A 72,089-nucleotide genomic window follows, 5' to 3' on the forward strand; every position below is an offset into this window, starting at 1 on the left:
CCAAATTGTGAGTCGAGCACCCGAACTATCGAGCAAATGCTACTAGTTTTGTTTCGGCCGACAGTCTCACCCTTCTAGCACCCGAATCTCTAAAAGTTGAATTTTTAACTGTGTCTACTCGGGCACCTAAACCTCTGGCTAGGCACCCGAACCTCGCAGGTTAAAATATTTTTTACCAAATTTTTAAATGGGCTAAAATGGGTTAATATTCTTAAAGATCTTTTAAACAAATTTAATTATGCCCATTCCTATATATACCCATTCATTTGTCAAAATTAGTAAGGATTAGCAAATTTGATTAGGAAAAAGTTCTCTCAACATCAAAAATTCTTTATTAGCCAAATAATACTTCCACTCACATACTCCCCATTCTTGATTTCTCCAAGCATTGTGAGTATTTTACAAGGCTATTGTGCTTAATCTCTCTAGTTAGAACTCTCATTTGCATTATTGTTTGATTGATTTTATTTGAGAGTTTAGCATTAAAGTTCTGCCACCGATTTCATTTAATAAATCTAGTGTGGAAAAACTTTGAGGGTTGTAGTTCTTGCATTGTTGTTGCAAGATACCTAAACCTAGATTTTGTGTGCAAAAATCCTTTTCAAAAAGCTAGTACTTCAAACAACTCCATTATGCCTTGAATATTAATATATTATTGAGTTTGTTTGGTTGAACTTGCTTAGCATATTTTGAAACCCTGATCTAACTTTGTGTTATTCACATAGTGTGTTTCAAATATTGCTTGAATATACACTCTAGATCTTAAATGAAAATCTATACGTGATGAAGTGTTTAGCACACATTATAACACTGAGCATATTTACATATCATTTGTGCTTGCATTATTGATTGAGTTATATTGGTGCACACATCTGCTTGTTTAGAAGCGAATTTTCAAGTACACATTGTATACACATTGGTTGTATTCCAGGCACGGTCCTGAAGAAGGAGACTAACCTTGTGGAATAGTCTCGGATTGACTTAGACCCGGTTAGGAAAGTTAGGTACGCCATCCTGTTAAGGTGTGTTGGTTGAGATTAGCCTTTTGAATTGACCTGATTGTATTAGGTGCTGCTCCACCCGTTTAAGTTAGCATTATAGTAGTAATCCTTGTGTTCGTGCGGTCAAGGCGGGGACATAGGCATAGTTGGCCGAACCCCGATAATATATCATCCATGTTCTTTACATTTCTGCTATTTACCTTTACTGCACGTGTATGTTTATCTATTGATTGCGTAGACTGACCCTAAGTTGTATTGCACTATTGATAAAACCAGTTAACTTAGGCGATAAATTTTAAATACCCAATTCAGCCCCCCCTCTTTGAGGTTGCACCAACTCTATCAGTATTCTTGCAAAAATCATTTGAAAGCTAAACCCTAGGTTCCCCTACATTTTTATTAAAAAATATTTTCAGAAAAATATTTATTGGGGTTAAATCTTTGAAGTATTCATCATATACATCTTATTCAAAGATTGCAAAAAATATTTTGAGAAAGATATACATACTCCATTGAGCTTTATTTCATATCATTTGAGAGTACATATAGTGTTTTAAATTATACATCTCTGCTTATTTGAGAAGCACTTTATTTGTACGAAAATTTTATACTTGTAACCAGTTTGGCTCCACCCGGTAAGTGAGCTAGGGAGACTCTGCCCTGTAAGGAGAAACAGTTTGACTCCGCTTGGTTAAGTGAGTTAGGGAGACTCCGCCCAGTAAGGAGAACCGGTTAAGCTCCACCTGGTAAGTGAGTTAGGGAGACTCCACCCTATAAGGAGTATTGTAAACAACATCGCTCTGTTCGGTTAAGTGAGTAAGGTAGTGGAATTCTCAAGCGGGTTTACTTAAGGTGGGGACGTAGGTAGGATTGGCCGAGCCTTGATAAAAATATTGTGTCTGGTTTCTCTTCCCTACTCTATTTAATTTCTACACATGTATGTTTGATTATTTATTGTATTGATTGTTTTACAAACATGCCCTAAATGCTTGTGGGATTTGAGATTTTATAGAAAGACCTAACTTGTGTTATACTGACTGCGGTTTAAAATTGAACACTCTTAACATAGGAAGATTTTTTAAATATCCAATTCACATTCCCCACCCCCCCACCCCCCCCAAACTTGGGAATACACCATTCCTGTCATTTATAAAAATAATATAAATTAAAAACTTAATTAATAATACTCATTTTAATCTTTAAATATTATAAAAATAAGATTAAAATAATAAAATTACAAATAATACACATTGAAAAATTTCTATAATAAAAATAATTTTTATTATAATTACTTTACTAAGTTGTTCTACTTTCAAATTTTACTTTTTAAATTTAACTTTACAATAAAAATTTTATTGGACATAATAATTGAAAAATAGTGAAAGTATTTTGTAATTGGCTTTATTATTATTTTTTGAAATTTATGTATATTTTTATTTTAATTTAGATTTAAATTCATATGATCATTTAATTTTGATTTTAATTTTTAAAAGTGTATAAAATGAATAATTTAATCCAAAAAAAAACTATTTTTGGACATTAAAATTGTTGGCAACAATTTGCCAAAACAATTAAAAGCCATAAAATCTAGTTTTCAATTTTTTGGCAAACTAAATATCGGCAATAGAAACAGAAAACTAATAACATTTGTAAAAGTATTTTTATAATCTGTTTTTTCACTGTGGAGAAACATAAATAGAAAAAAGAAACATGATACCAAACAGGTCCTTAACTTTTACCATGTAGTGTATTAGGTATTCTTAGGGGGGGGAAAAAATACACACACACGCGCACACACGTACATATGGATCGATTTAGTGCTTTTAAGTAAGAGACACAACACAAGAATGCAAACTATGGGTTCGCTAAGGGAATGTCCTATATTACTAATTGTATGTGATTGAAAGAAATATTTGATTTAGCTTAGGTACATTAGTTTGTAAAGAAATTGGATAAATTTTAATGAAATAGGTTCTTCTACATTTGGTTTAATTTGGATTGTCTTAATATACTATTTAGTGTAAGTCGGGTATAGTTGAAATCTTACCTTTAGGTGTTCTAATTCAATTTAACTGGAAGGAATTAAGAAGGAGCTCAATTATGACACTAATGGAGAGTAATGCCTTTAAACCCATTATCAAATTAGACTAAACCACCAAAAGATCATACAAAGGAGAAGTGAGTTTGGTGCCGCATCGGGAGGTCCGAAGAGTGGCTCATTGATGGCTGGAGTTCTCACGATAATTCAAATAAAAAAATGTATTTGAAAACAAAAGGAGACATTAAATGCATAAGATGCATAAGAAACGATAAGTTAAAATAAAGAGAAATAATTATAGATTAGGCACTTGTTTGTATATTAGAAGAAAAACAATAAAGGTATGTAGTCATGCTGAATCCAAAGATTTGTATTGTTATATATATATATATATCTTATGTTTGTAGTCATACATGGCTAGATCATAGTTTTTACTTGTTTGTACATTAAATATTAAACTATTCTTAAAAGATTAAACAATAAATTTTCAAAATTCAAATTTTAGCCTATATTTTGTCTTCATAAAATTTGTAATTTCATAAATGTTCCAACAACCAAAACTGAATGCCACCCTTCTTAAATCTATCCCTTAATCGTACGACTCCCCAACTACTCACCCACCCCTTAAGTCCACAAGTTAATCATCCATCAAAAGTTTAATGCCCCGCACCCATCAAACCCAACAAATTAACTCACATACCTTTCATCTTCACTAAGTGTTAATATAAATCTTGCCCACACAAATTTCCCATCCAAATAGATGAAATTAAAAGTTTACAGCCAAAAATTGACCGCGTTAACAAGATCGACCATGACCTCGACCACCTACTAAGAATAAAGAAGAAGAGGCTTGGAAAATTCAAAGTGTAATTTAGGAGATTATTCCGATGCCTAAGTTAGGGAATATGGAAGGATTGAATAATTACAATAGTAAAATAATAAGTAAGATAAGGTGTCTTACTTCTTTTCGGAGTGCCCCTTTATAGTCGTGTGAAACATGTCTCTATTGAATTCGATATTTATTGGTCAATTATTTTGATAGTGAGGGGGGTTATATTTTGATTTAAGGATATTTATTGGAAAGTAATTGTGGTGCATTGATTTATACCTCTTATTAGTGTACCTTATTAATCTTAATATTATTATTTTATGCTATATCAGTAAATTTATGTTTAGGCTTGTTGTTGTTGCAAAGCATATGCTGACTATTAGTATTAATCTTTTGGTTTTGTTATTTTCTTCACTTTCTCCATCTTTTCTTTGTGTTTTGAATAAATTAACCTTCTAGAAATTTTAGGTTAGTGTTTAGTTAGGCTCATTTGTAATTGTTCTACTTACAGCTTATAGAAAAATGTCGCATTGACCCAAATATTGCTTTTGCTTTTTACGACTGGGTTGAAGGCTGATATAGTTGCAATTATTACTTTCTTTTATTGAAGGATCTTATTGTTAGCTTCTTCTTCTTCTTTTTTTGTTTTTTTGTTTTTTTTTTTTTTTTGTTTTAACTACAGGAGGGCAGTATCTCCAATTATTTATTGATATACCCTTACTTTTGATAGAGGAATACCGAGATTACATGACTAGTATTGAGAGATTACAGATAGAAAAAACATTAAAGGTCTCCTAAAAACAACACCAACAATCAAATAAAACAGGACGACAAATCTAAACAAAATTAAATAAGAAACAAATCTAAACAGACCTAGAAAAAATAAAAATAATAAAATAAACTAAAATCTAAACCAACCAAACAAAATTTGAGAGGATGAACTAATGACGAAGGGAAGTGAGACCCAACATATCCATCAAAAGGATACCTTTCAGAGAACGTGGTAAAAGATGTTGTTTTTCGTAGATGATATTGTTTTCCATTTCTCATTCTCTAGTAAGAAAATCAACCGCACTATTGTCTTCCCTATATTGATGGATCACCATAAAGTTCACTGCTTCTAGCTCCACCATAAGGTCCTCTCAAAAATCCCAAAGATACTATAAGGTACATCTACCTTTCCGAAACCAATCAACAACAATTCTCGAATCACTTTCAATAATCACATTAAAATAATGAAGTAGTTTGCATAAATGAATTCCTTCCAAGATTGCTTTTAATTCCGCACTATTGTTCGTATCATTGCCAAAATAGCTTGAAAAAATCGCTTTCACCGTGCCATGGCAGTCCCGAATGATTCCTCTACATTTTGAAGTACCCAGATTACCCCTACAACTCCTATCACAATTAAGTTTTATCCATCCTACTAGGGGTTTAACCAACGAGATAATTTTTCCAAGCCTAGCACAAACTCATTGATGCTGAATTTGAAACTCTTTCAAAATTGTAATGTCTAATATCTTCAATTTTCTAAAAGAATTAGAGCTCTCAGCTAAAGAACTAACCCAGTATCGAATACTTCTCCATGTCTGATCCGTACTTTGGTAAACTCCTTCCATTCTCGCTTTACATCTTCAATTCCAAAGGCACCACGTAATTAAACATGGAATTAAATCGATTAAAATACCTTTAATAGATGATTTTCGAGCATCGTGGAACTAGTTTGAAATTCTATTTTTCCAGGGACGGAACCATTGGAGAGGAATCCCCAACACCACACTAGCCCGATGCCAAACCTTTAAAGCCAATTCTCCTAAAGAAAGAATGTGATCAGTGTTTTCCTAATTCTCTGCATGCAACAATCACAAGTCGAAGCCATCGATATTCCTTTTACCTAAATTCTATCATCTACTGCCAAACATCTAATCCAAACTTTCCATAAACACATTGAGATTCTTCTAGGCAATAGAGAATGCCAAAACTACTCATTCCACTCAAAATTATCACTTTTGCTTCTCACTGCCTCCTATGCTGTTTTTGTTAACTTGACGTTTGATTTTTTTTTGGGCTGAAACTTGTAGTGTTGTTGAAGTATTGTCTTTATCTCTTCTATGTAGTTTATGTTGTGTTTAGGATATTGTTTGGTTTATAAAAAAAAAAAAAAAAAAGCAAAAAAAGGTCTATTTATTTTTTTCAGATGTGAATTATAATGACATTGTAGACACCTAATTATGTTCGAATTGAAATGAATTGAAGCATAGGAGAGGGTAATTGATCAAACAAGGTTATTTAAGCTTAAGTCATTTTCCTTTTGCCCTAGGGCATATTGTGTGTAATTCAAATTTGGTGGCCTAATTTCACTTTTTGAGATTTAATTGTCCTTAATTGAGTTAATAAAGAAGTTATCCTAAATTGGGATAAGTTTGTTTCCTTGGATGAGTTAACACAAGTTTCCAAATACCTTTATAGGATAAGGAAGGAGTTTCTTTGTTTCTAAGAAAACATTTTTGGGGATGGGAAGCTAGGCAAACTCTCTTATTTTTCTATAAGGAGACCATAACCCTTAGGAAAAAAAGTGGCACACGTTCAAAGAAGATGGCACACACATTAAGCCACAAGAAAGGAAGTCTACACACACAGTGAGCCACTAAACAGAGAGTCTACACACACACATACGTTGAGCCACAAGAAGAGAGGCTCAATCTGTTGGAGAGTAGTGTATTTCATTCACAATAGGATGCATGCACCAAGATTCAAGGGAAGATGAATGCACCTTAGGATGATCATAGCGCATCGAAAGGGTTTTTCTTGAATCTTCTAGATATTATTTGGTTTTCTTGAATCTTTTTTCATTTTAAAAAGTCAAACAAGTTATGAATCTAAGCTTGATGTTCACGATGTGCTTGTGAGTATTCTAGCATGTTAATTCCTCCTTGATCATGCTAAAAGTATGATTTTTTTATTTATAGATAATGAGTGTTTGGTTGAATGTGTAACATATTAATCTTCATTGTTTGGTCTTATTGACTTCCCCTTTCCATAGTATTGTTGAAGATTCAAGTTAAAGAGACATAGAAAGGGAGAGGAGGGAGAAAGACCCTAGGGAGGATGGGACAAAGGTTTTCCTGCTGTTGGACAACAACGCATTGTTAACCATGTGGCTACCCATCTTCTTTAGCAAGTATGCTATCATCCATGGTGGTTGGGTCCTACAATGGTAGATGGGCGGTAGGGAAGAGGAGAAGTAGGGGAAGAAGAAGCCTTTGACGCTGACTTTGGCAACGACGGATGGCCGCCATGCGGTGGCATTAGGCAGTGGTCGAACTAAGTACAACTGCATGACTATGACGCTAGGGTGAAAACCCTAGTTGTATTTTAGACGATGATCAATAGTGCTCATGTTCATTCTTATGTGTGTGTGGTTAATGAACCGATCGATTGATTCACATGGACTGGTCAACTAGTCCCTCCTTTTCTTAATTTTATTTATTTAATTATTTTAAAAAACTATTTTAATGTTAACAAATGCTTTCCCATTGTCAAAAATTCTAAAAAAAAAAAAAGGAAAAAAAGAAAAATAGGCGCATGCTAGAAAAATTTTTTTATTTATTTTTAGGAGTAATTTCTTGATTTATTTTATTTATTTATCATTTATTCTATATTTTCTTTAACTTAAGCCTCTTTAATTAAAAAAAATGGTATTTGGATGTTTTTAGTAGGTTAAGTTGTCGTAGATTGTTCAAAGTGGTCCCTTTTAGGGTTTAGGATTTATCTTAGGTTTCTTTTCCCTTTTTAATAGATTATCTATTGCATTTTATTGAATTTTCTTCCAATGTTAGTCCTTATAAATTGTTACAAATAAAAAAAAATTGCAGAAATTTTCTATAAGACACTAAAAAAATATGTGATCACTTTGTAGTGAGGTTTTGGACTTTCATGATGTTTTGGACCTTACTTGTTTTTTAAATTAAGTCCAAAAGTGAAAATACAAAAAAGAAAAAAAGAAAAAAAGATGAGGGTTTAAAGATGATTTGTTCTTGTTGTTTATTAAACTCTACTTATGAGTATGAGATTTTAAAATTGAGCTTAATTTCATTTAACTTGCATGAAAAAACACTCCAATTTGGTTTGATTAGAGGATTGCATGTTTATCCGAATTGTTCGATATAGTTTCAATAACATATGTGCATGTGATATAATTGGGTCTTTTGTGTGAATATTTGAATTCTTGTCAGAGTTGGAAATGACATGAAACGAGTGAAAATTGAACACTTTAACTAAAAAAATTGATGATAGACATACTATAGGGGGATGCAATAACACTCATTGATTTTTTTGAGGTAAAGGAAGTCTTACATTTTAAATTGAAATATTGTGTGAATGTAAGGTGCAACAATATTAAATGAAAAGGTAATGCTAATAAAAATGAAGGGCAGTGAATATGAATTGGTGATTATGCATAGTTTAGCAGGTACTGTTTGTAGAATGAATGTACTCTAGAATTTGGACTTTGCTATGTAGACCTTCGACTATCGATTGCTTGGACTCTAGGGGTAGCTAGTCGACCATTTCTTAATTTATTATTTTGAATTTGTCATTCATATCAAGGCATTTCAAGATTCACCCTAGTATATGCGAGCCTTTGAAATGTGTTGATAGACGTGATCATGATTTTCATGTTTGAAAATGCTTCATTTGTCTTGTAGAAGGCTTAAGAGGTATGTTTTAATGTAGACTTTGACTTCTGTTTTTTTTTTTTTTTAAGAGATGATTACCATATTAAGGTGTAGAATAACAAGATGCACTAGTTTTTCTTACTCTTTTGGACATGTTGATTACATTTGCATAGTTCAATTTGACCATGAATGCCCATGGATTGCTAATGAAAAACGACTATCAAAATATGGAACTAGCAATTCAATAATCGCATTGCTTTGTTAACTAGACACAATCATTACATTATGTGTACCTATTCATCCAAATTTGTAGGACATGGTTGGGTTTGCCTACTTAGGACAAGACAATTTGTACTTAGAATATTGGTTCGCAAAGGAAGAAAATAATTTCCCCTACAAATGATACCCTATGATTAAGTCAAAATGCATATTTCTTTGGTGGGGCTGATACTATTGTCAAATATTTTTTTTGAAAGTCATTATGGGAAGTTATGTGGGCTTCATCTCATCCCATTGTTCTTTCTATTATCTCGCGTTGGATGATTGCCAAGTGAATATCTAGACAACGAGCAGCAAGCGTACGAAGGTATGAAGAACTCTGTTAAACATATTAGGAGGTTCATAGTGCTCTCAGAGACATTGATGAAACAAAAGTTTTGTCAGACATAATCGAAGATATCCAGAATGCTCATGTTCAACATTTCCGCATCCTATTTCCAAAAAATATTATAGAACTCATAAACTTTGAAACTTAAAAAGTGCACTGGATGTCTTTGACCATGATGTACTTGCGTAAAAAGGACAAGTAACAGAAAATGCAAATGCTCTACACTAATGGTTGCACTTGAATACATAAAAGGTGAAAAGAAACAATAGTCCCAAAAAGCATACAATAATTTGAATAACATACTACATGCATTTCTTCTTCCTCTTTTTCATTTTTTTTTTTCGGCGCCATTAATTTATTTCAAAAGCATGTTCTCGCATGCATGTTAGCCTAACAAAGGGTTCGTACCCTAAAACGCTCAAAGCCGTAGAGACTCCATGATGATTCATATATTTCAAATCCTAATCCACACAACTCCGTAAACATGCAACAAGAAATGCCACATTACTTCCCGTAGAAAACAATACATACATGGAAAAGAGTTCTTTACAACTACATAGGCCCTAAGATCGCACATATATAGAACATTGAATTTCTTGCGCTAGGCTTTCCCAGTCAATAAACACTTTCAATCATTTTAAAAAGTTTCAGATACCCTCTATAGATTCGTAAGCTTCCGCAAATACATAATATAATTGAGGCAGCAATGACATTGACTACTGAATAAGAGTATGAAGACGGGAGTTGCATTTGTCTGAAGGAATGGAAAAGGGTGAAAATAAAATAAAAATTATAGGCAATACAATAATTTACAGAAAAGTTACTCAGGCAGAATTTCGCCGTTTGAGATGTTCTAAGATTTGGAATAAAAATTGTCATGGTAAATTTATGAACAATCATTTTTTGCCTATTCCATATCACAGATAATTTTTTGCATGAAGATTTTTACTGTGTAATGACGACATATTTTGTTTCAAAAGCTATTATACATCCATATTATGATCATTCCGTTCCTAACTTATTCCATTCTATGAACTGAAGATATCCTTGAATGTGCTAAATTACTAATAAGTTTCAAAGGAAAATATTATTCAACTGTCATCATAATCAGTTGAATTGTACAAGCTGTCAACAGCAATAACGTTCAGTCTCTATTGTCCAGCCATGAACCAGACAGGGTTCATGTTTTCCACTTTGAGAAAGACTGGTTTTTTTGGCAGCTACCCACCCAACAGGATTTCCTGAACTTTGAATTCTTAAAATTAGAGTGAACGCACTAAAACACTGCGAAGTCGCATAAGCTTAACCCAAAGTCAATATCCAACTCTTACCCAATCTTTTGGCCAAAGCTGCAGCAATTGTTGAAAAAAATATCCAAAATCATACAAAGAAATTTCAGAAATATGAACAAAAGTAAAGCTTCTTAATCTGTATGTATAGATCACTATATGATGTAGAAAATTTTATCAAGTTATTTTATACATGTTTTGAGAGTCAATATTGTTCTCAATATAGAAGAAGTAAGAAGCTAACCTTGAATGTAAGAACTTACAGTGTCGGAGACTTTCAGTTTCTTTGGTTAAATCTCTCTCTCCCTACTCCATAAAAGGAAGCAGTGACCTCAGCTGGAGTATGCAAACAATTATTTACATCAGGATCCCCATTTCACATGCAAAAAATAGCATTTCAGATGGGCAGCAATGGAACTTCTAAACTTCAGCATGCAGGAGAATTCTCTAGGCTAAATTTTGAGATCAATATTGTCCAGCCAAGAAACTAGCTGTTGAGTTGAAGGTCTTACTTTAGGACTTTCACTTAAGCAAAGGCATGCAATTTCAAGAACCCGTAACATCTCTTTATCATGCTGCTTATCATAAATGAAAGGATCAAACACCTCACTTTCCCTGTTCTCCTTCTTCATTTGAATCACCCAAGAGATCAAATCCCTGGATCCTTTAGGCTTGCATATATCCACAGGCCTCTTCCCAGTAAGAAGCTCCAAAAGAACAACTCCAAAGCTGTACACATCCCCCTTGTAAGTAGCAACAGGGGTTTGGCCATACTCAGGTGGAATGTAGCCTAAAGTCCCAACAAGATCAGTAGTCACATGGGTGTCATAGGGGAGTATGAGCCTTGCAAGACCAAAATCAGCTACATGTGCTTCAAAATTCTGGTCTAAAAGGATGTTACTTGACTTAATATCTCGGTGGAGTATGTGAGGTTCACAAGACTGGTGCAAGTACGCCAGCCCCTTTGCCACCCCTCGAGCAATTTGAAGCCTTCTATACCAATTTAGATATGAAGCTCCATCAAGTTTTTCATGCAACCAATAATCCAAGCTACTGTTCTCCATGTAGGAATACATCAAAAGCCTGTCATTCTTATACCTACAGTACCCCTGAAGAAGTACTAGATTTGGATGCTGAGCCCTTGAGAGTGCTTCAACTTCAGCTTGAAATTCTCTTTCCATCTGAACACATTCACCAGAGAGCCGTTTGATTGCAACCTTCCTACCATCAGGGAGGGTAGCTTTATAGACCAGTCCGAAGCCCCCACATCCAATGATATTTGCTTGATCGAAATTGTTGGTAGAATTCAAAAGGTCATCAACAAAAAGCTGTTTATTATTCTCCTTGTTTTGGAACAAAACCACTGACCCTGAACTAACTTCTTCCAAGGCTTTATCATTGGCATTAAACTCCCTTTCAGGATCAACCACTCTTCGTCTAGGTGCTCTCAAAACAATCATGAACACGACAGCAAGAAAAAGAATTGAACCGAAGCCAATCCCAACAGCCATTCCAATGATGCCACCTTTGCTTTCTTTCTTTCTGCTACCTGGTTTAAAAGGAATGTGGTCAGGGGACGGACATGGTGAAGCATGCTCACCACAAAGACCCTCATTCCCTTCGAAGCTTGAACTCTGGAAGGTCAGAAACTGGCCTCCAGAAGGGATTTCTCCATACAATTGATTGTATGCAACACTGAATTTTGACAAAAAGCTGAGATTTACTAATGAAGGAGGCAGTGTACCAGAGAGATAATTATGGGATAAATCCAAGGTTTCTATGCTTCTCATCCCTGATAAATTACTTGGGATGGATCCAGACAAATAGTTAAACTTGAGATCCAAAATGTGCAGCCTCTTCAGATTCCCAAACTCTGGCCAGATTGGTCCAGTGAGTTGGTTATAACTCAGCTCCACTGTAGGTGGAAAGCTCCAAATTTGATTATACTGTAACGCTCTCAAACTCGGGTTCTTTCTCATAAAAAAATGGAAATCTGGTGAAGGATCCTGTAAAGAGATATTCCTGTTTATGAGGCTTGGTAATCCAGTTATGCTTTTGGGAATCTCCCCTGTGAAAGAGTTGTTTGATAAGTCCAAGTAAAACAGAGACTGAAAATTTCCAAACCAGACAGGAATTGTTCCAACCAACCGGTTCCATGATAAATCCAACAGTTGCAATTTGGAGCAACCCTTCAGCCACTGAGGAATGGTACCTGAAAGTTTGCAATTCGCTATGACGAGAGCCGTCAATTTCTTGAACTGCAGACTGGGATCAGAAGGCAATACTTCACCACGAAAATTCATGGTAAGAACTAAAATAGTTAGATTCTTGCACTGCTGCAGAATTCCAAGGGCCATTGTAATATTATGGATGCTAGCATTTGAGAGGGACAAAGAAGAGAGACTATGGAAATTCTTGAAACTTTCTGGGATTTGGCCATAAAAGCTGTTCTTGGCAAGATGAATATTTTTCAATTTTCTGCAAGAGGGAAGATTATCAGGAATAGATCCAGAGAATCGATTTGAAGCTAAATCAAGAGAAGTCAAACCAGTCATTGCCGAACAATTAACATCAAGCGGACCTTCCAAAGAATTATTCCTCAAACTAAGTGAACTAAGGTTGGGGGAATTCAACAAGGAAGGGGGTAATTGACCAGTGAAAGCATTGGATTGGGCTAAGAAAAACTGCAATTTTGGAAAGCTATGAAAAACATCAGGAAGTCTTCCTGAAAAGCAATTCGAGGATATGTCCAGTCGAATAAGGTCAGAGAGGTTACCTATTTCGCTGCTCAATGGCCCAGAAAAACGGTTATCCTGAAGACTCAAACGGGCCAATTTACGAAGACGAAACAAATCAAGTGGCAAAGCACCGGCGAGATAGTTCGAATCAAGATGGACGTCCTGTAAGAAACTACAATTACCAAGTGCCGGTGGAATATTACCTGAAATGTAATTCACTGCGAAATTGATGTACCGAATTTTCGCAGAATTGTCACAGATACTTACTGGAATCGAACCAGTTATAAAATTTTGAGAGATGTCAAGCAATTGGATAGAAGATAGGTTGAAGCTAGGAGGAATTGGGCCAGAGAAGTCGTTAGAGCTCAGGTTGAGGACCTTTATGTTCGGCAAATGGAACAGTGAACTTGGAACTGATCCTTTGAAGAAATTGTGAGACAGCTTTAGGGTTTTGAGCTGATCCAAAGCACCCAAAGATTCAGAAAGTCTGCCCACTAATTTTCTTCCCTGCAGCTCCAATTTAATAACTCGACCAGAGTTTGTAGGATCGTCCAGTCCAAGAGACGATGAGCTCTCGCAAGTAATGCCACTCCATTTACAGCAATTTGAGGAAGAATTCGTGCTCCAACCATCAATATCTGAATCCAAAGCCTTGAGGAAATCCTGCAGCGCCCTCAAATCTCTTGAATTGCACGTTACGTTCTGAGAATTCAAAACCTGAGCTTCGAGGCAAAACCCCAGAAGAATGAGCATCACCCAGAAATGAAGGACACCCATCTCAGCAAAACAGAGTCAGAGAAGAGTGAAAGAATGAGATCAAGTTCCAGCAAAACCCTACTGGATTATCAATACTTCTGCTCCTGGCTTTTCTGGTTTCTACATCTTTCAGTTCGAAGCACAAACCAACAAAATTAAACAGAACAGATCGCTTAAAAAACTAAAAGATCAAAATGATACGGCTTGTCTTTCAAACTTCAGGGACAGTCTCCAGAAGGAAAAAGGATGTATTAAATTTACCAAACCCGTCTGACAGCGCAGCGAGAAATTAAGAGAGAGAGAGAGAGAGTTTGAATTCAAAGCGCATGTGGTTAGTCAAAATAACGTTGCTCCTCTCCCTACGAGGCGGAGAGAGAGAGAGAGAGAGAGAGGGAAAGAGAGGTGTGATCAGAATAGAAAGGAAAAAGCGAATTGAGCAGCAAGATTTTAGAGAGAGTGCCAAACGGGACGGTGGTGGAAGGATGGTTGCCATCATTTCTATTATTGCCGTTGTTAGTAACGGTCCATCGATAAAGTACCCTGGCTACCGGCTATAGTCGATTAATTCAATTTATTGTGCTAGATTTTTTATATTTTTTGGTGAGGTAAGAAATGAAATGAACGAGAAAAACTGTTAGGTTAATTCAATGGCATAATATTTTAGATAATTAACTAAAATTTTAAAAATTTTCCTATTTTTAAAAATATTTAATTTAAATCAATAATTATCAATTAAGAATCACTTGAAATTTATTAATTTAATTAATTGTTTATAATGTGCTATGATTAAGTATTGTAATTTAATGATTTATTGATAAGAAGGTGATTGATTTGAGATTTAATAAGTTTAGTTGATGGTCATTAGTAAATTAGGATATGTGCCGGAGTCTTCTAATCTATATTAGGCTGTTTTATAGACTTTTGACATTGGCCTAGTTGCCGGTTCCCACCCCTACCTAAGTAATATAATAAATGTGAGAATGATAATTTGCATGTATTGCTACTTCATATGGTTTAATGTTAATTTAGTAAGGTCACGAGTTACAAACTAGGACCCTAGAATTTTCTTTAAATAGAAAATTTGAACATACACAATATATATGTATAAATAAATAAATATTTGTGGGATCATGGTTATAGTGCACGTATAGATAATTTGTTAAAATTGATTAGTCCCGCAAGGAATTATTCATACACAGCTATGAAGAGTTATTGCCATGTGGCTTGAAAGAGCTAGTTGTTAGTGATATTAGTTGTAATTGTTCCTTTTATTTAGGAAGTTAGTTATTAGTCAGTTCAATAGATTTTATATATAAGTAGATTAAATGATAGTATTTAACTTCAGTTTTGCTTGTAAGATTCATTGCATACAAGAAATAATAATCAGAGTTTTATTTAGACTCTCTCTCCTTGAAGTTTATATGGTATCAGAGCTTGAAGGTATATCCATGGCATCTCCAGATTCAAGCAACCGATCAGATCCATCCTCACAACCGAATCTCTCAAATCCATTTTTCCTCCATTCGAATGAAAATTCAAGTAGCATCTTGGTTACACAACCACTGCTTGGCATGAAAAACTACCACTCTTAGACAAAAGCCATGATTCTAGCTTTCACTACCAAGAAGAAGAGAGGTTTTATCAATGGAAAAATTGTTGTACCTGATCTAGAATCTCCTCTCTATGAAGATTGGCTAAGCTGCAACATGATGGTAATTTCTTGTTTGATTACTTCAATGCATGCAGATGTGTATGACAGTGTGATGTATTGTAAAACTGTTAAAGAGATGTGACTGGAATTGCAAAATGTCTTTTCTCAAGGTAATGGTCCTAAAATATACAATCTTCAAAATGAACTTTGTTATATTACTTAAAATCAGATGTCAGTAACTGAGTATTTCACGAAATTCAAAAGATTATGGGATCAATTGCTGAATTTAGAACCATTACGAGAGTGTACATGCGGTGCGAATAAAACTCTAAGTATTAATCATGACAAAGCCTATGTCATGAGGTTCCTTATGGGATTAAATGAAAATTTTGAAACCATTAGGACTCAAATTTTGATGTATGAGCCTCTCCCTTCAATTAACAAGGTTTATGCATTAGTACTTTAAGAAGAGTCTCACAAGAATGGTGGACATAGAGGATCCTATACTGCTAAACTTGATGTTGTGGCAATGTATGCAAACTCAAAGGGAAACAATTCTAGTAATTCAGGATGGAACAAAGGAAACAACAAGAAAGAGAAACCTATGTGCACTCATTATAATATGCTTGGGCATACTATTGATAAGTGTTTCAAATTACATGGATACCCACCTGGTTGCAAGCCAAAATGGAAATCAAGTGCAAATCAAGTTTCTTGCACCCAAGGAAATATGATTGAGAATTCTTCCCAAAGCCAGATTCAATGTCCAATCACCAAGACTCAATGTGAGCAGTTGTTGGCTTTTCTCAATATAGGATCAACTCCTAGTGACAATCATCATGTTGCTAATGTGAGTATTGGTAATGGTTTGTCTGGATTGATCTCCGGATCCGCTAGTATTCATGGTGCTGCTATGACAGTCAATTCTTCCCAACCTCAAGCACATAATAACTATCTTGAAACCATGTTAGGTTTTATGTCTAATTCTTCCTTTACTCCCAATTTGACACACTCTATTTTCTCAGCCAAATTGGTTAATAGGACTTGTTTTGGATCTAATGATTGGTTCATAAACACAGGAGCTACTTACCACATGGTACATTCAATTACTTGTTTCACACATATCACAACCACTTTGAATACTCGTGTGAATCTACCCAATGGTGAAACTGCTTTGGTCACACACATTGGGACTGTCCAAATCACTGAAACTCTTATCTTATACAATGTTCCTTGTGTTCCTTCTTTCAAATTTAATCTCATATTTTTCAGTCAACTTGCTAAATCACTTCTTTGTTGCCTCATTTTCTTTGGAAATTTTTGTTTTATCCAGGACCTTGCTCATTGGAGCACGATTGGTTTGGGTAAAGAGTGCAATGGGCTTTACCTGCTGAAAGGAAGCAAGTCTATTTCTTCTTCTTCTTCTTCAATTTTTTCTGTCAATTAGCCACAGCCACATGTATGGCATTTCAGGTTGGGACACTTATCAAATGCCAAATTGGCTTTAATTTAAGTCCAATGATGTACCTCTTGTTGAATCAAATAAAGATTTTATTTATGATATTTGTCCTATTGCAAAACAAAAGAGGTTATCTTTTAATAAAATTCTCATATTTCTGAAAATTGCTTTGATTTGATACATTGTGACCGATGGGATCCTTTTTCTGTTCCTACTATTGATTCATGCAAATATTTCTTAACCATTGTAGATGATTGTTCTAGATCTACTTGGGTTTACTTGCTAAAACACAAGTCTCAAACACAATCTGTTTTGGAACAATTTTGTAATATGGCCAAGACTCAATTTTCTAGAAAAGTGAAGGTTATAAGAATTGATAATGGAACAGAGTCTATTATGAGCAATTTTTTTTTCCCAAAAGGGAATTTTACATCAATTAAGTTGTGTTGAAACTCCTCAATAGAATGCAATAGTAGAAAGGGAACATCAACATGTCTTAAATGTTGCAAGATCCCTTTTGTTCCATTCTCACTTGCCTTTATACCTTTGGGGACATTGTGTCTTAACAGGAGTATATTTGATTAATAGGATCCCAACTTCAGTTTTGTCTCATAAAACTCCTTATGAAGTACTTTATGGTCATGCTCCTTCTTATGACCACCTAAGGGTTTTTGGATGTCTTTGTTTTGCATCTACTTTAGCTCATAATAGGTATAAATTTACTACCAGAGCTAGAAAGTGTGTGTTTCTAGGATATCCTTTTGGTGTGAAAGGTTACAAAGTCCTAGATATATCTACACATACTATTTTTATTTCCAAAGATGTTGTGTTTCATGAAGAAATTTTTCCTTTTGCTGGTGATAATGAATCAGTTTCAGATTTTTTTTCTTTTAGTTCTGAAGTTGATGGCCTTGCCACTCCTAGTTCAGGTAATGACTCATTTATTACTCCCATTTGCATTCCTAAAAATCATATTCCTTGTTCAACTTCAATTAATGATTTTGTTTCAGTTAAGGTTCCATCTTCTAATTCTAATCCTTCTTCTTCTGTCATTCCTATTGTTACTTCCCTTGATATTCATGATTCTACTGATTCTTTCGTTTCTTCTTTACCCGAACATATAGTTCATAGTATTGTACCAACAACACCAATTTCTACTACAACAGCAGAACCACCATCTGCACCTCTTAGAAAATTAGTCAGACACACCTAACAACTTGCTTACTTAGAGGATTATTCTTGTATTGTTACTCACATTCTAGGTGCACCTTATGATATATCTCAATGCCTTACTTACTTGCATTTGGAACCATGTTACCAGTCCTACATGCTGACAGTCAGTTCTTCTCCTCAAGAACCTCAGTTTTTCTTTCAAGCAGTTAAAGATCCTTTATGGAGAGAGGCAATGGATAAGGAAATTCAAGCACTTGAGAAAATTCACACTTGGGAGCTCTCTACTTTGCCACTTGGTAAATCACCCATTGGATGTAAGTGGGTATATAAGATTAAGTTGAATTATGATGGTTCAATTGAAAGATACAAGGCAAGACTGGTTGCAAAGGGTTACACTCAATGAGAAGGTTTAGATTTTCTTGAAACCTTCTCTCTAATAGCCAAAACAATCACTGTTAGAATTTTGATTACATTAGCAGCTGCCAAAGCTTGGCCTCTTCATCAATTGGACATGAACAATGCTTTTCTATATAAGGATTTGGATGAGGAAGTATATATGTCCCTGCCTCCTAGTTATCACAGTAAAGGGGGGGGGGGGAGTTCCTTAACATCTACTTCCTCTTCTCCAGTTGTTTGTAAGTTACTCAAATCTCTTTATGGTTTAAGGCAAGCTTCTAGACAATGGTACACTAAACTTTCCACCACTATTCAACAACTTGGTTTCATTCAATCATAGAGAGACACAAAGAATTATAGTATTTAAATAATAAAAGAAGACGAGAAAAGGAAATTCAAAAGGAGAAATTACAGGGCTCGTCGACGAACCCTTCGGTTTTGTCGACGAACTCACTACTAGATTTGTTGCACGCCACATGTCTCGTCAACAAAAAATTACCGAGAGGGCTGTTGCAGGGCCTTAAATTTGTCGACAATAAGTAAATGGTCATCGACGAACTCTCTTCTAGGCCTCGTCGATGAAGTGACTTGTCTTGTCGACAAAGGCAGGTGTATAAATAGTTCTAACTCAGTTTTTTAGTGAGGAAATGGCGTCCAAAACCTCCCTTCTCTCTCCCCTTCGTCCTCCACACCTTCTTTTTAGGATTCTGGGCTAGATCTTCATTAGTTCAATGATCCGAAGCTGCCACATCACTCATGGGAAGATTCTCTTCACATCTGTTGGAGTGATTTGTAAGTCAGGCTAACTTGGAAATCATCCCAAAATTTGGGTAAGTTAGTTAATTTTAGTTTTATTAGGTTTGTGGTGTTTTTGGACTGAGAAGAATATGTTAGATAAGATAATACTGAAGTTTTGTTAGGAAAATATCAATTTTAGGGTGTTGAGCTGGGGAACACATGGGGCGATTTTGGGTAATTTGTGGGCTTCCTAGAAAGTCAGGTATGGGTATAAACTAAGTAGCTTTCTTATGAAAATATATTTATTATTTTAGAGCATTTAATTTCAGGTAAATATATATATTGTAGAATTATGTTGGAAATAATGTTGTTGATCATAAATATGATTTTAGAACAAATTTTATGTTTCAAATATTACCCCTTTTGTGTGGCATGAGTAACATTTACCATGGAAACTATGATGATGAAATATTATGTTTTCAGAATAAGCATGTTATTGCTATTTTCAAGAAAATATTAAAAACAATACAGGGATTTTCAAACTATGGATTTTATATTATATGTCGGCGTAAGGGCCATGGATTTTATATGCTATGCTACGTTGGCGTAAGGGTCAGGAATTTTACATGATATGTTATGCAAGAACTCATGAAAATATTATCATGATAGATATTATTATGAAACAACTATGTATCATTATTTAAGGTTTACTATATGTTATCAGAACCCAGATGGCTTGGTTTAGGCTTTCACAAAGCATGGTACCGTAGCTACATGATCACGATCATATATATGTTAGTGCTACCACTTTTCGTAAGGGGCAGTGGGAGATCGGCAGTTGATGTGGTTTTATGGTAGTACAGGCGTCCCTCTAGTGTCCGGACCAGGAGGGGCAGACCCATTGTACTTACAAACTTATGTTGATCTAGTATGGTCAGTCGGCCAGCCATAGTTAGGTCCCGTCTTCGGGTCACACAACCCAGTCATGTGGGGGTAAGACATGACACCAACCAGCTATCCATCCAGGGTGTTATTTCTTGTATAGTTATATATGATGATTTCATGTATAGAAACCCAGTATGTTATATAAATCATGTTTTCCCCAGATATGATACAGGCAGTTTTACCACATATGATTTATGTACTATTATATGTATAACACGAAAATACTCATGTTGCCACACACTGATATTAGTTTATTTCCCTTACTGAGAGGTGTCTCACCCCAGCTATATAAACATTTTAGGAGCCCCAGATAGAAGAGCGGATAGAGCTTCGCAGCGTTAGAGTTCGACTGTTCTACCCTGTTTGAAGGGTAAGTCATTTTGCTAGGGTCTGATGGATTTTTGGGTGGTGACCCTAGGGCACTTTTGGATATTTTGGGACATGTGTATGTATATGATAGTTGTAGTAAAATTCTGGTATTGTGTGGGATGAATGATTTGATATGTATATGATTTTACGTTTCGCACTGCTTAGGTATGAGTGTTATATTTTAGGTATATCCCTCGTACCCATGGGTCCAGGTTGTTGACTTTAAGAGTCCAATCCTGTTTTGATAATGACAAATCACTTGGTATTTGATTTGTGCATTGAGATTGTGAACAGGAAAAATATATAGCATGCACGGAAGGATGACAAGCCATGGAAGCCATGAAGATTAAAGCATACACATCTTGGCAGAATCCATGGAACTAAAAGAGTTGAAGAATGAAGATGCAAGCAGCAAGTTCAAGATTGTCATGGGAATGGGTACTTAGAACTTATATATTCACATACTTCATATGATTTAATTTGAGGCTCAACATACACCCTAGAATGACCTTAGGACTCATGCATCTCATGAACATCATTAGGGGATATTTATGGACTTAGAAATATTTTTAAAATCCCGAAAAATATTTTATAAAAGAGCAAAGTAAGAGAGCAAAGCAGGTTTTTCAAATTAAAAGAAAAAATCCAGGATTTGGTAACTTCAGAAGACCGAACTCAACTTTCAGTCACCTGAAGTTGCAACTTCAAAAGACCAAAGTTAAGCTCAATCGTCTAAAGAATTTCTTCAGAAGACCGAAGATTAAGTTTAGTCGCTTGAAAAATTAATGGTGAAACATAGAACCTGACAGAAGCACTTCAAAAGACTAAACTTAGACTTCAGTCGTCTAAACTCGACACTTCAGAAGACTGAACCCCAACTTCAGTCGTCTGACTCTGTGTCCAGGTTATTTTTTCAAAACTCTAAGGAACTTCAGTTGTCTGGGTGTTTATCCTCAGTCATCTGAACTTGCGGGAAAATTTAAAAATTTAATTTTTAATGAGAGAACTCGCGAATTATTTTTTGATCAAACGGTTAAGATTGATTCTAAGGGCAAGATACCTATATAATGAACATTTAAACCCTAGTGCCCTAACTAAAATCAACATGAACAAGAAGAGAGGAGAAAAGAAAAAACCTTTGGCATACAATTGAGCTGATTGCACGTTTAGCACAACTTTGAGCATATTGTTGAAACTTTTGCCTAGGATTTCAAAGCTGAACTTGAGCTAAAGTTATCTCGATTTTCAAAAGGCCATCTAGCGATCATTGCGCTTTCATTTTGGTATTGAGGTTTGGTAAATCAATCTGCTCGTTAGTAGTTATTCTCATAGAGTATCTTCATCTAAATTGATTTGCTGATTGATATCCATTTCTCAAAGAGCTTGTCATTGTGAAACAATTTTTTGAATATTTGTTAAGAGGTTGATCTTGAGTGTGCATATATTAAATCATTTTGATAAGATTATCACTTGAGAAAAGCTTTTGTCATTGATTTGATATTGTTGAGTCAAGCGAGTTTTCATTCAAAGACTTGATATTTTTAATATTACTAAACTACTTGTTTGAATATCCTTAGTGTTCATAATGATATATTATTAAGGGATATTTTCTAAAAAATATTACATTAGGTTTTTGATATTTTGAATACATATCGTATATATATTTGCATATTACAAAGATCGCATTGTGGTCGAATAGTTCAAAGTAAACTTCTTGATTTTGATTGTTATAATATTCAAGATAAATCTTTTGATAAGATCACGGTTGATATTTGTGCATTAAAAAAGTTGAACTCGAATCATAATTTCTCCAAAGCTTTTAATTATATCACTACTTGGGAGTTTGGATAAAAAGGGAATTTGTGTGTTGGAGCATATCATTCATCTAACGATTGTATCGTTACATACATGTTTGAGCTTCAAGTTTCATCATATGATTATGTGTTAGAAATTTCAATTGTACTCACTAGTTTTGTTAGAAGCAACATTGAGCGTTTTGCAGATTTGATATTATATTGTAATCACAGTTCGGGTTGTGAACCGGGCTTGAGGAGAAAGTTGTATCTCTTGTAAGCAGTGGATTAGGAGGAAGTTGTACCTCTTGTAAGTAGTAGATGTAAGGGAAGCTCCGTCCCAATTTAAGGAGTAGGGATTATAGTGGAATCCTTGAGTGAGTTGCTCAAGGCGAGGATGTAGGTCGGGTTGGCTGAACCTTGTAAAATCACATTTGCCTTCTCTCTTCCCTTATTTTTTTATTTTCCGCATTGCATTTCAATATCCAGGTTGCATGTGTATGTTGAATAACTCCACACACACTCAATTGAGTAAAAAGGAATTCATTGATAAAATAACTTTAAATCAGCCTCAAACTCCTGCATTTAATTTGTTAAACTTAGAAATTGGGATTAAGTGGTAATTAATCTGAAAGAATTTTAAAAATACCCAATTCACCCTCCCCCCTCTTGGGATTACACCTAAATCAACATTTGGTATCAGAGCCGGTTTACATAGACTTAATAGTTATTTTGTAAAAAGATCACATGGCACACATCGGTGTAACTCCATTTGGTAAGGGACACTCGTCCACTAGACCACCTATTTTCTGCAGTGTAAATTACACCTACTGGAAAAGAAGGATGAGTATACCTTTTAAACGTGGATTGGAAAGTGTGAAAAATTGTTTCCAAGGGAAATCATGTCCCTATGAAAGTAATTGATAAAGTAAATGTACCCAAAACTGAAGATGAGTATACATAGGAAGATTGGAAATCGGTACAAATAAATGCTACTGCAATAAACTTGCTTTTCTATGCATTAGATGTAAATGAATTTAATAGGGTAATGACAAGTAATTCTGCTAAAGAAATTTTGGAAAAATTAGAAGTTACATATGAAAGTACTAAGGAAGTAAAATATAATAGGATAGACATGCTCACCAGTGAATATAAAGCATTTAGAATGATGCTTACCAGTAAAAGATAGTAGGATAGTAGTACACTAGTTTCACACACATTACAAATTCTTTAAATACGCTTGGAAAAATTTACCTTACTTATGAGTTGATAAGGAAAATACTCAGGGGACTACCTCTAGGTCGGGAAATGAAAGCAACGACAATAGGAGAAGGGAGAAATCTTAAGGAGATGTCGATTGACGAACTCATTGGATCGCTCATCACCTATGAGCTTGCAATAAATGAAAGGAAGATGAGCAAATCAAAGCAAAGAAAGCCAAAAAAATTAAGGCATCATCTCACTGCTCCAGTGAGGGAAGTGATTCATAATTAGATGAGACATGGCCTTGCTAACAAAGAAGTTCGGGATGTACTTGAAGAAGAATAAGAAGTTCAACAGAAAATTATGGAACTCAAAATCAGAAAGAGGAGAGTCAAGCATGAAGAAAAAGAAGGAAGATCCACCAACATACTACAACTGCAGAGAGGTTGGACACATGAACCCTAAGTGTCCCAAACTAATGAAATCCTCCAGGAAAAAGAAGAAGGCGCTAAAATTCGATTGGGATACGCATAGCACAAGTTATTTAGAATCTGAATCCAATGATGACGAGATTGCACATTTGTGTCTAATGGCACATGATGACCTTGAGGTACAATCATCATTCTCATCATCTTCTTATTATTCTAGTGATTCTGAAAATGAGGATGGCATGCTTTCATATGATGAACTGAAATAAGAATATTTGTACACTATTAAAATGCTTGAGAAGAAAACTAAGAAAATGTCTGATTTGAAAAATAAAGTGAAAGAACTTTTAAGTTTAGTTGAACGTCAAAGTGAAACTCATGCATATCTTATGAAAGACAAAGATTTGAAAATTAAGGAGTTAGAAAAGAATGTGAAAGATAAAATTGTGATTATTTGTAAATTTACTGAAGGTCAAAATAATTTTGAAAAACTCCTAGGAGATCAAAGAAATTCCCAAGAGAAGGAAGGTCTTGGTTTTAATGGGAAGGAGAACCTAAAATAGAAACATCTTTACATGGGATATTTTGTAAGAGAGTCCAAATCATATGTTCCATCTAAAGACTATCATAAAAATATTAGATATTTTAAATGTAAGAGGCTGGGTCACATAAAATTTGACTATCCTTTGAAAAATAAAGATGTCAAAATTAAGAAAGTCTGGAAGGTCAAAGGAGAATCTAGTACCAGCCCCCATGGACCCAAGAAAATCTGGGTACCAAAAGTAGTTATCTGATTGTGTCTTGCAGATATGCTTAAGATCATCCTTCTCGAAAGACAGATGGTATATGGATAGCGGATGTTCACGTCATATGACTGGGAAAAAGCAAAGTTCACATCCATCACACTCAAAGATGGATGATTAATTGTCACTTTTGGGGATAATGCTAAGGGAAGGATCACAGGTGTAGGTAAAGTTGGTAACGATTCATCACAAATTATAGATGATGTTTTACTAGTTGATGGTTTAAAGCACAACTTATTGAGTATAAGCCAACTGTGTGATAAATGTTACAAAGTGTCTTTTGAACATGACAAGGGCATTGTTGAACACAAAACTGATAATAAGACACTATTCACTGCTGAGCGTCATGAAAATGTATATACCACAAGTTTTGACAACTTAACCTCACAAAGTGTGACATGCTTCTCTGCTATGAATGAAATTAGTTGGATTTGGCATAAGAGACTAGGACACGACAACATGGACTTAATATATCTAAACTAGGTAAAGGAGACTTAGTTAAGGGATTGCCTAAGACAAAATTTGTCAAAGATAAAATTTGTGATGCATGTCAACTAGGAAGTCAAGCAAGAACGAGCTTTAAGAAGAAGAAAGAAATCTCCACTACTAGGCCACTTCAAATGTTGCACTTAGATTTATTTGGTCCAAACCCAATTCAAAGTTTAGGAGGAAAATCATATGCATTTGTCATAGTTGATGATTACTCAAGATATACATGGGTACTATTCTTGGGTCACAAAGATGAAGCGTGTGAACAATTCATAAACCTGTGCAAGAAAATCCAAAATGAAAAGGGATATACTCTCACTAAAATTCGAAGTGATAGGGGTAGAGAATTTAAAAATCAAGGCATGAAAGACTACTGCAATTTATTAAGAATAGCTCATAATTTTTTGGCTCCTAGAACCTCATAGCAGAATGGTGTAGTTGAAAGGAAGAATAGGTCTATACAAAAAATTGCTAAAACTATGTTTAACGAGCATAAACTACTTAAGTATTTTTAAGCTGAGGCAGTAAATACCGTCTGCTATATTCTAAATAGAGTTTTTAATTAGACCATCTCTAAATAAGACTCTGTACGAATTATGGAATGGCCATAGACGAAACATATCATATTTTCATGTCTTTGGCTGTAAATATTTTGTGCTTAGAGACAATGAATATTTAGGAAAGTTTGATGTGAAATCAGATGAAGGTATCTTCCTAAGCTATGCCTTAGATAGTAAAGCCTATAGAGTATATAAGAAACGAACATTATTATAGAATCTATTCATGTAGTGTTTGATGAGTCAAATCCCTTCTCAAAAAGGACCGATGAAGATGAAATAGAGATAAATAAGGAATTTGAAAATCTGTCCATTAAAAATGATTTAGACAAGGAAAATGAAATTAAGGAACCATCGGCTAAAACTACTCAAATTGAAAATGAGGTTAATGAACTACCTAGAGAGTGGAAGTACATAAAGAATCATCCCATTGATCAAATTATAGGTGGACCACTACGTGGAGTAGCCACTCGATCCTCACTTAGGAACATGATTAGTCATTTTGCCTTTCTATCTCAAGAAGAACCTAGGAATGTGAGTGAAGCAATTGAGGATGAATCATGGGTGATGTCCACGCAAGAAGAGTTAAACCAGTTTGAGAGAAACAAAGTATGAACATTAGTTCCTAGACCAAAGGATAAAACAATCATTGGAACAAAATGGATATATAAGAACAAGAAAGATGAACATGGGATAGTTGGTAGAAATAAGGCAAGACTAGTAGCTCAGGGATATAACCAGGAAGAAGGAATAGATTTTGAAGAAACCTTTGCACCTGTAGCTAGAATGGAAGCCATTTGAATGCTTTTAGCCTATGCAGCTTTTAAAGACTTCAAGTTATATCCAATGGATGTCAAAAGCACATTTTTAAATGGTTACATAAGTGAAGAAGTGTATATAGAACAACCCCCAGGTTTTTAAAACCATAAGAATCCAGATCACATTTATAGACTAACTAAAGCCTTATACAGTTTAAAGCAAGCACCTAGAGCTTGGTATGAGAGATTAAGAGGCTTTCTACAAGACAATGGATTTATCAGAGGAAAGATAGACACGACACTCTTTATAAAGTCTACGAAAGATGATATGCTCCTAGTCCAAGTATACGTAGATGACATCATATTTGGAGTACAAATAAAGATTTGTGTAATGAGTTTGAAAATACTATGCGAAATGAATTAAAGATGAGCATGATCGATGAACTAAATTTCTTCCTAGGACTTTGGATCAAACAAGTGAAGCATGGTATATTTGTAAATCAATCAAAGTACATTAGAGATTTTCTCAAAAAGTTTAATATGGAAGATGGAAAAATACTAGGAACACCTATGTGTGCTTCTTTGAAATTAGACAAAGATGAATAAGGTATTCCAGTAGATGTCAAGCTCTATTGTGGAATGATCGGTAAGTTACTTTATCTAACTACCAGCCAACCTGACATAATGTTTAGCGTATGTTTGTGTGCAAGTTTTCAGGCTGCACCAAAAGAGTCACACTTGTTAGCTGTTAAACGAATACTTAGATACCTGATAGGAACCGTTAAGCTTGGGTTATGGTATCCTAAGTATACATCATTTGAGATTATCAGCTATTCAGATTCTGATTTTGCTGGTAGTAAAGTGGATAGGAAGAGCACGAGTGGTACTTGTCATTTCATAAGGCATTCGTTAGTTTCTTGGTTTTCCAAGAAGCAAAATTCAGTTGCTCTTTCCATAGCTCAGGTAGAATACATAGCGGCAGGTAGTTGTCATGCTCAAACACTATACATGAAGCAACAACTGACGAATTTTGGATTAAGCTATGATACAATACCTATAAGATGTGATAATACGAGTGCAATAATTATCTCAAAGAATCTCATATTACATTCACGAACTAAGCATATAGAAAATACACTTGAGTTTGTATGCACGGATGAACAATGGGTAGACATATTCATGAAACCACTTGCGGAAGATAGGTTTACCCAAATTAGGCAAGAATTAGGCCTGATGCATAGTTGAGAGGTTGCTTAGAATTATATTAGATGACATAATTCAGAGGGAGGAACGTCACTTAATATTCACAATTGGCTAAAAATTTCAAATTCAGCTCATTTGTTCTCATTCGATATAACATTAGTTAACATTTGGTATTAACATTTGTTCACATTTGGTATTACACTCATATCATAATAAGAGTTATTGACTTACACATGTTAATCATCACATAATCTTTAAAATTTTCCACACTGTGTATGTTCATAATGTAATTTACATTCAACAACACAATTTTACGCACTAGCAAGGGGGAGAAGTACATTAAGTCAAATCCGATGATTGAATAAGTTCTTAACTTTAAGATTAAAAATGGGAGAAGATAATAAGATTCTGTCCACTCATGTATAACTTTGTTATATGCATTTTTTTTTTATGTCAAAAGGGGGAGAAGAATCAGGAGGAGTAAAAATTATTGGCACAACTAATTGTGTAAAGGGTGAGAAATATAGCAAAAATTGTTAGCAAACCTAATTGTGTATGAGCATGAGCATATTTTATTTGACATGAGTATATTTCATTTTTTTGAATATTTGATGCATTATTTGAGGGGGAGCCTTGTTAGGCGTAACCCATTATATATTTTTGCTCGTGTATTTGTCATCATCAAAAAGGGGGAGATTGTTGACTCTACGAGTCCAATCCTATTTTGATAATGATAAATCACTTGGTATTTGATCTGTGCATTGACATTTTGAACAGGAACAATATATAGCATGCACAAAAGGATGACAAGTCATGAAAGCCATGAAAATTAAAGCATACACATCTTGGAAGAATCGATGGAACTAAAAGAGTTGAAGAATGAAGATGCAAGCGGCAAGTTCAAGATCATCATGGGAATGGGTACTTAGAACTTATGTATTCACATACTTCATATGATTTAATTTGAGGCTCAGCATATACCCTTGAATGACGTTAGGACTCTTGCATCTCATGAACATCATTAGGGGATATTTATGGACTTAGAAATATTTTTAAAACCCCAAAAAATATTTTATAAAAAAGCAAAGTAAGAGAGCAAAGTAGGTTTTTCAAATTAAAAGAAAAAATTCAAGATTTGGTAACTTTAGAAGACTGGACTCAACGTTCGGTCGGCTCGAGTTGCAACTTTAGAAGACTGAAGTTAAGCTCAGTCATCTGAAGAATTTCTTCATAAGACTGAAGATTAAGTTTAGTTGCCTAAAAAATTAATGGTGAAACATAGAGCCTGGTAGAAGCACCTCAGAAGACTAAACTCACACTTTTATCGTCTGAACCCAACACTTTAGAAGACTGAAGCCCAACTTCGTCTGACCATGTGTCCAGGTTATTTTTTCGAAGCTCTAAGGAACTTCAGTAATCTGGGAGTTTATCCTCAGTCGTCTAAACTTGTGGGAAAGTTTAAAAATTTAATTTTTAATGAGAGAACTCGTGAATTATTTTTTGATCCAATGGTTGATATTGATTCTAAGGGCAAGATACCTATATAATGAACATCTAAACCCTAGTGCCCCAACCAAGATCAACAAGAACAAGAAGAGAAGAGAAAATAAAAAACCTTTGGCATACAATTGATCTAATTCTCATATACAAATTATGAGTAAAGGTGTTATTAATGAAATATATTAAACGCAAGAAAAAAAATGCAAGGTTAAACTTTTTGTACAATTAAACATTGTTAAATTCTCATATACAAATTATGATTAAAAATATGTGCCATAAATACATATATAAACTTGAAAAAATGAATAAAAATTCATTAACTTTAATTGAATTTGACCCGTTTAAATCAACTCTTACAGTACTGTATGCGTCTCTGGGTCTACCTCATGTCTACATTCAAACTCAAGTCTAAATGCTCATTTTTCTTGTGATCAAAATAAAAGTCTCTAAATTTATGATCTGAAAAAAAAATATTATAATTTGTGATTGATTATTAAATGTTTAATAATTATCAAATTATAATGTTGAAAATAACTTTAATTATTACGTTACAAAATGAATTGTTCATCAAGTGACCAAAAAAATTATATCAGGGATGGAAATAATAAATTACTCGTCATTCGCTAAGAAATATTTAATCAGAACCATCATAAATTCGCAATTTAATTGAGTCGGATATCCATGAAAATGGAATTAAACTGACAAGCATAACCAAAAAATAAAAAATAAAAAATAAAAATAAAAGAGAAAGCAGTTAAAAGATCATCACCTTTACATTAAGATCATCTATCACTAACGTTGGAAGATACAAGAGAGTGATCGCGTAATATACACGGATAGCACATGAACGCCACCGATTGTCACAGGTCGTCAAACACTTCATGCACACACAGAAACAAGAATTGAAAACTATGCTACTCCTAATCTAATTGGACTCTCAATGACATCTTAAGTCTGTCACTAACCTAAGGGAGGCCAAAGAGGAACCCAGATCTCATGTTCATAGCAAATGCTTATAGGCTCTAGGGTTTACAAGGTTTGTTTCACAATTTCGGAAATTCTGCAGCGTATCTCACGTAGAAGATCGTCGCTGTCGACCAAGTTGCCCCTATGCCTTTCTTATGCATGCCTTGGTCGAGACTCACGGGAAATCGGGGATTTGAATCTTTAATGTCTTCGACTGCGTCATGCCTCAGGGTCTTGCTGGTCGAGACTTGCATAATCTTGATCTTCAAGAAATCTCAAGACCTCAACATAGTCACCCCTCAAGGTCTCTTGATCGAACACTTCGTCGAGACTCTCGGTAATTCTAATCTCAGTTCTGGCTTAGTATCTCGATGTGTTTTCCCTAGAGAGTCACTTGGTCAAGGACTTGGTCGAACCTTGCAGCATTTTAATCTTAGTCTGAACCTTGGAGTCTGCAAGTAAAGACTTAGTCGCCATATATACTGCTAGTGGCACCACATGATCGCGCATCGTCTTCGTGTCCCTTGATGATCTAAAGCTTCAGGAGCTTGGTTGAGCATCTAATTTGAGCTTTGAGTCCTCTAAATCCTCGTTGGCTTCTCGTAATGCCTAACTCCATGGTTTTAAACTGTTTTTCCTGAAAAGACAAACAAACCTTGCATAACTCTAAACAATAATAACTCTGGGAAAATGCATAGAAAAATAAGGATAAAAAAAGATAAATAAGGGTCTAAAATCATACATTTTAGGGACTCATTAGAAAGCTTATTTGGTGTTTATTGCAAAAAAAAAAAAAATTATAAGCCAATCTCCAACATCTCCTATACTCCATATTTGAAAAATACTTTTGGAGATATTATTTGGGCTTTAGATCTTTGATATATACTTAGTGAACATTACATATTTGAATCAAAGATCATTTTCATTAGCATCTCTCACAATATCTCTTAAACACATCTGTGACAGATATCATATAATCTCTATTGAGCTTAAACTCCCCTCATGCAAGAGTGCTTTTGTTTTAATATTGTACACATTTGCTTATTGAAGAAGCACTTTATTTGTACACAAAATATTCATATCTTTGTATTCCCGATGTGAGTTATCGTCAGAAGAGGAAGGCACCAACCTGTAAGGTGTACCGGTTTGGCTCAGTCCAGTCAAGTGAGCTAGGGAGACTCTACACTGTAAGGAGAACCAGTTTGACTCTACCTGGTAAGTGAGCTAAGAAGACTTCGCCTTGTTAGGAGAATCGATTTGGCTCCGCTCGGTAAGTTAGCTAGGGAGACTCCACTCGATTAAGTGAGCATATAGTGAATCCTCAAATGGGTTGGCTTGAGGCAAGGACGTAGGTACAATTTGCCAAACCTTGTAAAAACCGAGTGTTTTTCTTTCCCTATACTCTTTACATTTCTATTTGTGCATGCTTATACTTACTTGTTGATATCACTACATCTGCTTCTTAAATACTGATTTATGAGTTTTTAGGAAATACTGGAACTGTTATACTTGCTTAAATTTTCTAGAAGTTCATAAATCTATTGATTTTTTTTTTATTAGATAGACTCTAGGTTGAGTAATGCTGATTGGGAATTTAATTTGACCTAGAAACTTTAAAATATCCAATTCACCCCCCCCCCCACTTGGGATTACACCATAAATCACATTTGGTATCAGAGCCTCATTGCATTTGACTAAAACGTTTTTGTAAAAGATCACAATGGCTCATGTTGGTGTAACCCCTTTTGGTGAGGGACAATCGTCCACATGTCCTTTGATTTTCATTGGTGTTAATTACACCTTCTGAAAACAAAGGATGCACATTTTTTCTTCAAAATCTTGATTGGAAGGTGTGGAGGGTGTTCTCTAAGGGAGATTTTATCACTATGAGAATTGTAGAAGGAAAGAGTGAACCTAAGACTGAAGATGAATTTATTGATGATGACATGAAAAGAGTTTAGGTTAATGCTACTACCATGAATGCCTTATATCGTGCTTTTGATGTTAATGAGTTAAATAAAGTCATGGCATGTCAAACAGCTAAAGAAATATGGGAAAAACTAAAGGTTACATATAAGGGCACTAGAGATGTAAAGGATAGTCATAGATGACCACCCATCATTTGATTAGAACACAATCATGACACTAACCATAATTTAGAATAAAAAAGGAGGAAACCCTTTTTTCATTGATCTCCACAAGAGGGCAAACAATACATTAAGCAAAATACTCTTTGATAGGGTGTGGTAGATCCTCCCCATCCATATCAGCTAACATTAATGTTTCTCCTGATGAAACCTTTATAATTTAAACAATTTCTAGTAAGAATCCTTATGGATTGTGAACATCCTCTTCGAGACTAGTTCATTTCCTTAAAACTATCAAAGTCACACTACTAAAGTGTGGTTCCTACTAACACCAGTATTGAGGTTTTTTTTTTCATTTTCATTATTTTTCATTTTTTTTTCTTTTTTTCTTTGTTTTTTTAAAAAAAAAAATTTTTTTTCCTGCATTGAATGGATTCACAAAGTCAATTATTGGCTCCAGGTCTTTGTATTGACCAAACCACTTCCTATATCCTTGCACAAAAAACAAGCAAAACTAGAAAAAAATTGGCAAAAGGTGATAGTCAAAGAATGATGTGATGAGATGAGACTAAAATGCATTTTTTTTCATTTAAATTCAAAATAATATGAAACAAAAAAATTTATGGGTGTTGTCCTTTATTTTGATAAGAATGAAGGATTTCGCTGATTTTATCACCAATGGGTACAGAAACACATGTCATCTATTTTATCTAGCTTTTCACTCTCATTTATGTATCATGTTACTCCACTGCCAAAGTTAACAATCACTCACCCCTCAATTCCTTCCTCAACCACCTCAATTTTTTCAATTCAACTAGTTTTCTAATGACTTTAACAAGCTCGAAGATACTATTGAACCTCTATTTCCTCTTCATTGTATACCACTAATGGATTGTCCCCGTAGGATGATTTGGAGCTTTTTCAGAATTTTGACTAAGTAGCACGTGTGCCTAAAATGGATGCAAAGTATGTGAAACTGCAAAAAGTAATTCAAACAGGCACCACAAATACTAAACCAAATCATGTGCAGAAGGATAAAGCTCCTCTCCCAATCCCAAGTGGATTTATCACTTACATGTTTTCACCAAGGCTCTAATCTAAGGAAGAAAGCTATAGTCAAAATATGTGTGGTTCAAGCTCTATTACCTATCAACAATAGGTTCACAACATGTCTTTATCCTTACCTAATGGGCTTGGACAAAGTAAAAATTAAGTGGAGTGGTTTGTGCGCCCCCCAAGGACCTTGTCTCCTGAGAGCTAACAGTACGTACCCCTATCTATTCCTAAAAGGTAAAACTCAGTTAGGAGGCTCATGAAAATGTGTGTGCTCACATAAATTTTTAAAGTCTATCCCTTTAACCCCCACATATCATCAAACCCTACACATGGTCATCCTTCCATTCCACATATACATGAGTTGAATATATGGATAAAATATTTACAAGTATGCAATAATCATCCATATTTACAAGCAAAACATCATGGAGTAATTAAAAACCATAAAGTTCATATTTGGGGATAATTCACAACTAATTAATAGCTTGACTCTCTAATTCCCTAGTGGAGTCACCAAGTTGTCGCAACGTCTCGGAGAAGGGTTTGAAATGGCGAGGAATAATAATATTGAAAATTTTATGGAATCCAATAACCTGTTATTTATCCCAGTGCGATTAGATCACCTAATTACTACTCATTGATTGGTCTCTAGACTATTCCTGGGCCAAGGAACCTGTAGTCTCAGTTTTCTTTTACCAGAGTTGGGGTTAGGAGTTCAGTTATGCGAGGGGAAGGTACTAACACCCCCTACACACCCGTTCTATGAACGATACCTAATTAATTATGAATTATCCCTAAATTGAGTCTAATAGTCTTTAAGTAACTCCTTTAAAATAAACAAAATAAATTAATAATTTAGTAAATAAATAAATAAATATTTAAAAAGAAAATAAAAATCAAAGTGAGATTTATGAATGTCTAATAAAACCTCCAAATGAGGGGATCTTGTTAGATAAACCCCCCCCCCCCTTCAGAACTAGTATAGGCGATGTCTGAAATACCTTTTTACCCTTTGTTAAATTTTTGGGACACGGACACACAAAAATCAAGAAAATCATCAAATTTTAACTAAAAAGAATCTTCAAAACACTCCCAGATTTTTTAAAAAAATTTGTAGAATTTTTCAACATTTTTCTAAATTTTTTGGGTTTTAAAAATATTTTTCCTCATTTTTTGGTATTTTTATTTTCCATTTTTTTAAAATTTTCGAGCCAAAATAACTCAAAATATTTTTCTTGACATTCAAAATATTTTTCGTATTTTTTACGACTTTTATTTGATTTTTATGATTTTTTTATTATTATTTTTCAATAAAATGATATAAGAAAACCAATTAAAAATTTTAATAAGTAAAAGGACTAATAAAATAAATAAATAAAATACAACAACAACAAAAAAACCAAGCAAGTCTCCCTAGGTGGGGTTGGCTGTATGAATCATTTTTCGTCAATTTATGCAATCATGAACCATTTGTTTTAACAAATTCAGGAATATTAAATCCTTACTATCTACTCCCAAGTTATTTTAGGTCTACCTCTATCCCTTCTATTGCCCCTTATAGTAACTAACTCACTTAACCTCATTGATGCACTATGTGGCCTACATTGCAAGTGTCCATACCATCTGAGTCGTCCCTCCCTTATCTTCTATAGGAGCTCCACCTAGCTTACCGCGAATATGTTCATTCTTTAATTTATCTTTCAATGTTATACCACACATCCATTTAATCATTGTCATCTTGGAAACTTTTACCTTTTAGATATTCTGCTTCTTCGTCGCCCAATATTCTGATCCATATAGCATAGCTAGTCTTATAGCTATCCTATAAAACTTCCCTTTTAATTTTAAGGGTATTTTACAATCACAAAGCACACTTTAAGCACTTCTCCATTTTACCCAACCTATTTTAACTCTTTGCATTACATCATCTTTAATTTCTCTTTCACCTTGCATAATATATCCAAGGTATACCTACAAGTGCTATTTATTTCTTCATCATCAAGTTTAACTTTGTCTCCAATATTCTTCCTATCATTACTAAAATTACATTTCATATATTCTATCTTATTTCTTCTTATCCTAAAGCCTCTAGATTTCAAAGCTTCTCTCCATAATTGTAACTTAGCATCTACTCCATCCTTACTTTTATTAATTAATACAATATCATCTGCAAACAACATACACCATGAAACCTCCTTTCAAAATACTCTTAGTCAATTGGTCCATCAATAAAGCAAAAAGATAAGGACTCAAAGCAGATCCTTGATGTACACCTTGGTGATTGGAAATTCTTTAGTTTCTCCATCTATAGTCCTTGCACTAGTCATTACTCCATCATACATATCTTTAATGCCATCAGTATACCTACTACATACACCTTTTTTTTCTAAAACCCACCATAGAACTTCCATAGGTATCCTATCATATGCTTTCTCAAGGTTAATAAATATCATATAAAAAAAATGGTTCAGCTAAAACAAACTGGTTTGCCCAGTCTAAACCAAGTCAATTAGTACATTTTAATGAGGGCCACATGTCAACCAAGAGTGGTGACATGTGGTAAATTTTATTTTATTCAATTTATTGTAGTAGGGTGACAATAGTATGACATCACCCTACCATGTGGCATCATCCGAGTGGTTCAAGACAAAAGACAGGATTCGCTAATGTGGCAACGATCCAGCTATCCAGAGAAAACACAAATTAGACAATTGAGATCAAGCAACGTGGCCCATTTATTGCTTGGTCTTGGTTGTGACACGTGTCAGCATACGAATGGTGACATGTGTCCTACTACCTCCATATATAAACCAAAAGTTTTTCTTCTTTCCATTTTTTCATGCTTCTTCTCTCTCTTCCTCTCTAATTTCTCTCTTCCTCTCTTTTTTCTCACTCTCCTGTTCTTCTTTCTCCATCTCTCTGCTCCTCTCTCATTTTCTCTCACTCACCTATTCTACTGTCCTACTCTCTTACACTCCTCACATCCTTTTCTTCTTCCTCCATTTCTCTGCTCCACACTCATTTTCTCTCCACATATTTACGCTCTCTTTCTTTTTATGCATTCTCCTTCCTTTTCTTTTCTTTTCATTTTTTTTTTAGATTTCCACTTCTCATTTTTCCCTGTTTTTGTTTTTCAAACCGAATTTATACAACAAAAGGCAGAAGACTTCACACCCCAAATTTAAACTTAGCTTAGATAAGTATTTCTTCACACGATTCTTTTTTTTTTTTTGCCCATTATTTTCTCACGAATCAAAAAAATTAATCCTTGCTCCAAATCGATCTAAGCTTGTTTGGATTCTATTCATTAGGGTCCATTTGAGTATGAAATTAGTCAACCCACTGAGTTGGGTTATGGGCTCAGGAGTGAGTAAACTCATTGAGTTGGTCTCTAGGCTCAAAAGTTAGTTAACCCACTTTTGGGCTCTTATTTGGCTTTGGTCCTCAATATTCAAGCTTTAAGTGAAGGTCTGAGCTTAGTACAATACATGGACTAAGGCCTTTTGAAAATTGGGCTTCAGCATTTTGAGTTTTGTCATGGGCTCGGCCCAATTATATGTATTAAATCATTTGGTTCTTTAAGCTTTTTGACGGATCTGGGCTCAGACCCACCATGGACATTTAAAAAAAATTGGGCTCAGGCCCACGATGGATTTTTTAAACAGTTTTGGCTCAAGCCCACTATTGGGTTTTAATTCTAGCATCAATGGACCCAGGTCCAAACTTGACTTGGATTCTGGGTCTTTGGGTCTATAAACCAAATGGGTTGAGTCGGGTCAACCCAGCTTGGTGGACCAGGTCAATGGATTTGGTTTAGTGGACCAGACCCACAAGTTGGATCTGAATCCGAACCATTTTCAGCATAGTTTCTTCATTGAATTTAAAATAGAACACCAAAAAATGTAAACACGAACCTATAGTTTGTAGCTCCTCCAATCGTTTGAATCCCTTCCAATTCTACTTGTAACTTTCACTTTGAACTCTGACTTTTAAACCCCCTTACGAGCCTCTGACTTTGCAATTCACATTCTCCAAAACTTCTTCCAAAAGCTTCAGGCTCACTTCTCCAATTAGAATTGCTCTAATCCTTTAAACAAAAGTTTCTCGAATAACCTTCTCTAAATGAATGTTACTGAGCAAATCTATCTCTGTGCTTTCTCACTGTATGAAATTTCTCCATATATGAATTTCTCTGTGTATGAATTACTCTGTGTGTCTCACTATTTGAACGTCTCTATTTATAGGACTTAAGGAATGACTTGTATTTAATTTGATTTACAAGTCAAATTCAAATCAATCAATCAAAATTAAAACCAATTTTCTAAATTAAGTTGATTAATCAATTTTAGTTTTTCAATCAATCTTAAGTAGTCAATCAATTTTAAATTCTTATTTCCTAATTGAATTTTTATTGTGCATACGTGTAGGTGGAGACATGAAGAACCAAAGCTCCTTTTCGATTTTTCTTTTTTCTGTTTTTTTATTTTATTTTTTTCCAATGTAAATTTTATTTCACTATATATTTTTTTATTTTTTTGTATGTTAGTATTTTTATTTTTCAAGAAATAAATATTCTATTTTCTATATTTTCGTTATATGAGGTTGTGGACAATTTGGGGTGAGTACACATGCATTTAAATAACTACGGTATTGGTTTGCTTTAGATATATATGTTGTGAAATCGAGTATAGGACGCACAACGAAATTTGTAAATTGCAGCTAATGATGAAACACCAAGACAACACAACCAGCATATATGAAAGAAAATAAAGAAACAACATGAGAATATACATGGTTCGGTAATGCCTACATCCGCGGGAGCAATCCAGCCAAGAATTTCACTATGAGATGAAAGTTTACAATACACTTCATACAATGGTCTCCTTTTGTCAAAATATGCCTAGAAGGACCTATTTAACAACCCCTCAGAGGTTTCCCTCCAAATACCCAACTGTCCTAACATTCCAATTCAAAAAACGAGAACGGGACACTCGTCAACGAGAGAGAAAAGGCCACTCATCGACTAGTGAGTCCACTCGTCAACGAGTCATCAAGTTTCAGATTCCCTGCTCTCAGTATCTCAAAACTTCTATAATTCTCGGGCTGTCGGTATCTACTCGTTGACGAGTGAGACACACTCGTTGACAAGTCCCTGCTGCTCAGCACCAATGAATCCATATGCTTTTCTTCTTCCTTTATTTATAAGCCCCAACAAGTATATGAGTCACACACACAAATACAACAATCTCCACGTTGGCAATTATACACCCCTTAGAAGAACCTAAAAAACATATCTGATTACTCCACCTTGATCTTAGAACGTCCGATTGGGTTTGTCTCCCTTCTATCACTTGGAGACATGAAGTAAGTTTAAGCAATGCTTGAACTTTTCATTAGTGACCAGTTTTGTCAAAACATTTGCTGCGTTTTCAGATTTATCAACTTTTTCCAATATAAGTTCACCCAAAGTAATCAATTCCCGAACCCTGTGGAACCTCACATCAATATGCATGGTTCAAGCATGGTACACTTGATTCTGTACTAAATGAATAGCTCTCTGACTGTCAGAATGCAACAAAACCCCATCTTGCTGTAAACCCAACTCTGACCAAATCGGTAAGCCATAAGGTTTCCTTTGCAGTTTCGGCAACTGTCATATATTCAACTTCAATTGTGGACAATGCCACTAGTGGTTGACCCATGGATCTCCAACATATAGGTTCTCCTACAATGGTAAAAATATAACCCGTTGTAGAAATTCTATTAACCATATCTCCTACATAAGCAACATCTACAAACCCCATAACTAAAGGACTACCCTGTTGCTTTCCGAACATGATGTCATAGCCCGATATACCCTGTAAGTATTTGAAGATCTACTTGATGGATTCCCAATGCTTTCTTCCTAGATTAGAGAGAAAATTACTCACCATACTCACAACATGAGCCAAGTTTGGCCTCGTACATACCATGGCATACATTAAACTCCCCACGACGCTTGCATAGGGGACCTTTGACATGTCCCAAATATCCTCATATGTACTTGGGCAATCTGCAGTAGACAACTTAAAAATGATTAGCTAGAGGTGTACATATCGGTTTTGCATCTGCCATGCTAACCTATCCAACACCTTCTCCACATAACCACCCTGAGATAACCATAACCTCCCTACAGTTCTATCTTGGTGAATCTCTATCCTAAGTATCTTCTTGGTTGAACCAAGATCTTTCATGTCAAACTCTTTATGCAATAGTTCCTTTAATTGATTTATCTCAGTTAAATCTTTTTCGGCTATCAACATGTCATCGACATACAATAACAAGAAAATAAGAAAGCCATCATCAAGCTTGTTCACATACATACAGCAGTCATACTCACATCTTTTGTAGCCAATCTTCATCATATAGGAATCAAATCTTTTATACCATTGCCTTGGAGACTGTTTCAACCCGTAAAAATATTTCTTCGACTTGCAAACTAAGTTTTCTTTCCTTGGTTCACTGAATGCCTTTGGCTGTACCATATAAATTTGTTCCTCCAAGTCACCGTGAAGAAACGCCGCCTTCACATCCATTTGTTCCAAATGAAGATCATAATGAGCTACCAACCCCAACACTATCGTGATAGAAGTGTGTCAGACCACAGGTGAAAAAATCTCATCATAGTCTATTCCCTTCTTCTGTGAGTACCCTTTTACCACTAACTATGCCTTTAATTTTTCTCCTTCCTTTTTTGAAATTGCTTCCTTCTTCCTATATACCCATTTGCAACCTATCGGTCTCTTCCTATCTAAAAGCTCCACCAAATCCCAAGTTTGATTTTTATGTAGTGATTCCATCTCTTCAATCATTGCACCCATCCACCTACCTTTCTCCTAGTCGTGCACTTCTTGAAATGTAGTTGGGTCATTGCAACTGGTAAGGAAAGCATAAGACACTAACTCTTCAAATCCATATATTGGCGGAGGTCTGATAGTGTGTCTGGATCTCCGTATAGGAAGATTGTCAACTTGCTAGTTTCTAGAGCTAGAGCTCCCTGCAACCAAAGGATCATGATCATTGTCATTGCCCTAAGCTTCCAACTCCACCAGCACAACATAATTATCTCTGCCCCAGTTTTCTAGCTCTAATTTCTGATTATCATAATCTTGAGTATGTTTCACCATAACCTTCTCATCAAAGACTACATCTCTACTAATCACCACCTTTTTCGCCATCGAATCCCACAACTTGTATCCCTTCACACCCTTTTGATATCCCAAAAAGATACAACGTCTAGATTTTAGGTCAAGCTTGGATCTCTCCTCACTAGACATATGAACATAGGTTGGACACTTGAATACTTTCAGGTTGGAGTAGTCTACTACATTTCCCATCTACACCTCTTCTGCCACTTTACCCTCTAGTGATGCCCTTGGTGATTGGTTTATCATAAAACAAGTCATACTAACTGCCTCAGCCTATAAGTTCTTTGGTAGCCCTGCATTAAGCCTGAGACACCGAACTCTTTCAACTAGAGTTCGGTTCATCCTTTTTGCCACACCATTTTACCAAGGTGTCCAGCAAACAGTAAAGTGTCTTTAAGGCCCTGCTTTTCACAAAACTTCATGAACCTTGAATCGATGCACTTGGTCCCATTGTCATTTGATTCTCCTCCCCATCTGGTTTTCCACTTCAACTTTCCACAACTTGAACCTAGCAAACGTATCAGACTTGTGTCACATGAAGTATACCCAGACTTTTTGTGGGTAATTGTCAACAAAAATCACATAATACACATGTCCACCCCTTGATGCTACTCTAACCGGACCCCAAACATTAGAATGCACATAATCAAGAATACCTTTTGTCTTGTAAATAGTTGATTTAAATTTTGCCATGTTTTGCTTTCCAAGAATACAAATCTTGCAAAAAATCCAACTGATATGATTTCATACTTTTCAAGAGTTTCCTCTTGTGTAGTTCCTTCATACCATGTTCCTCCATATACCCGAGACACATATGCCACAAGATAGTTACATCAGATTCAATATCTATGGCTACAGCTCCACCTACAACAGTAGGTCCCTGTAGTGTGTAAATATTCCCATCTAGCTTTTTCCATTTTATCACTGTCAGATTACCTTTACATACTTTCATAAACCCACCTTCGGACTTGTAATTGAAACCTTTACAATCCAAGGTTCCAAGTAAAATAAGACTCTTCCTTAACTCCGGTACGTGTCTTACATTACTCAAGGTTCTCACAGCACCATCAAACATTTTTATTTAAACATTTCTTATGCCAATAATCTTACAAGAAACATTATTAACCATAAAAACTAAACCTGAGTTTACCAACCTGCAGGTGCTGAACCACTCCTTGTTTGGAGTCATATGGTAAGAACATGCCGAATCATGTATCCATGAGTTTGCAAGGTGATCCATCCTCGATGAAACTGAAAGAACATCACCATCACTGCAAACTAAATCTCCTTCTTAAACGACACTCGCTAATTTTGAAATCCCCTCATGCTTTTCAGCATTTCCTTTCTTCCAATTTGAAAATTCCGATTTCATATGCCCCTTTTTACTACACTTATAACACCGAATATCATTTTTCTTCTTGAATGGAGTACATGATTTTTGACTCGATCCATGTTTGGATTTTCCTTTCCCACACTCATAGTTACCTTTCACCACAAGTCCTCCTTTATCAAATATTTTCAATATTTGATGAAAATTCAAAAAGGCACTTGTCACCTTTTCTAAATTAAGAGACTCTTTTCCCCAAGAGTGGTAACTAAATTTTCATAGGTATGAGTCACTGGCAAGGAGTTTGGTAACATCAAAGCATTATTATCTTCATCAAACTTAACATCAACATGCATCAAATCACTTATGATTTGATTAAAGGAATTGATATATTGATTTAAGTTCGATTCATCAACCATCTTAAGCCAATAATGATGCTACTTAAGAAATAGTTTATTAAAAAGTGATTTAGACATGTATCGGCTTTCTAACTTTCGCCACACAGCTGCGAGAGAATCCTCCTCCATCACATGATAGAGAACTTCATCAGCCAAACACAAGCGTATCGTAGAAACGACCTTTGCCTCCAATTCTCTCCAACTTGCCTCTTTCATTTCATCCGGTTGAACACCATGTAGAGCCTTCACCATCCCTTGTTGCACAAGTATATCCTCAACTCTCCTTTACCATGCACAAACCGAAATTTCCAGTTCCATCAAATTTGACAACATCAAATCTTGTAGAAGAAGATTCCGACGCCATGACAACTATTTGATACTAATTTGTTATGAAATCGAGTATAGGATGCACAATGGAATTTGTAAATTGCAGCAAATGATGAAACACTAAGACAACATAACTAGAATATATGAAAGCAAATAAAGAAACAACACGAGGATATATGTGGTTTGACAATGCCTACATCCACGTGATCAATCCGGCGAAGAATTTCACTATGAAATGAAAGTTTACAATACACTTCATATAATGATCTCCTTCTTGTCAAAATATGCCCAGAAGGACCTATTTAACAACCCTTCGAAGGTTTCCCTCTAAATACCCAACCGTCCCAATGTTCCACTTCAAAATTTTAATTCTTCCTCGCAGCCCAGAACACTCGTCGACGAGGGAGAGAAGGCCGCTCGTTGACTAGTGAGTCCACTCGTCGATGAGTCTTTAAGAATTTAATTTCATGCTCTCAGTATATCAGAACTTATGCAATTCTCGGGCTCTTAGTATGTACTCGTCGATGAGTAAGACACACTCATCGACGAGTCCCTACTGCTCAACACCAATGAATTCATATGCTTTTCTTCTTCCTTTGTTTATGAGCCTCAACAAGTATAAAGTCACACACAAAAATACAACAATATACATCCTAATTATATAGATATGTAATTACACTATTGGTTACAACTATCATTTGAAATTAAATTTATAATTACATAATAAATACTATAATTTGAAAACTTATATACATAATGTTGACTTTTTGAGTCCTATCTCGTTTTTGATAATGAAAAATACAAGTTATTTAATGTTTGCTGAGTTTGTGTGTAAGATCAAATTGGCAAAATCATATGGTAGCACACGGTGGCTTGAAGAAAAAGAAAACCCAAAGTGTCCAATTTCTTTGTAATTCATATTCAATTCATTGGGTTTGTAATATTATCAATCTGGAATAATCTACATATCATGCATGTAGGAACTTATATGCTCAAAAACATAGATTGACCTTAGGGATCACCCTTCGGTTGACTGACGCCAGATTTTTTGGGCTAAATTTAAAAGCCTAGGTCATAGACTGACTTTAGGTCTCCCAAGCACCTCATAACAAGTCCCTCATATCTTATAAGTAATAATCATGTGAATAGGGGTGACTTCAAAAGGGAATTAGAACTTAAATGCACAATCTTTGTGTGTTCGGTCGACCGAACCATAACACATAGACCTTCAGTCGACTGAACCTCCCCAGGGTCAATAGTTGACCATTTGGTCGACCAAGTTTGAAATGAACTTCAACGCCCTGGTTGACTGATTTGGCACGTGGAAAATCCCAACACTCTAGTCAACTGAACCTCCAGTTATAACAATTATGCCAATACCAAATTATGCCAATTTGATTTCTTGCTCTCAGTATATCAGAACTTATGCAATTCTCGAGCTTTCAGTATGTACTCATCGATGAGTAAGACAATTATATATATATATATATATATATATATATATAATTTCTCAATACCAAATTATGTCAATTTGATTTCTTGCTCTCAGTATATCAGAACTTATGCAATTCTTGGGCTCTCAGTATGTACTCATCGATGAGTAAGACACACTTGTCGATGAGTAAGACACACTCGTTGATGAGTCCTTACTACTCAGTACCAATGAATTCATATGCTTTTCTTCTTCCTTTTTTTTTTAGCCTCAACAAGTGTAAAAGTCACACACACAAATACAACAATATACATCCATAATTATATAGATATGTAATTATACTACTGGTTACAACTATCATTTGAAATAAAATTATATAATTACTTAATAAATACTATAATTTGAAAACTTATATACATAATGTTGACTTTTTGAGTCCTGTCTCATTTTTTATAATGAAAAATATAAGGTATTTAATGTTTGTCGAGTTTGTGTGTAGGATCAAATTGGCAAAATCACATGGCGGCACACAGTGGCTTAAAGAAAAAGAAAACCCATAGTGTCCAATTTCTTTGTAATTCATATTCAATCCATCGGGTCTGTAATATTATCGGTCTGTAATAATCTGCATATCATGCATGTAGGAACTTATATGCTCAAGAACATAGATTGACCTTAGGGATCACCCTTCGATCGACCGACATCGGATTTTTTGGGCTTAATTTAAAAGCCTAGGCCACAAACTGACTTTAGGTCCCCCAAACACCTCATAACAAGTCCCCCATATCTTAGAAGTAATAATCATGTGAATAAGGGTGACTTCAAAAGGGAATTAGAGCTTAAATGCACAATCATTATGTGTTCGGTCGACCAAACTAGAACACACATAGACCTTTAGTCGACCGAACCTCCCTAGGGTCAACAGTTGACCATTTGGTCGACCAAGTTTGAAATGAAGTTCAAAGCTCTGGTCGATCGAACTGGAACGTGGGAAATCCCAATGCTTTGTTGGATCAAACCTCCAGTTATAATATGACTTGGTCGACCGAACCTATGAAATTTGGTCAATCGAACTTGACCTGGTTGACCGAACCTCGGAGGTTCGATCAAAACCTTAGTTTAAAAATGCCTTGGTTGACCGAACAGAGCAATTGGGTTGACCGAAATAAAAATGCGGTCGATTGAAACTCTCAGGTTGCTCGATTTTTATTGAAGTTAAAACGAGGTTATTTTTCAAAACTCAATTAAAACAATTCTAATAATTTCCTTGGTGTCCCCAACGGTTATAATTTTGGCCATGTCTATAAAATATGAGTTCATTTGCTCAATTAAGGGGTGATTAGTGATTAGATTATCCAAAAATCCTCTAATTATTTTGAGAACTTATTTTTCCAATACAATTCCTATACACTCACCCATTGTTATTCCCTTACTAAATCAAACTTGGTGAGAGTGTCCTTGAGTGATTCCACATTGTTCTCACTTGCTCAAACTCTCATTAGTTTAATTGCTTGTTGATTTTTTGATTGAGAGTTTTGGCCAAAGTTTTTTCCCTCAGTTTAATTAATAAACTCATTGAGTGGAGAAAACTTTTAGTTAGAGAGTCTTTACACCATTATTGCAAGACTCATTAAGTTTGTCTTGTATTGTATTATTGTAAAAATCATTTAACAAACTTATTCTCAAATATCTCTTATACTAGAATTTTGAGAAAATCATTTTAGAGATACTTTGATTAAACTATTTGGATATCTTTGAAACCCTACTTTTGATTGAGATATTCTGATATACCGCTTCAAAGATTGTTTGAGAATGCACTATTACACTTGATTGACTATTGACATAAGATTGAGTGACAACACTCATATTGCACTGAACTTGCAGTTCCTATCTGCTCGAGGTGCATTGATTATTGCATGTGCGTATTGGTACATATCTGTTTAGTGTAAGAAACATCTTGATTGTACACAAATTTTATATTATTTGATTGTATTCCATGCGTGACCTGAGAGGGTGTTGATCTAACCCGTAAGGATTGGTAGGGTCTTCTCTGCCCTGTAAGGAGAGTTTGTAAAGGTTGAGGTCAGCCCTGAGAATTTGAACTGGTTGTAACCGGTGTCGCTCCACCCGTTAAGTGAGCAATAATGGTAATCCTCGAGCTTGCGAGCTGAGGCGGGGACGTAGGCATAGTTGGTCGAATCCCGATAACATATCGTGTGTACAATTTAAATTTTCGCAATTTATATTCCTGCACATGTATGTTATTGTGTGAATGCTGCGCATGATTTAAATTTCTGCATCTTACATTTATCTATGCATTTGGGATTGCATAGAGAGACCTTAAGTTGTGTTATACTGCTGCTGGATGTTAAACCCAGGACTAAATTTTTAATACCCAATTCACCCCCTCTTGGGAATACACCAATTCCAACACATAATTTATAATGGACACTTTGATTCAAATATATATTTAATTACACAATTATGAGAATACACTAGCTATCATTTGAAATTAAACTATATAATTACATAATAAATACTATAATTTGAAAATCTCTATACATAATTTTATAATTGATACTTTAATTCATATATATATATATATATATATATATATATATATATATATATGCACTTATAAGAATATGCAAGTGATTTAGTTTGGTTATGCAAACAAATTAACATGTGCGTTATGCATGTAAGTACATAATTTGTCAATTAATACTTGAAAATAGTTATAAATTTCACTTAATATTTAACAAGTGATTTCACATGCTCTGAAATTAAATAAGTAAATTAGTCGATCCATATTTAAATGACTATGATCACAAATAAGTCAAATATTTTTTTATAAATAGATGAATGGACCACAAATCACTCGATTCATTTTAACCCTATCTAGCTTCATTTATATCAACCCATTTCTATGTATACTTAAAAATATTCACACCCACCAAAAACAAATTAAAGAAAAAAAAGTCCAATGAAATGTTCGCACCCATCACATTGTATCATCTCAGCAAATGGAAACCATGCCATCACCTATGGGAAATTCTGGACCGCTAGGGCTATAGGGTGAGGACAATGGAGGCAGCGTGGGCGTGGGCCGATGCCTACCTCAGTTATGTGCATTTTTTGAAATGCTCAGAATAGATTTGACTGTGTATGCCTTGGAATGGAAAATATGGACAGGGAGGAGATTGAATAAGCCAACTCTGTGGAACTTAAGTGGCGTGTCAACTACAGCACCACCACCACCAATCAAAATTTTGAACTCAAGACATAACTTCAAACTTTGACTTGTAAAATTTAATATAATTTTATATTATATTTTATTTAAATTTATATAAATTTAAATTGATTATTTCAACTCTAAGATTCCGACCAAGTTGTTAGGAGTATTATATTTTAAAATTCTAAAATGATTTATCATTAATTTGATTTTTTTTATAAATATTATATTGCATCACATTAATGGATAGAAAATAAAAAGTATTAATTATCTTTACATTTATTACTTAAAATGACAGTGCACTATGGATTGATTTTGGTACTTAAGGCCTAGCAAGGGTCTTTCTTTTTTTAATAAAAGCCTAATTTAGGCAAAGGCTCATTGTGGGCCTTCAATTAAATGACAGTCATTGTTTTGCAACTAAATAGTAAGGATTTAACAACTTTGAATTTGTCAAAAGAAATTGTACATGATCATTTAAATTGACGGAAAATGATTCATGTAACTGACCCCACAAAGCAGAACTTAATGGTTTGCTTTTATATTTTTAAAATCTAAAAATAATTTCAAAATATTGTAAGAAACTATTTAAAATTTCCAAGTTATTTTTTTTAGATTCTTTTTAGAGTTAGGACCTTCTTTCCCCATATTAGAATTTTCAATCATGGTAAAAAACACAAAAAAAAAATAAAAAAAAATAAAAAAATTAAATTCCATGTATATGAAGTGTTGGCTTTTATTTTTCTTAGTTTGAAAAAATTAGGGTCCTCCTTAGTTCCATTTGATTCATATATTTAATGTTTGATTTGACTTATTTATATAGTATGTTTCATGTAGTTTGTCTTATGTTTATTTTATCTATTGACTCATGTGCCAACATATTTGAATTTTCAAAAATATTGACAAATATAAAAATTGAAGAGCCCTTTTGATATATTATTATATGATATGACTTTCAACTTCATTTCAAAATACATACATGAGTTGAATTAAATAAAAAACCCAAAACACTAATTAATCAATCCGACATTATATTGTAAGATATGTAATAGCACTCCCTATTGATTTTCTTAGATGTGAGGTAAGTGTTACATTCTAAATTAGAATACCATGGAAAAAGACAATCAAAATAAAATAAAGGATAGTTGACATGTTGGTGGTTATATATGGTCCTTTGGTATTGTTAGAAATGACGAGTGTGTAGAGGTGTGCTATTGTTGAATCGAAGAATAAAATATTTACAAAAATGAAGAGTATTTAATGGTTTAAAATCAACAACTTCTAATACTTAATTTCTAATTAATAATTTTTATTCCTTTATTATTATTTTTTCACAAGTATAGTATATATCTTTTTACATGACCACAATTGTTCAACTTTTAAAAGTAAAATGGGTTTGAAAAAGCCTAAAGTCAAGAGTGAAATTTCAAGGGCAAAAAGTTATAGCAAAAATTAAAAGATAATAGTCAAATTTTAATATTTATTGTTTAATTAATTCAACAAAGAATGTTGACTGAAAAAAAAATATATTATGAACTTAATAGAACAATTGTCACCTTCTATTATATATATATATAAGTTCTAACTACCCTTGTCTCTGTCGAGGATGACTAGGAAAAACAAAAATTATAAGATGTTAGTAATGTAAAATGTAAGAATTTTTTCCACTATATATGCAAACTAGAATCAAGTTTTCTATACATTACAAATATTATATATTTGATAAAAGATATTTAACTATCTTGACATTTGGTAAAAAGACAATAATCTTACTTGAGATTTCAAAATTTTCAGAAACCTTCCGTGAAGTTTTAAAATTTCCAGGGACCCCCTCTAAGATTTGTCAAAAAGATACAAACTTACATATATTTTACAAAAAGATAATTTTTTTTTTAGAAAATATTTGTATTTTTGTGACAAATCTCAAGAAAAGTTTGTGACATTTTTAAATCTCAAAAAAGATATGTAATATTTTTGAATTCTCAAGAAACATTTCTGTCTATTTGTCAAACCTCAAGAAGGTGAGTGTCTTTTGCCTTACAATATATATATATATATATATATATATATATATATATATATATTCATTATATACCTTTATTTGTCGAGATTCCACAACAGAAAATTGCTTATGTAATATATTCTGTCTTTTTTTTTTTTCATTCCTTCCATCTCATACCGTTTTCAATCTTTTAGATAAAAGCCTTATCAAAACTCAACTTTTTACACAAGTAAATTTATAATATATATAACCCTTTTCCTTTTATAGTTTTAATTTGAAGGAAATTAAATTAAATTTAGTTAGTAAATACAATTTGTAGACCAAAATAAAATTGGGTATGGCAAAATATTGTCAATTTGTTTTTAGAGAATGTGTATATACGCACGCACACACAAGTGTGTGTGTGTATAAAATCATATTGGAAGTTTGGATGAAATAAAATAAATCATATAATTGGAAATACATTTTTTTCTATGTTTGGAGAGCACATGGATTTGTAGTTCTTTTGGATTTAAATAAGATATAATACAAAATTTGATATACCTCAAATATATCACCTACCCTAAAGAGAAGGCATGTGCTTGGGGGAAATCACCTATAAAGTCAATCGCTCGACTAGAGCCATTGACATCGGCCATATGTTGATCGGAGTGATCCACACCCGCGCTATAATGATCAGAGTGATCCACGCCAAGCGCTATAAATGACAAATCTACTAGGGTCAAACCCGACCAGTATAAAAGGGGTAGTATGGAGAGGCTAAGGTATCTCATTCTAAGCCAATTTCACTATTGCTTACAACCTCTCTAAAAGCACTCCCTTACTTAGGCATCAGAGAGATCCCTCAGAGTACACCTCGGGTCCTCCGAGCCATGTTTGTTTTCTCCTTTTCAGGTGATCGGGATCGGAAAGCTTGCCAAAGGTCAGATCGACATTTTTGGCAGCAATAGTTGGCGCGTCTGTGTGAATGCTTCTGAGAGGTTTTAAATTTTTGATCCTCGATCCTTGCATCATGACAACAACCACCAATTCCAGGTCCAACCTTGCTGCGGGTGCTCAATCACCCTAGTCTATTCATTCTACACCCAGTTCAGCAGTGACAAGGGAGGAATTCCTTATCTTCCAATGGAGAATAGAAGTCTCTCAAAAGAAGATAGAGGACATCTTTAACATGCTCTTATAGCAAATGAGTCATGAAGAACTTGCCCCCCGCCAGCAGCTGGTTGATCTTGACTCACACGAGAAAGCGGAAGACCCGAAGGAGAGTAATGGAAAAACCAACCCTACAATGAAGGTGGAGGATGTGAACAACGTGGGAGTCAATGAACAACAATCAAATGAACTGGAGGAGAGGATCAAGAAGATTGACCAAATAGAAAAGATGATGAAGGAGGCTCATTCCAACTTGTTATGCAGGGAGACCTCGTTGAAGTTTTTAGATCCATCCTTCATCAAAGAAGTGATGGAGGTCCCGTTGCGAAGTAAGTTCAAAATGCCTACCTTAGAAAGGTATGAAGACTCGATCGACTCGGTTGATCACCTGGATACCTTTAAGGTGTTAATGCAACTGCAGGGCACACCAGATGCTATCATGTGTCGTGCATTTGTCGCCACCCTTAAAGGAAATGCCAAGGCATGATACCAAATCCTAAAGCCCGGATCCATCAAATGCTTCTCTGAGATGGAACAACAATTTGTCGGACACTTCATCAACCGTTGCAGGATGGAAAAGACCTCAACTCATCTGTTGAACTTGGTCCAAGGAGAAAAGGAAACGTTGAAAAAAATTCATACTTCGCTTTGTCACTGCTACCTTAGAGATTCGCAACTTGCATCATGGGGTAGTATTGGCAGCCCTAACCACGACCCTCCAACCTGGTGACTTCTTGTACTCAACGGGGAAAAGGGCTTGAGCAGACATGGGGGAACTAATGGCACGAGCACAAAAGTATATCAATCTAGAAGAAGTAATGGACACAAGGACAGACCAAGTTGATTTGAAAAGAAAGAGCTCAAGGGATACGGGGGGGGCCTCTAAAATAGGAAAGAAGAATGAGAGTAGCAAGCTGCAGAGCAGCCCTAAGGGGTTAGGACATTGTTGGCTTTTTGAGTTCTATCTCTGTTTTGATGTTGACAAACACAATTGGTTCTTATGTGTGCTTTTAAGTGCGTGAACAGGTATAATTCAAGTCACACATAAGATCAAGAGAACATGGAAGCCACGAAAGGTCTTAAAGCTCAAATCTAGCGTATTCCATGGAGTCAAAGAGTAAAGAAGGAAGAAGAAGACATATTTCAGTTGTATATGCATTTATTTTTCTATATGGTTTGTAATATATTGCATATGCATGCATGATATGTTTGGATGCTTGGTAATGTTGTAGATAGACCATAGGTTAATCAAATGACCTTAGGGTTGACTTCGGTCGAACGAAGATCGACGCCGGGTTTTTCAAGGTAAATTAAAATGCCTAAACCTTAGAAAGACCCTAGGACCCTACACTTCACTTAGGAAAATAGGTTAAACTGGACTTATATGGTAAAATTATAAGGTTTCGGGCAACCAAACCTTGGCATTAAAAACACCTCGGTCGACCGAACCGTTGGGAAGTCAAAGTGTTGACTTGACTTCGGACGACCGAACCAAAAAAGGACTTCACTGTCCTCGGTTAACCAAACACATATACTGACTTTTCCCAACAACTTGGACGCCCAAACTCTACGTTCAAAATACCCTTGGGTGACCTAACACATGAGTTCGATAAATCGAATGTTAGATCGGGAGACCGAACTGCGGCCTTTTGAAATCTCCTTTGGTTCAGCCAACCGACCTTGTCCACGAGCACCCAAACTTCAAAAAACGTATTTTCTTTTTATAAGTGTTCAAATGACTGAAACTCTCGGGTTGCTCATTTTTAACTGGGGTAATTAGGGTTAAAAATTAATTAAACTTTTTTAATAATACCTAGCGTGTCCCCAACGGTCAAAAAATTTCTTAAGTTTATATATACCCATTTCATAACTCAAATTAGTAACTTTCATTAGCTCATTTTCTCTCTAATTTTTATCTTAATCAAAGTTCCCCCAAAACATATTTTTATTGCAAAATCTATTTGGGGTTATATTTTATACTCTCCATTCTCTTCCATTAATTATTTTGAAAATCTCTTTGAAGATAACATTTATTTGGACATTTATTTTCAAGTTTTTTACTCTCTCTTACTTGCATATTTGAAAAACTTCTTGAGAGTTAAGCCTTGAGACTCCACATATTTCCATGGTAAATATGTTGATTGGAGAAATACATTCTTGCTTTGATTTGCACATTGAATATCAAATGTTTGTATTTTTTTTTTTTTTGTGCAAAATCATTTTTAGAAAAGCACCCTTTACTCTACTGAACATTATTTCATATCTTTAGAGAGTGCATTTTTTTTAGCTTAAACGTGTACATCTTAGCTTGTATTTTTAGAAACATTACTTTGTACAAAACTGGTTTTTATTGTACTTGTTGGGTTTAGCCCGTAAATTGAACGGGGAGTCTCATCCCTGTAAATGAGACCGGTTTGGTTCAGTTTGGAATTAAACTAGGGAGTCTTACCCCCGTAAGTGAGACTAGTTCGGCTCAGCCTAGTGATTGAGTTAGGATTTTCCTCGCCTCGTAAGGAGATGATGTAAACAGCGTCTGCTGCACCCGTTTAAGTGAGCAGGTATAGTATATCCTTAGGGGGTATGCCCAAGGCGGGAACGTAGGCTGGTTTGGCTGAACCTTGATAACAAATATTGTGTGTCGCTCTCTCTCTCTCTCTCCCTCTCTCTCTCTCTCTCTCTCTCTCTCTCTCTCTCTATCTCATTTAATTTTCGTATTTTAATTTCCATATGTGTATGTCTTTTCATTTATAGTTATAATCATTTTCATACATATTTATTTTAAATGAGATATGTGTGTATGTCTGCACTGATAACTTAATTGCTTTACATACACGCTTTCAATATTAAATGGGATATGACCTGTGGTGAATTGGTGAAATGTTTTAAATTAGCCGAAAAGTTTTAATTGTCCAATTCACCCCCCTCTTGGGATCACACCAAAGTTAACAATTGATATTAGAGTCTCGTTGCAAAAGGCTTAACCACTTATGCTAAAGATCGTAACGGCTCATTGTTGGTGTATCTCTGTTTTGAGGGTAAACCCTTTGCAAATCCTCCGCTATTTTCATTACGTAGATTTTACTGTTTGAATATTGAAAATACTTTTGTAAAATCAATTGATTGGTGGTTTTGGAAAAGGTTTCGGAAAAATATTTCATATCCCATAAAAATGTGTTTTAATATGCAAAGTTTCTTAAACATGAAAATGATTTGAATTTGCATGACATGATTTTGAATGCATATTATCTTGTGTGCCATGCATGTGTTATACTGTTCCTTAATTACTAATGTTTTTGAAAAAGAATTTTGTTCTATAGTAGTACCAAGGAAGATTTGGGAACCATAAGCAGTATGGAAAAATTGAGAGAGATAAAGACACCACTTTGAGCATAAACTATTATGGAGGAGTAAAATTGTAAAGGTATATATTTCTCCTTTAACTTTACTGAAAATTCTATGTCAGGATTTGTATGACTTGTGTTGTGTTAAATTTTTATGAATCATGACATATTGGATATTGCTAACATGTCATCTTATGAGAAATACTTCAAGGAAATTTTATAAACTCATAAGATCTTAGAAATTGTTATACATAGGGTTAGAATACTTTAAATGCATAAATAATGTATAATGCTTAAAATTCTAAACCTTAGTATACACTATTGTTATACTAAGAACCCTAAGAAAATCTGACCAACATGTGAGTTTTAATGATCTTATCCAATCTAAGTTTAATATATATATATATATATATATATATATATATATATATACATATATACATATAACGATGATTGGTTAATATATGATAATTTTGGTTAGTGCGTGCTTATATCATTATCAGTTTTTGAATTAAACCTCATAAGTATGTTTAAATAAATCTCATTTAAATGGACAAAGTGTTTTAATTGTTATACAATTTTTGATGCTATATATGCCTAAATTTAAAAATCTTGAATATAGCATGACTTGTCCATCACACAGATTTTTATGTTTAGGGAATTAATATTATATATATCATATAGCCCTAAACTCACAATGGAACTTGAAACTCATCCCCATATTTGAATCCTGTGTTATGCCAAATACTATTGATTGAATATAAAACTTTTTAGCTGCATAATAAAGGGGGAGCAGAAAATTTAAACCTCATCTAATAAGCAATAAACTATATTATACTTATCTTATTATATTTATTGGATAATTTGTTGGTATTGAATGCAAATATCCAGTTGCGCTCAATGATTATATTTTGTGATGAATGGATTATATTCTTCAAACATAAATTGCTTTTGAGCTGAATGCCACTATCCATTTCTTACATAATGATTTTATCTTATGATGGATAGTTTATATTTGATATATTGATTGAACTACTAAATGCATGCTTATATTGAATGTCTCCTGCATGGCGGATGCAGTGATATGAATTGCATGCTAGTAGTGGATATAGGTTCTCGCATGCCTTGAACTAAATGGTATCTGCATGATGTAGATTATTTTATATTGCTTGCTTGAATCTATCAGTTTTAGGTACATGAAAAAATGGGAAAATGTCCAATTTACAGATGAAATGCTGCCGAAATTTCAGTAGAATTTTTCCCAATAATAAAACCATGTATCAAGATAATTAGTTATTGCATGCCAAAATATTTTTGAAAGGATGAGTGAATGATAAACGAATATTTATTTTCATTTGTAATTAAAAATGCATGCACAATAACATATAGGGAAGACCATGCTGAACATATGATAAAATGTCTTAACAGATAACCAATATAGTTGCATTAAAAATACCGCTTATACTATCTGGTATACTTAGTGATTAATTTTTGATTAGTATAAGCAACACATTTCCCTTTCAAAGATGCACAGTAATTGCATAGGTTAGTACATGTAAAATCCAAACCGCTATATATTTTGAAGACATGTACACATTTAGTTTGTGTCTTAGGATGAACTTAGTTCATGGACACCATTTGGTCAAATTCTTTGGGTTATGTACTTTCACTCCGGACCCAAATGGTAGAGCATCATCCCTTTTAAATTGAACGTCCCATATTTTGATGATGGTCCATTGACTAAGGAATTTGCATGACTTAGGGGGAGTTTTTCATTTTGCACACACTCATCGTGTTTTGAGTTATGTCATACCCTTTGATCCCCTATTGCAATACTCTTGAGTGTAACCTTTATTGGCTATTGTTTATTTAAAGTGAAATGCAATATGTCATGCTGTGTGCTAAATGTTCAATATTTACTACATGCTGAAATATTTTGAAAGGATAAAATTTTGATGAATGTTTTTAAATGACTATCATCCTTGAACTTTATTGCAAATATGCGTGCATGCAAATATACAGGGAGAGATTAAGCCCCACTCATAATAAAAAATAAATAAGTACTTAATGTCAATAATCTCTTGCATGCTAAGTAATAATTAAGAAGGATGAACATGTGATGAATGTATTTGAATGAAATTCATCCTTGAGTGTAAATGCACTTATGTGTGCTTGAGACCATATTGGGGAGCATAAGCCCCAACCTTAAGAAAAATTAATAGCACCTGCCCCATGGACTCACTTTCATTGTTTCTACCTTTTAAGTCCAAAGTCCTTTTAGGTGCCCTGGACATCATATCCTGTCTATATTGCATTAATATTTGATATGGATTGTTCTTGGGGCGCACGAACACCATGCATGACTTAGTAGTTGATTGTTAGCACATGTGTGTTCTAGGAAAGATTTTACTGGTGATATACAAACGGTTCAACACATACCCAGTAAAATTTGTTTTAAAATGAAAAATAGTACTTATACTGTTTGAACTTCTAATGAATTTTCATACTTTATATCAGTATAGGTAGCTAACAGTATCTAAGCACATATTCAAATTGATAGAGGGAGCATCTTTTCTTTAAATCTCTATCTTGTATGCTCACCCAAACTTTTGGCTTAGATCTATTTTGAATTTATCTTGTGGCACATGATTTAATGTAATGATGTTATTGAAAACCTTAATTTGAAAAATATTGTTTTGCCACAAGTTCGTTGGATTTGCCATATGATCCTTGCTTTCAATTTACTTAATTTCTTTGGATTTATATGGTTGTGTTTATTTTTCTGGTCATACTTTGTGTTGTGCTTAAATGCTTAGCCAGGAAAGTGATGCTTGCTTGAGTTTGAATTAAAGTTTCTTTTTCAGCAAGCATAAGCCCCTAGTATTTATTAAAAATTTTAAAGGGATATATTTTTATACATACATATATATACATTTATAAATGCAAGAATTGAACTTATATAGAATATTTCTATATCTTGCTTATGTGCTTAATGCTTCATGACTTGTGCTATCTTGTTTTAAAATTATTTGTCATGAAATTTCTTTTAAGGGTATTGCATAACTGGTTCATGGATTATTCATAAATTGCATGTGAACTAGTTAGACCGTCTTCATGCTCAAATCTATATCTGTTATCATATGTTGTATGCTTTAAACTCAAATCTTTCACGAGTCTTATGATACGATTTAAATTGGTATGGTTTGAGGATATTTCTGGTCTAATCCTGCTAACATGTCATTTTAATATTTTAAATGACCAGTTATAATCTTTTAGTGTGCTTCATTGCTATAATATTTAAAACAGTTGCAAAACTTTTATGCCTAACTGCTATATCACATAGGGGAGAGTTTTTCAAAAAGGGCGAGTTCTCTTTGCTAAGTTTGTTTTTAAATGATCAAACTTTTTTACTTAACTTAGCCTTTTTTGCTAATGCCAAAACGGGGAGAATTTTTTGTGCAAAATGATAATGATCAAAAGGGGGGAAGTTTTTGTTTAGGGCAAAAGCATAGGGGCAACTATTATAAGGAGAATTATCTGAGCTTGCGCTTTAATGTAAAAATTTAAATGCATGATCTTTGTAAATATCTTTTTTTGTGTGCTTGTATTGTATTTTCTATACTTTTATATTATTTATATTGTTAGGGGGAGCATTTTTAGGTTGTACCCATTTTGCTCTTATATGTTTGTCATCATCAAAAAGGGAAAGAATGTTGGCTTTTTGAATTCAATCTCCGTTTTGATGCTGATAAATACAATCAATTCTTATGTATGCTTTTAAGTGCGTGAACAGGTATAATTTAGGTCACACATAAGATCAAGAGAATATGGAAGCCAAGGGAGGTCTTAAAGCTCAAATCTAGCGTATTCCATGGCGTCAAAGAGTAAAGAAGGAAAAAGAAGACATACTTCAATTGTATACGCATTTATTTTTCTATATGGTTTGTAATATATTACATATGCATGCATGATATGTTTGGATGCTTAGTAATGTTGCAGATAGACAATAGGTTAATCAAATGACCTTAGGGTTGACTTCGGTCTACCGAAGACTAACGCCAGATTTTTTAGGGTAGATTAAAATGCCTAGACCTTAAAAAGACCCTAGGACCCGATATTTCACTTAGGAAAATAACAAGGGTTAAACTGGACTTATAGGGGTAAAATTATAAGGTTTTAGGCGATCGAACCTTGGCGTTAAAAAAACACTTCAGTCGACCGAACCATTGGGAAGTCAAAGTGTTGACTTGACTTCGAGTGACTGAACCAAAAAGGACTTCACCGTCCTCGGTCAACCAAACACATTTACTGACTTTTCCCAACAACTTGGATGCCCGAACTCCACGTTCAAAATACCCTTGGGTGACCTAACACGTGAGTTTGGTAAACCAAATGTTAGACCGGATGACCAAACCGCGGTCTTTTGAAATCGCCTCCGGTTCAGCCAACTGACCTTGTCCACGGGCACCCGAACTTCAAAAAATGCATTTTCTTTTTGTGAGTGTTCGGGCGACCGAAACTCTCAGGTTGCTCATTTTTAACAGGGGTAATTAGGGTTAAAAATTAATTAAACATTTTTAATAATACCCAGCATGTCTCAAAAAATTCCCTAAGTCTATATGTATCCCTCTCATAACTCAAATTAGTAACTTTCATTAGCCAATTTTCTCTCTAATTTTTATCCTAATCAAAGTTCCCCCAAAACATATTTTTATTGCAAAATCTCTTTGGGGTTATATTTTATACTCTCCATTCTCTTCCATTAATTATTTTGAAAATCTCTTTGAAGATAACATTTATTTTCAAGTGTTTTACTCTCTCTTGCTTGCATATTTGAAAAACTTTTTGAGAGTTAAGCCCTGAGACTCCACATATTTCCATGGTAAATATGTTGATTGGAGAAATACATTCTTGCTTTGATTTGAACATTGAATATCAAATGTTTTTATTTTTGTTTTGTGCAAAATCATTTTTAGAAAAGCACCCTTTACTCTACTGAGCATTATTTCATATCTTTAGATAGTGCATTTATTTGGGCTTAAATGTGTACATCTTAACTTTTTTTTTTAGAAGCATTACTTTGTACAAAAATGGTTTTTATTGTACTAGTTAGGTTCAGCCCGTAAATTGAAATGGGGAGTCTCAGCCCCGTAAATGAGACCGGTTGGGTTCAGCCCGGAATTGAACTGGGGAGTCTTAGCCCCATAAGTGAGACTAGTTTGGCTCAACCTAGTAATTGAGCTGGAGGTTTCCTCGCCTCGTAAGGAGAAGATGTAAACCACGTCTTCTCCGCCCATTTAAGTGAGTAGGAATAGTGGAATCCTTGGGGAGTATGCCCAAATCAGGGACGTAGGCTAGTTTGGTCGAACCTCGATAACAAATATTGTGTGTCGCTCTCTCTCTCTCTCTCTCTCTCATTTAATTTTCAAAATTTAATTTCCATATGTGTATTTCTTTTCATTTATAGTTATAATCATTTGTATGCACATTTATTTTAAATGAGATACGCGTATATGTCTGCACTGATAACTTAATTGTTTTACATACACGCTTTCAATATTGAATGAGTTATGAACTGTGGTGAATCGGAAAAATGTTTTAAATTAGTCAAAAAGTTTTAAATGTCTAATTCACCCCTTCTTGGGATCACACCAAAGTCAACAGACATATAAGTTCTAGTCCTACACTCTCCTAAACGTCTCGCGAACCAATGTCCTAGGGGATTTTGACCCAATCTAGCATGTTGAGAAAGGAGATTTTTTCATAAAATTGCACCTATGTCAGTCATATCTTCGAACATTTTGTGTGCCTCTATTAAATTATCAAACTTTGCGTACATATCTACAAGTGCATTCTCTGTTAGGCTACTCAATTTCAGCACATAATATGAGCACAACTCATTAGGTGAAAAAAAAAAAATTGGGCCAACTGACGAACAACCCTTGTAAGGCTAGAAGATTGCCCAACAAATGAGCACAACTCATTAGGAAAAATTGGCCCAACTGACAAACAACACTCATAAGGCCAGAAGACTACCCAATAAATGAGCACAACTCATTAGGCAAAATCGGCCCAACTTATAAGCAACGCTTGTGAGGCCAGAAGACTGCTCCAAAAATGAGCGCACATCATTAGGTAAAATCAGCCCAATTGACGAGCAACGCTCGTGAGGCTAGAAGAATGCCCAACAAATGAGCACGACTCATGAGGCAAAATCGGCCCAACTGATGAGTAACGCTCGTAAGGCTAGAAGATTGCCCAACAAATGAGCATAGCTTATTAGGAAAAATCAGCTCAAGTGAGGGCAACGCTTGTGAGATTAGAAGACTGTCCAACAAATGAGCACAGATCATCAAGAAAAATCGGCCCAATCGACGAGCAACACTCATGAGGCCAAAAGAGCTATTCGGCAATAATTCCCCACAAAGGGCAGTTCGGCAAGAAAGCCCCATTAAGGGCAGCCCAGCAAAAATGCCACTAGAAGAGCAGCTCAACAAAGAATGCCCATATAGAGCAGCTCGGCAAGAATTCCCATGAAGAGCTGCTCGGTAAGAATGCCCATGTAGAGTAGCTCGACAAGAATGCTCATGTAGAGCAGTTCGGAAAGAATGCCCATGAATTGTAACTCGAAAAGATTGCCTACGAAGAGCAGCTCGATAAGAATGCCCACGAAAAGCAGCTCGGTAGCTCGGCAAGAATTCCAAATGAAGAGCACCTCGACATCTCAGTAAGAATGCCCATGAAGAGCAGCTCGGTAGCTTGGCAAGAATGCCCATGAGGAGCAGCTCGGCAAGAATGCGTATGACAAGCAGCTAGGAAAGAATGCTCATGTAGAGCAGCTCGGCAAGAATGCCCATGTAGATCAGCTCAGCAAGAATGCCAATGTCGAGTAGCTCGACAAGAATGCCCAGGAAGAGCAGCTCGGCAAGAATGCCCACGAAGAGCAGCTCGACAAGAATGCCTACGAAGAGCAGCTCAGAAAGAATTCCAAATAAAAATCAACTCGGAAGCTCGGTAAGACTCGCCATGAAGAGCAGCTCGACAGCTCGGTAAGAATGCCCATGAAAAGCAGTTTGGCAAGAATGCCCATGAGGAGCAGCTTAGCAACTTGGCAAGAATGCCCATGAGGAGCGGCTCGATAAGAATGCACATGAAAAGTGGCTTGACAAGAATGCCCATATAGAGCAACTCAGTAAGAATGCCCATGTAGGGCAGATGGGCAAGAATGCCAATGTGGAGCAACTCGGCAAGAATGCTCATGAAGAGCAGCTTGGTAAGAATGCCCATGAAGAGCAACTCCATAAGAATGCCCATGAAAAGCAACTTGATAAGAATTCCCACGATAAGCAGCTTGGAAGTTCGGCAAGAATTCCATATGAAAAGCAGCTCGGTAGCTCGGCAAGAATCACCATGAAAAGCAGCTCGACGACTCAATAAGAATGCCCATAAAGAGCAGCTCGACAACTTGGCAAGAATGCCCATGGGGAGAAGCTCTGCAGCTTGATAGAATTCCTATAATGAGTAGCTTGGTAAGAATGCCCATGAAGAGCAGCTCGGAAGCACGGCAAGAACGCCCTATGAAGAGCAGCTCGATGGCTTAGCACGAATGCCTCACGAAGAGCTGCTCAGCACGAATGCCCGACGATGAGCTACTTGGCACAAGTGCCTTATAGAGACCTGCTCGGTACAAAATGCTTGACAAAGACCTGCTTGACATCATCGGCTTGGGTGAGCCAAAAAACCTAGCTCGGTACGACTCGCACACAGAAGCATCGGCTCGAATGAGCTGGCATGTTAGTACATTCAGCTCGACAAGCCACACCCAAATTTGGCTCGAAAAATTAGCTTGGTAAAGCTGTGTACGCCTTCACCTCGGCTCAGACTAGCCGACTCACCCTCGAGTAAGTCGAGCGCGCCCCAAATCTGGCTCGGCAAGCTAAAGTAGCCTATTAGCCCAAGCCTTCGCTCCAAGGACTAAGCCTAAGTAAGAAATCTCCCGTTAAGAAACCACACATCACTACTTTGGATCAGTTCATCACCTGGATCAAACACAATTAGGTTCCACAAAAGCCCAACAGGAACAACTTTTTAACTTTGGGAACATGGTTCAAAACTTCAAAACTAAAGGGGGGCAGCTAATATACCCCAAATATATCACCTACCCTAAAGAGAAGGCATGTGCCTGGGGGAAATCGCCTACAAAGTCAATCTCTCGACTAAAGCCATTGACGCTAGCCATATGTTGACTGGAGTGATCTACGCCCATGCTATAATGATCAGAGTGATCAATGTCAAACGCTATAAATGACATATCTACCAGGGTCAAACCTGATCAGTATAAAAGTGGTACTATGGAGAGACTAAGTTATCTCATTCTACCCCAATTTCACTGTTGCTTACAACCTCTCTAAAAGTAATTCCTTACTTAGGCATCAGAGAAATCCCCCAGAGTACACCTTGGGTCCTTCAAGTCATGTTTGTTTTCGTCCTTTTCAGGTGATTGGGATCAGAAGCTCGCCGGAGGTCAGATCGACATTTTTAGGAAATACATTTATCTTATGTTTGGAGAGCACATGGATTTGTAGTTGTATTGGATTTAGATAAGATATAATACAAATTGTATTAAAATTTGTCCAAATCTAGATAAATCCAAATCTAAAATCTGAAATTCATACTCTCAAATGTAGCATTAGTTTTTATTTTCTAAAATTATATATAATTATAGTGGAAGTTTAGATGAAGTAAAATAATTCAATATTTTGATGAATACATTTTTTTTATTTTATAAAATTAAGTAGTAACATGTACTTAGTAATCTATTTTAGATTATCTAAAAAAAAAAAATTAGAGTGTAGATACGTCATATAATATTTCTAGAAATAATCTCATGTATTGACACTTTAATTTATAAATTTAATTAAGATAATACATTATTGATATATTTAAAAATATATATAAATGATCTCAGTGTCGTCTTTTATTTTTGCTATTCAATAAATGCATTAATTTATAAACCAAATAATTTCTAAAATTTAAATAATTTTATTATAGTTACTCAAAATGAAAAAAATCGGTAGTTTAATGTTTTCATTTTTCTTTTTTTTAGTTTTGCTATATAGACAACAAATTTACTAGTTATATGTATAAGCAAAGCCATAGACTTTCACTGGTCTCTGAAATCGTAACTGTAATTTATGCTAATTATTGTAAGATGACTCAAACATCATACTTATTTTTAAAAATCAATGAGACTAGCATACATATTTTCAAAAATCACTCATTTTATTTTTATTTAAATTATGAATTAAGAAATAATAAATGTTTTTTATTGTAAAAAGCACCATAAATTTTCCAAAACAATATTTGTTTTATTTTAAATTTTTTAGGTTTTTTAAATAAATATTTTATTGTTATTATACTAATAAATAAAGAGCTGATGTAATTTATAATTTTACTCATGTATTGCATGAGATACAACTAACAATAATATGAGCAAGTTAATTACTTTTCCAGCCCCCAGGGCGCAGCTCAGGTGGTTGAGCGGATTTCGGGTGTGCGCTTCATGGCGTCAGGGTTTCCTCCCCACCCGGGTTCGATTCAGCGCCTGAGCTCCTGATTTAACCTCCCTGTGGTGTGTGGGGCCATTCTACAGGGCGTGGGAATAGTCACTGGCCGGTGCGACGGAACGTAAAACGGACGTCGTTGACGGTAGGTGGACACCCGGACGTAATCCAAAAAAAAAAAAAAAAAAGTTAATTACTTTTCCATGTCTATGCGTGCTTTTCAGTTGTCGAGCTCTTTTTCCAATGAGATCACTTGCAAAATAGTGTTAGCCATTACAATCCACGCTCATTAATCCACTCATACCTACTATAATAAATAGGTTAGAATACACTTATATAATTTTATGAATAATAAATATTTTATCTATTTAAATTCAAATATTAAATAGATTAAATATGTGTACCTTCTTATTCCATTAACCATTTAAATTTTTAATGTAATTAATTATAATATAATTTATTAAATGCATCATACTTAAACCACTCTATAGTTACAAAATTAATATTATAATTAATTTGGATATCTATATATGTAGTAATATAATTATGGATGGTTTGGTTTGAATATTTATGTAATTACATAATTATTTATGTACACAACTGATTTGGGTTATTCAAATCAATTAATATGCATGTGTATATTTAATTACATAATGATTTCAAGTTTAACTATGTCTATAATTATGTAGTCAAGTAATTATAGCATTAATTGCACCTTTCAATTAAAATTAAGCTACATAATTATGTAATATACTATTATTCAGAAATCAATGTACATAATTTTGTAAATATGGGCATCTTGTTTTGAATATATACATAATTGTGCTATTATATATATATATATATATATATATATATATCTGTGTGTGTGTGCGTGTAATTATTTTAGTTTGGTTATCTGAACCAATAAATATGCATGCATGTGCATAATTACATAATTGATTTGGTTTAGATATGTCTGTAATTGTATAGGTTTGTAATTATATTTAGGATCTAAAACTCCTGGCAAGCCCTTTAAACCTGCACATAAGACACCAAATCTAAGAGAATAACAATATTGTTGTTCGCTTATGGACTAATTCACTAGGCAAACGACAAGTGGAGAATTGGGCTTGCAACCTTGGAATCACCAAAACTTAACTTTACTTTTACCGCTTGAGAAAACCGGGCTGGACATATGTAGCTGGTTACAACTATCAATTGAATTTAAATTGCATAATGTAATCAATATGATAAGTATATATATTATTGATTCAAATATGTACATAATAAACAATTATGAAAAGATGCAATTGATTTTTTTTGTTTATTCAAAACAATTTTGCATGCATGCTGTCACAACGTCTTGGAGAAGGGTCTGCAATGGTGAGGAATAATAATATTGAAAATTTGATGAAATCGCTACTAACTGTTATTTATCTCTGTATGGTTAGATCACCTAATTACTACTCATTCTTTCGTCTCTAGACTATTCCTACACCAAAGGAACCAGTAGTCTCGGTCTGCTTTTACTAAAATTGGGATTAAAGTTTAGTTATTCAAGGGAAAAGTGCTAGCATCCCCTACACACCCGTTCTACAAACGGTACCTAATTATGAATTATCCCTAAATTGAATCTACTGGTCTTTAAGTAACTCCTTTAAAATTAAATAAATAAATAAATATTTAAAAGGAAAATAAAAGCAGAATGTGATTTAGGAATGTCTAATAAAACCTCCAAACAAGGGTCTCTTGTTAGATAAACCCCCCTTAAAACTAGTATAAATAAGGTCTAAAATACCTCTTTACCCTTTGTTTAATCATCGGCACACACACAAAAATCAGGTTAAATCATCAAATTAAAAAAAAAAAGAATCTTTAAAACATTCCAAAATTTTTTCAAAATTTGTAGTCTTTTTGAAAAATTTCAACAGTTTTCTAAAATTTTCTAAGATTTTCAAAGATTTTTCCTCATTTTTGGTATTTTTATTTTCCATTTTTAAAAAATTTTGAACAAAAATAACTGAAAATATTTTTCCCCACTTCAAAAATATTTTTCCTATTTTTCTCTGATTTTTATGATTTTTTTTATTTTTTAAATTAAATAATATAAGAAAACTATTAAAAAATTTAAATAATTGAGACAGTTAATAAAATAAACAAATATATAAAAAAAAAAAATGGTTCAACTAAAATAGGCCGGTTTGGTTGGTCTGAACTAGGTCAACCGATTTAGCTGAGTGGGGGCCACGTATCAACCCAGGGTGGTGACACGTGGCAATTTTTTATTTTTTTTTCAATTTATTGTAGTAGGGTGACATCATTTTGCCATGTGGCACCACCCGGTTCCTCCTTTCTTTTCTTTTTTTTTTCAAAAAGGTGATGTCAGCATGACATCACCTTATCACGTGGCATCATCTGAGTGGTTCGAGACAAAAGACAGGGATTGTTGATGTGACAACGATCCAACCATCTAGAGAAAACACAAATTGGATGGTTGAGATTAAGCCATGTCACACATTTATTGCTTGGTCCTGTGTTGGAATTGGTGTGATCCCAATAAGGGAGTGAATTAGGTTTTAAAAATATTTTGGCTAAATTAAACATTTATGTCGATTCACCACATATCATATTTCATTTTGTATAATAGCGTGTATGAAAAATGATGAAGCTATACGTTCAAACATACACGTGAAATATATCTCATTTAAATAAAAGTGTGCATACAAATAATTAGAACTATGAATAAACAAGCATACACATATGGAAATTTAAAGTACAGTAATTAAATAAGATAGAGAGAGAGAGCAACACACAATATTTGTTATTGAGGTTCGGCCAAACTAACCTACGTCCCTGCCTTGGGCATACCTCCCAAGGATACACTATCCTTGCTAACATAAATGGGTGGAGCAGAAGTTGTTTACATCCTCTCCTTACGGGGCGAGGAAAACCCTAGTTCAATTTTCAAGCTGAACCGAAACGATCTTACTTACGGGGCTAAGACTCTCCAGTTCAATTAACGGGCTGAACTCAACCGGTCTCACTTATGGGGCTGAGACTCCCCAGTTCAATTAATAGGCTGAACCTAATCGATACATTAAAATCATTTTTGTACATATAAAAATGCTTATAAATACAAGCAGAGATATACAACATTAAAAGCTTAAAGATAAGCACTCTCTTATTATATGAGTTATGCTTAGTAGAGAAAGGGTATTTTCTCAAAACAATATTTCCAATCTTTGAGAAATGATGTATATGATAATATACTCAAAGATGTGACCCAATTAAAATTTTCTCCCAAAAATATATTTCAATACAAGTATAGGAGAACTTAGGATTTGCTCTTCAAATAGTTTTTTGCACAAATAATATATATGAATATATGTAAATAATAAATATGTTCTCCAACAAGGATTTTTGCAAATAAAAAATATTTGGAGAATCTAGAGTTTAAGCTCAAGAAAAATATTTGTGCAATAAATAATTTCTTCCAAGAAAATTTATCAAACGAAATAACTGAGAGAAACCATACCTATACTCTCAAAAAGGATTTTTCAAAAATGAATAATATGTGAGAGTGAACATGTAAAAATAAATGCCCAAAATAAATATACTCTCTTCCAAAAATGATTTTGGAATGAATGAATGGAAGGAGAGTTGGAGAGTTTTGTTTTAAAAAAATCAGCCCCAAAGGAATAGATTATAAAAATGATTTGGGAGAACTTTGATTAATAGAGGATTTGAGAGAAAATTTAGGCTAATCAAAGTTACTAATTTGGAGTAATGAAGGGGTATATATTGTTAGGTTTACTGTAATCCCAAGAGGGGGGGGGGGTGAATTGGTATTTTCAAATTTAATGCCCTAGGTCAATCCCCTAACAACAATATTACACAACCCTAAGGTCAATCTAGTGTAGATAAATTAAATCAATTTAACTATATAGCGAAAATTAAATTACATAATTAAATTAACCAAGCATGCACAAGAAAGTTGTAAATAAAGATGACACCCATAAATATTGTCGAGGTTTGGCAAACTGCCTACATCCTTACCTTGCCTAACAAGCACAAGGATTACCACTATAAGACTCACTTTATGGGTGGAGCGGCACCTAAATAACCAGGTCAATTAGCACAGGGCTAACCTCAACCTTTACAACCAATCCTTACTGAGTTGGATTACCACCCCCTCAGGCCACGCCTATAATACAACAGTATTTTCACAATATAACCGGTATAGTGATTGTGTTTCTCAGTAATGCAGATATGTATCAAATGTAATCAATCACATGCACATCAACAGTATAAAATATGTAAGCTCAGTGATGTGAATATTTGTACAAACAACACTCAACAAGATATGATCACTGTGATGTTCAAAAGTGTTCTAAATAAGCTATATCTTTGAAACAAGTTATATTAAATCTCAATAACAAATCATGGTTTCAAAGATGCTAATCAAATATTCAAACTATCTTAAAAATATTTTCCTCCAATACAATGAGCACAAGAGTAGTTTGAAAAATATTATAGCTTGTAGGAAATATTTTTGCACAACAAAAACAAAGCTATAGGAATCTTGCAATGACAATGCAAAGATCCTTAAGCTTGCTAATTTATCCCAACACAAGATTTATAAAGTTCAAATCTGTGAGATAAAACTTAGCCAAACTCCCCAAAATCAATATCAAATAATCAATCAATACTAGGGGGTATTAGCAATATCTAGTAATCACAAGCACAATTAATAAGCTCTCACACTACTAAGATGTATCAAGGGAATGAAGATTTGAGAGTATTTGGGCAAGGTAGGATTTTGAAAATAGAGAGAATTTTTAGCTAATGATTTTCTTAATTAGTTTCTAATTCACACAAATGAACCCATATATATAGACCAAGGTCAAATTATGACCGTTTAGGACATGTAGGGTATTATTAAGAAAGTTTTAAAACACATTAGAACTTTTAACCCAGTTTAACCTTTTTAACCTCAGTAAATAATAAGGTAACCCGAAAGGATTCGAGTGGCTGAACTTTAGTTCGGTCGCCCGAATAGACTCAGCTCTAAAAGGCCTTTTAAATGGTTCGGGTGCCTGAGTTCAAACTTGTTTGGCTAAACAAAAGTTAGAAAGATTTAGTACGCAGTTTGGGTGCTTGAAAATATGTTTAGTTAACTGAATTAAGGGATTCGGTCACTCGAGGCCTATTTTGAACAAAAAAAAAGTTCGGTAACCCGAGTTGGTGAAATGTTACTTTCTAAGGATTCGATTGCCCAAAGCCAGGTCAAACCGCTGACTTCCCAGTGGTTCAGGTGCCCGAGGTGTTTTGAACACCTAGGGTTCGGTCGCCCGACTTCTCTCATTTTATGTCTATTATGTTCAATCCATTTCAATTTGATCCCCTGATTGAGCAAGTTATTTTGGGGAGTGATTGTGCATTTGTGTTGGGACCTATGGTCTCACTAGGGTCTTACTAAGCTTATAGTATATCCTATATGCATGACATGTAGGTAATTATTACAGACCTTATATCCTAGTTACTATTATAGACCCATATTACATAAAATGTGAAACGACCTGTTGATAAAATAAAATATTTTTCCCTAGTTTTAAATTCAATGATTAACCTAAACAGTGGAAGGCCAATCACATTAAAATAAAACCACACATAATACAATACCAGAGTGTCAAACCAACCCATAATATACAATCATCATTGTTTTCCCGAAACTACCCTTATTGATACCAAGGGTTTACAAAAACATACTACCCAAAAATACTCACTCTCAAAAAGGGCAGTACAATAGACCCTCTACTTGTGAGCCTACTCCGCTCGCCTAGCTGGTTGACCTGAAAAACAATTCAACACTGGGATGAGCCAACGCTCAGTAAGACGAAACATGTTATTACTAGGGTGTGGCTATTGAGTTATATTTTTGTATAAATAATCTGATTTAGGAATAGTATGAATAATTGAATATGAAAATGCTAATATTACATAACGTATAATAAAACCATTAACTATATTAAGTGGTTGCACTCTGAACTGAATATCTGTAGCTATGGTACTGTGCTCTACTTTCTGATCCATCAGGGTCTGATACTATATAAGTAACTGATATCTGTAATATACTGCTTTTACCATAACTTATGAAATAACCATAAACCCATAGAATTTATCTGAAATTCTAAATTAACTGACTGAAAATCTGATTTTTGTATAACTGAACTGTTATATGTATAACTAAATATTAGGGCGTTCTAGTACTGAAAAACTGATTATTTTGAAATTACTGAAAATATATTTTTCTGAGTATACTGCATACTGAAAGTCCTTTATTCTATAAGAATGTAAATATCATGGTATTTCTATTCATAAACTGTAAACATGGTATTCATAGTTTGTATAAATACGATACTATACTCTAATCAACTCAAGCCACACTAATAAATATTATCTTAATCAGGCTCTGAAAATCGTATATATAATTTAAATAATAATTTGATTACAACCTATATTTTGTATTGAAATCATAATGAAGTTTCCTAGCATAGCATGTTTCCCTTACCTGATTACTGGAAAGCACCTATGGTATACTAGTCTAACACCCGCTGGGCTTCTTACTCAACACCCTGAAAACAACATTCGCCCATCAAAATATCATTATTTCTTTGCCTCCATTTCCTACAACCGACAGAAGGCCAAAAACTGAATAAAAGACCTTACCCTGATTCTATGAAGAAATTCAACTCGATCCTACCGATGATTTGCCCCAATAAACTTGGTGAGAACTTCACCAGGAGTGTCATGGTGGCCTCAGATCGTCGATCTAGCTATTGACGGGGCCAAAATCAAAGAGAGATGGAGGAGTGGCCATAAGAGAGAGAGAGGGGAAGATGTGTGTTGATTTTTCTGCAATTAAACCATGTTTAGGGCTATTTATACTGCAGGATTAGTCAACGAGCCACGTCACCTCATCGATGAGTCCTCTAGAAAGTTCGTCAATGAATCTGCACCCTCGTCGATGAATTTCAGACTTCCCAAAAATCCTCTCTCAGTATCTTCTCATCGACGAGATCTTGAAGAACCCTCATCGACGAAACCCCCGTGTTTGTCGATGAGTGCTTTCGCGTTCTTCAACAAAGTCTACTGCCTCCTTCTGTTTCTGTTTCCATTTCCCTCCCTCTTTATTATTTAAATATCATTATTCTTCGAGTCGTTAGAAAATGAATTACAACATGGAACTAATCTTCAGGGTCTACATGCTTTGCTTTCATGTGCTATTACTTTATCTGCTAAAATGAACCTACACATACACTTGAAAACCATCAAATACTAGAGTATTTGTCATTATCAAAACCGGGTGCAACCTATAAGGTCAACATATCTAGATTTTCAAAAAAATTTGACCGTTGGGGACATGCTGGGTATTTCCAAATTATTTAAAGAAAAAATTAAGATTAATTAGCATTGGAAAATAACCTAACCCAAGAGGTTCAGTTGACTATAAAAAAGGTTTGGTCGACCATATTAATAAGTTCGATCGACTGTGCGAATTTTGAATTATGGATTTGGTCAACTGTCTGAGGGCAATTCTGAACCCTTCATAGGTTCTGTCGACCAAGACAAAGGTCAGTTGACCATTCATATTGGTTCGATCGACCAGGGATAATTTAAACTACAAGGTTTGGTCGACCAAGTAGTTGGGGTGTCAGAGGCTCTATGGTTCAGTCGAATATGGAAGATGCATTCGAAATAAAATGGTCGACCGAGAGAAGTCAATATGTTGACTTCTAACCGATTCAGTCGACCGTGACATTTATACTGCCAAGGATTCAATCGACCAAGACAGCCAAACTTTTGAATTAGGTTTAATTCAGTCAACCAAGCTGATTTGTACTAAAGGGTTCAGTCAACTGAGGCTTTCGAATTAAGCCTATAAACCGGTCGACTGAAGTCAAGTAAGGTTGTTCCAAAACCTTTGTTTGATTTTAGTTTTTATGAAAAAAGGGTTTTGGTTAAACTCTAGGTGCCCTAAGGTTTGTCTAAGGTCAATCTGAGCATTTAGACATATCATGCAAATACATGCATTATTACAGACCAAAGATAAAAAAATAAAAATTAAATTCAATACAAATACAATAAATGTCTTCTTCTTCATATACACTTCAAGTCTACATAGAGTAGCCAGGATGATGTGAGCTTTAAATCCTTTCTGGCTTCTATCCTCCTCTTTTGTGTGTGCATTCCAAAACATGAATCTGTTCAAAATGCTAGGCACACATGAGACATTTGTGTTTTTCAACCTCAAAACAGAGATCAAACTCAAAAAGTCAACATCCTGGTTATGACACGCTTCACCATACGAACGGTGACATGTGTCTACTACCTCCATATATAAACTAGATTTTTTTTCTTTTTTCCATTTTTGGATGATTCTTCTCTCTCTTCCTCTCTCTTATCTCACTCTCCTGTTATTCTTTCTCCGTCTATTTACTCCTCTCTCATTCTCTTTTACTCTTCTCGCATCCTCTTCTTCTTCCTACATCTCTATGCTCCACTCTCGTTTTCTCTCTTGTAGATTTACTCTCTCTTTCTTTTTCTACATTCTACTTCCTTTTCTTTTTTATTTTTT

General features: G+C 34.6%; 1 protein-coding gene across 1 annotated transcript; it reads right to left on the bottom strand.

Annotated features, from left to right (window-relative positions):
- Nucleotides 1–10,555: 10,555 nt before the first annotated feature.
- On the bottom strand, nt 10,556–14,430 carry LOC131154434 (phytosulfokine receptor 1). Its single transcript, XM_058107203.1, has one exon. It carries the CDS (start codon nt 13,953–13,955, stop codon nt 10,893–10,895), a length of 3,063 nt encoding a protein of 1,020 aa, XP_057963186.1. The 5' UTR covers nt 13,956–14,430; the 3' UTR covers nt 10,556–10,892.
- Between the last annotated feature and the right edge of the window lie 57,659 nt (nt 14,431–72,089).

This window comes from Malania oleifera, chromosome 4, assembly GCF_029873635.1.
Source record: "Malania oleifera isolate guangnan ecotype guangnan chromosome 4, ASM2987363v1, whole genome shotgun sequence".
Lineage (NCBI taxonomy): Eukaryota > Viridiplantae > Streptophyta > Magnoliopsida > Santalales > Ximeniaceae > Malania > Malania oleifera.

What these genes read in the sequence shown, in the direction of transcription:
- LOC131154434 (XM_058107203.1), bottom strand. Translation starts at nt 13,955, where the DNA reads ATGGGTGTCCTTCATTTCTGGGTGATGCTCATTCTTCTGGGGTTTTGC.